The sequence below is a fragment of the Pygocentrus nattereri genome, chromosome 16, assembly GCF_015220715.1.
Source record: "Pygocentrus nattereri isolate fPygNat1 chromosome 16, fPygNat1.pri, whole genome shotgun sequence".
Taxonomy (NCBI): domain Eukaryota; kingdom Metazoa; phylum Chordata; class Actinopteri; order Characiformes; family Serrasalmidae; genus Pygocentrus; species Pygocentrus nattereri.
In genome coordinates, this window is record NC_051226.1 from 18108791 (window position 1) to 18169564 (window position 60774).

General features: G+C 38.9%; 7 protein-coding genes and 1 pseudogene across 7 annotated transcripts; 7 read left to right on the plus strand and 1 right to left on the minus strand.

Annotated features, from left to right (window-relative positions):
* Positions 1-6146: 6146 nt before the first annotated feature.
* cldnb (claudin b) lies at positions 6147-7325 on the plus strand. Its single transcript, XM_017698611.2, has one exon. It carries the CDS (start codon positions 6230-6232, stop codon positions 6866-6868), a length of 639 nt encoding a protein of 212 aa, XP_017554100.1. The 5' UTR covers positions 6147-6229; the 3' UTR covers positions 6869-7325.
* A 1512-nt stretch (positions 7326-8837) lies between these two features.
* On the plus strand, positions 8838-9844 carry LOC108427923 (claudin-4-like). The gene has a single exon (XM_017698510.2). It carries the CDS (start codon positions 9032-9034, stop codon positions 9653-9655), a length of 624 nt encoding a protein of 207 aa, XP_017553999.1. The 5' UTR covers positions 8838-9031; the 3' UTR covers positions 9656-9844.
* A 5326-nt stretch (positions 9845-15170) lies between these two features.
* On the plus strand, positions 15171-15973 carry LOC108427980 (claudin-like protein ZF-A89). The gene has a single exon (XM_017698612.2). The coding sequence runs from the start codon at positions 15224-15226 to the stop codon at positions 15857-15859; it is 636 nt and encodes a 211-aa protein (XP_017554101.1). The 5' UTR covers positions 15171-15223; the 3' UTR covers positions 15860-15973.
* Positions 15974-19234: 3261 nt separating this feature from the next.
* Positions 19235-20935, plus strand: LOC108427924 (claudin-like protein ZF-A89). Its single transcript, XM_017698511.2, has one exon. The coding sequence runs from the start codon at positions 19779-19781 to the stop codon at positions 20340-20342; it is 564 nt and encodes a 187-aa protein (XP_017554000.1). The 5' UTR covers positions 19235-19778; the 3' UTR covers positions 20343-20935.
* Positions 20936-26086: 5151 nt separating this feature from the next.
* Positions 26087-27419, plus strand: LOC108427925 (claudin-like protein ZF-A89). Its single transcript, XM_017698513.2, has one exon. The coding sequence runs from the start codon at positions 26194-26196 to the stop codon at positions 26833-26835; it is 642 nt and encodes a 213-aa protein (XP_017554002.1). The 5' UTR covers positions 26087-26193; the 3' UTR covers positions 26836-27419.
* Positions 27420-31107: 3688 nt separating this feature from the next.
* On the plus strand, positions 31108-32370 carry LOC108427983 (annotated as a pseudogene).
* Positions 32371-32381: 11 nt separating this feature from the next.
* mettl27 (methyltransferase like 27) lies at positions 32382-37204 on the minus strand. The gene is given in 8 exon segments (XM_037546004.1): positions 32382-34782; positions 34973-35003; positions 35006-35050; positions 35053-35067; positions 35630-35765; positions 35902-36030; positions 36114-36232; positions 37101-37204. Coding segments are annotated over 7 exon segments (678 nt in total). The 5' UTR covers positions 36231-36232; positions 37101-37204; the 3' UTR covers positions 32382-34577.
* A 50-nt stretch (positions 37205-37254) lies between these two features.
* nf2b (neurofibromin 2b (merlin)) lies at positions 37255-45596 on the plus strand. Its single transcript, XM_017698613.2, has 17 exons — positions 37255-37549; positions 38385-38496; positions 38642-38767; positions 39209-39331; positions 39491-39574; positions 39719-39787; positions 39927-40009; positions 40136-40211; positions 40334-40471; positions 40898-40972; positions 41074-41187; positions 41345-41467; positions 41648-41865; positions 41966-42068; positions 42291-42430; positions 42594-42744; positions 43259-45596. The coding sequence occupies exons 2-17, from the start codon at positions 38407-38409 to the stop codon at positions 43304-43306; spliced, it is 1761 nt and encodes a 586-aa protein (XP_017554102.1). The 5' UTR covers positions 37255-37549; positions 38385-38406; the 3' UTR covers positions 43307-45596.
* The last annotated feature ends 15178 nt before the right edge of the window (positions 45597-60774 follow it).

Sequence of the window (60774 nt, forward strand, 5' to 3'; positions counted from 1 at the left end):
GTTCTGACACTTGATGAGCCAGCATGTAACTGCTGCACCAATTAAGGTGGTACAGGAAATTTAGCTACATAGCTGGCAAGACATCAGTGTACTACTAGCAATTTTTTATGCTTGTTATGAAAAATTAAACATCGGGACACCCTACCCCTGGGTGTGAATGCACGAAATGGAGGGGTAAGGGCTAAGTGGTAGGGGCAAGGTGTGAAATGGGATTGGGCCTTTGAATACATTTACAACACTGCTGAAAACAGACCATTAAAACCTGATGTTTTGCTTTTTGTTTCATTGGAACTGGCTTAATGGTAACCATTAGAAACCACTGGTTTCCTGTAGGACACCTTTAGATTCCATTAGGAAACCATCAAATGACTCTGGAGTCAGTTTCAGAACAACTGTTAAACCATTAGAATCCTTTACACTGTGATATCAACCCATGAGGACACACAAAATATTGTTAAGGACTACTGGACACCACCAGGAACCAACAGTAACAGAAACCAACAGAAACGTAGGGGTGTCTCCTAATCTCCACAGTCTTGAGCATGTTTGGCTCTAAGGTGTTCTTACTGCACCAGAACACCAGTTGAACCTCCTGTCGATATGCAAACTCATTGCTGTCCTGGATGAGTCTGAGAACCACTCTGTTGTCTGCAAACAGACAGGTCCTCAGAGGTGGAATTGTTGGGTCAGAGAGATGAGAGCAGTATGAAGAGCATATATCCTTGAGGAACACCAGTGTTGACTGTCCGTTTACTCGAAATTACTTCATCCAGCTGCACCTGCTGCATCTTGTTACCCTGCTGAGAAAACAGGTCATACTAGCATACATTCTAAACTGGTCCAAGCTGGCCTATGCTGGTTTATGATAGTCTAGTGCTGGTCTGGTATTGGTTTAGCTTGTCACCCAACATAGTCATCCTGCTTGACCAGTATACCAACTCCTAAAATACAACACATGCTGGTTTTGCTGATGATCAACATATTAACTCCCATTAATGGTGTCCATCAGCATCCAAAACACAACATATGCTGGTCTTGCTGGTGACCTGCTATGAAGATAAGCGGTTTAGAAAATCTGAGTCAATTAGAGTCAGAATTCACAGTGGTGGTAACAAGAACCAGACACATGAAGAGTTTACTTGCTCGAAAAACTACTTCAGAGTTTTATTACTTGATATGATTCTGAATGCATGGCCTGGTGCCCAAGCCTTATATAAGCCTTATTAGTTTTGGAACAAGTGTTTGGTCTATATCATTTAATTTTTTTATATATTGCTTATTGAAGAAATGTTTTGGCATGTTAGTTGCAGGTTATGTGATCTCCAGTATTTATAGCACTTGGTTCCTTTTGCTGACTCTGACTGGGGAGGGGGTAGGAACCATCACAGGGTTGTGTGTTAGAGAGAGAGAGAGAGAGAGAGAGAGAGAGAGAGAGAGGTGAACTGGGTTAGAGAACAAGCTGCTAAAAAAGAGAAAAACTTTACTTGTGTATAGTGTGGCTTTGGCTGGCAACAGCTGGGAAATAAGGCACCATGACTTATGCAAAAGCAGTGTTTCTTTTAATAGCAGTGAGGGCTACAAGATATTCATGGCAGAGAGATACATGTAGGGTGTTGTATGGCAAAATGCACCAAAGAAAACTCACCACTATTTTAACATTATCTTATAAAACCCAGAAGACACCTGGTCACTGGTAGTTCTGGATAGTAAATTAAATGGCTATATTTGTGTCTGGGGTGGACATTGCGATCTCCAGTTCCTATCCCCACCACTGTAAAGAAATCTCTTTTTCTACTATATTTCACACCAAAAGCCTCTCAGTGAGTTAGCTTTCATCTCTGTGATTAAATGTTGGAGAAATTTTGAAAAATTGGTGGAAATCCCCTTTATTTGTTTTTTTTTTGTTATTCCTGAAATACTTGAATTGTATAAATCACAACCCCTGGTTTCTATCACCTCCACTTTAAAGAAATCAGAGTCAGTAAGTTAATCCACAGTGCATCATTTCACATCAAACCATTCTGAATGACATGTAAACATTTATAAGTGTTTACATATAAATAATTCAATTATGTAGAAACTTTGAAAACACTGATGCATCAGACAAATTGTCTCGCATGGGGCAAAGAACAGGACAACAAAGTTGCTTTTAAAACTCTCATAGATGCTTTTACTGCAATTGAGAGTGTAGCTGTGATAAATATAAAATTTTGTATATAAAATACTCATTTTGACACAATTGACATAGTATTCTGAGGACGTCCCCTTTACACTTGCAGTTACAAAACTATTTCGATATTTTCAAACTGTGTGTCTGTGGAAGTATATGGGACTATAGAAGGTTTTACTTCTTACTTTAAATATTACTAGAAACACATGTACCCTAAAAGAAGCAGTAACAATATTTTTAAAGCAGCCCTGTTGCTGTTAAATAGGGTAAGTTTATCTGAAACCTATTACAAAGCACAATAAATGTTGACCAATGATAAAAAGGGATGAGGTAGTGATTTATCACAGCATAACACTGTCATTGTGGTAATAATAGTGCGCACCAAGAAAATGAGGCCCAATTGAAGATAAAAATGTCAGGCAAATCCTTGTTCTGACATGTAACAAAAACTGTTCCTGCCGGTTTACACAGGAATTATGACAAAATGATACTATTATATTGCGTGCAAAGGAATACGCCTAGGTGTATGAGTTTGTTTTGGCTTGGCGCTGTAAGTTTGATACATACTCCTGCTCCTCAAAACTGTTGAAGCTAGTGGCATGATTTCCACAACATTTAGCACAGTTCTGTAGAAGTATGTAAAAAGAATTGAAGTTCCTCTATGGATTAGTTGCATAACCATAACATCTATTCAAAAACAAATAGCGTCTCTGATTAGCCTTTCAAAAAGGAGGAACTGAGGAGACAGTAAATGTAAGTAGGTTATAGTATGGTGAGTGGTGGATGTATTGTTGAGGCATGCACTCCCAAAACAGATGTGTTGACAATAACATGTTGATGAGTAAACACATCTGGGTGAACATTTAAAGAAATGTTTACAGAAAATGTACAGTTTTCCTCTTACCCCAAATGTAAATAACAAACTATGACATGTTTAGTTTCTGAAGTTTGCTTTCTTAGTTTAGCACTGGAGCTATGAGGCTAATGTAGAAGTCTGTCACCACTATAGATTCTGGGTGACACAGATTTAGATTGCATGTTAGCTCAGCCTCATACATACAGTACAAAACTAGAGAAGCAAACATGTGTTGGCATAAGCATATTTCGGGTAAGAAAATCATTGGATAAATTAGATTTTTGCAGAACCATTTGATTTTCATAATAAACAGATAATACAAAATATGTTTGCCTTTAAAAGCTCCCTTTCAGAGGGCTATTATATGTAATGGCTGTGAATTTGCAGCCTGAGACCAATATTTCTTCTTAAATTTGTTCTTGAGAGAGGTCCAAAGATAAAGTGTCAGATTATTGAATGTGTGTGTAGATTCGAAGTGAAACATTTGTGAAAACTACATAAGTGGGCTGTAAGAAGAAAATTCTTCTTAAGAACAGTTGATGAATGAGGCTTGTTGTTTTATGACAGTTCTGTGATAAGGCTTTGGTCTAAACCTTTTTACAAAGCCATTCATAAAAGTGTGCTACATGCAGGGAGACCTAAGGCAAAATAGTTCCAAAGAAACTTTTTTTTTTTAATATTTTAACATTTACCACCATTTTACCATTTTCAACATTACAGGTCAAAAATAGATCTAACATCCCAGCCATTACATCACTGAAGGCTGTCCCATTTTGTAGAATCTTTTGAATGAAGCCAGAAAATTCAGTTTTCTTTTCTGAGAATCTGAAGGATGCAACTGGTGTATCGTTCAGGCACAGCCCAAAATAGTTTGGCAGTTAGGCAAAAATGGCAGAAAAAGCCACAAATGCCAAGATGTTGCAGTGCCAGACTTTTTTATGAAATGTAAAATTTTATGTTTATGTGCATGCAGTTACACAAGAGAGGTCTCCATATCCCCAAATAGTCAAGGTTTAACAATTGAATTATTGTTTATTTATATTTTTTCATTTTATTTACACTGTTCTCTTTGCTTTTTTGTATTTTTTATTCAGTTAATTTACTTTTATTTTCTTGTTTATTACTACTGTTGAATTTTATCACTTGTTTGTGAAGCAGTCAGAGCTGACACTGGTATGATGTGCTATAAGAAAAAAATTATTACCTGCCACTGGTTTGTGCTGCTGTAGATTGTCAGGAGATGTGGCCATGCAGAGGGCCATGCATAGAGGCTCATGGGAGTCACTCGCTCCCTGTAAAAAGGGACATTTATATTGTTTATGTCGCTGTTCATTAGTTTAAAAGTATGTGCACATATTTCTTGTGTTTTTCTGTGTTGCAGGGTGTGGAGGTTTGTGTTGGGGATTGGACATTGGAAGTTTAAAGTTTGGGTCGACCTCTCTCGTGAGTTCAGGGCTTTGTATGTACATTTTTTATGGTGTTTCAAAAACGGAGCTCTACTTACAGCAGAAACATGACCACCCATGTGTTTTGTTCTACACCAATGCCACAATATTAGTAATCCAAGCAGTGTTCAGATTTATTTAAGACATGTTCTATTAATGACTGTGTCATAATGTACAACAAGAAGGTGAATGTTGAACTGATTTGATCTGTATTTTCATTTAAACGCTGACAAATATTCACACGCTTTGGTGTCAACAATTGTAGGACAACAACAATAATACTACAAGACCACACCCACTATGATAAATCATTCGCTCTTTGGTATAAAGAAATAAATCCCCAGAAATAGTCTAAGACCTTGTATGACTGGATCTTGAAACTCTGTTTAGTGAGTAACACACTGTGAGTCAACATTCACCTGTCGCACATTCAAAAACTGGTTCAACCACTTCAGGCGTGTACCGTTTTTTTCCCACCTGTTCCTCCCCCACAAAATCCACCACACAAGCTTCAACTGAAACAAAGAAAATGAGTTCCATGCAAAAGTGGGCATTAGCTTTGAAGTAATTTCCTGAGTGTGTAAAAATCGCTGCCTTGTTAATCATTACATTACAACATCATTGAGCTGCATGAAAGCAAAAACTGTGAGATCGCCTAGTTTCTGACTATCCTGGAGCAGCTTATCCTTTGTCATCCAACCCCAGCCTTCTCTTTACAGCCACGTTGTACACTATTAACTTTATTAACCCTGTTACCCGAGCCATGTATGAAATGACTGTAACAGCACTGACTTTTATGAGGAATTTGTAATGGACATTAATGGGGGAAACTAAAAATCTTTTTCACACTGATAGCACAAGAAAAAAAGTATGTCTCCTGACTTTATGAAAATGAAGAGAGCAGTTGCCGCAGGGCAAAGAGGTAGTTAGAGTACCTAAAGAAAATAGCAGTTCAACATATTTGTTCAGTTTGTGCAACTTTTGTGAAATGTCTCCAGTATTTGACCTGTTAAAATAAGACACTGTATTCTGAACACAGTAACAAAGTGACAACAAAGGCACTGCTTCGTTCTACCTGCTGTTTTCTTTAGCACACCACATAAAGTCAGTTCTTCAGCTAAGGGCTCCACCTGTTCACACTGGCACCCTTTCAAGCAGACCTGGGAAGAAAGACTTAACGTTCTGAAAAGAGCTCTCAATTTGAGAATAACAGGTCAATCTTAAAAATGATTTGAAATGTTTCTTTCACAATCATCTGCACACAGGACAGTGACAAAGAAAAGTCGCTCAGACATAGTTTTGTGTAAATCACTAATACATCAAAAAATGATTGCAAAATAGGAAGAGAACAAAGAGTACTGTAATAATAAAAGTAAATGAATTTCCTTCATTTAAGTGATCAAAAACATTTGCTAAAATCAAAGCATGACATATGTACATCTAGAAATTTGATTTTTGAATCAAGACCATCACCCATTCAGGAGGATGTGACTATATAAGGCCAAATTCTGTTTTTTGTTTGTGAGGCGTAGACATGGTGAGTCACAATCTCACAGGGGACAGTCCTCTCAGAGGAAAAAGATGAAACAACCAAACCAGCAGGGCAGGTTATGAGGTAGTGCCTGTGTCACAAGCCCCACCCCCCAGCAGGCTTTCTTATAGAGTCTGTTTTCACACCGTGTACCATATTTGTGCAAGAAGACCACAAGGAGCCACTTCAACAGCAAGAGAAGCAACAAAAGGCATCAGAGAAACAAGATGGTGTCTGCTGGGCTACAGATGCTGGGCGCTGCCCTTGGCATCATTGGCTGGATTGGTGTTATCATCACCTGCGCTCTTCCTATGTGGAGGGTCACAGCCTTCATTGGCAGCAACATCGTCACTTCGCAGATATCATGGGAAGGCATCTGGATGAGCTGTGTGGTGCAGAGCACTGGGCAGATGCAGTGTAAGGTGTATGACTCCATGCTGGCCCTTTCCTCAGACCTCCAGGCCGCACGGGCCCTAACCGTCATCTCCATCGTGGTGGGCCTCATGGGTATCTTCCTGGCTATGGCTGGAGGGAAATGCACCAACTGCGTGGAAGATGAGAAGTCCAAGGCAAAGGTTGCTGTGACAGCGGGTGTGGTTTTCATCATTTCCGGGGTGCTGTGCTTGATCCCTGTGTGCTGGACTGCCCAAACCATCATCCAGGACTTCTACAACCCTATGCTGAACCAGGCACAGAAGAGGGAGCTGGGGGCAGCGCTGTTCATCGGCTGGGGAGCTGCTGCTCTGTTGATCATCGGAGGAGGTCTGCTGTGCTCCAGCTGCCCACCGAAAGACAACAGCCCATACACAGCCAAGTACAATGCTGCTCGCTCTGCCTCTGCCCCATCCACCAAGGACTACGTCTGAAGAGTTCTGGAGCCTCAAGAACTGATTGTGCCCCCATGTTTACTGTCTTATGTCCAGCAAGTACTGTCTCACTAATACTCTGAGAAGACTTCTGATGGACAATTGCAACAGCCAAAGTTACTGGTTTCTGACACACACATATTTACATTTTACCCAGAATATGACAAGGAACCACAATGAAAAGCTTTCTTCTTTGCTATAACTGGTAGTTTGTGGTGTAAAAGTATGGCTTTATTTTATAGTCTTAGCACAACTGCTGAGTCAAGTTTAGAAATGTCATTTTTCACTTTTGTTAAGCTTTAAGTATCTAATTGTTTTGTAAATAAATATTTTTGTACAGTATACCTCATTTTTATTTTTCTTGTGTCAAAACATGGAAAAAAATTCACAGCTGTTTCATCTGACATGTTTTGTGTTCACTGGTTTTGGAAATTAAACAAGCGTTATGACTTTTGAACAGTAGTGTTGGAATGCTCAGTTTTTGTATAGAATTCAACTCTGTGGCTGTGAGGAAAATGTTTTCAAAGGGAGTCATGCTATCATGACAATCCAGTTCAGGCGTGGCTCAATCAAGAAAACCTGCCACAGATCACGTAACATGTAATTGCATATGTATGAGAAAGGTTTCAAGCTCATAGCTTTTATTAAAACTATTAAGCATTTTTTCTATAGCACTAAAAGGAACACTGCCAAGAAAGGAACTAGTATAATTTTTCAGTTTGGGAAGTAAACTAGTCAACATTTCCAGTACCTGGGTGGCACCTTTTGAACTTAGTTCATTTGTCATTGTACTCACTCTTGGGTCATTTCCATCATGGACCCTTTGTATTGTTTACATCCCCAAATGACACCAAAATGATATTTTTCAACTATAAAGTGAAGTCAGTTATTTTTTGGCAAGAAAAAATCAATCACAGGGTTGATATCAAACAAGCCTTCTCACTTATCATCTGTAGGAATTGTTCCAATGTGAATGTTCCAATAAATTAATGATTCGTTGATTGGTTGATTGATTGATTGATTGATTGACTGACAGGCCCTTTTTGAGGCCCTAAAAAGTTAAAGTCAACAGTGGAATCAACTGCCAATTCTTTACATAACAAAAAAAAGAATGAACATTTAAAAACTATTTTAAAGTTTAAATAACCTTTGCATAAAGTGAGTGTTCTATAATAATTAAAGTTTTATCAAAGACCTGTATATCCAAAGCTTTCTTGACCTTTCAATTTTTCATCAAAGCAATAATTATGGCTTTATGAACTACACTCTTAATAGTAAAAGTGCCCAAAGGAACCAAAAGCATGTTTTGGGGTGACTCTATAGAAAACTTAAGAACCTTTCAAGGGATAATTCTTCATACATGTATTTCTGTAAATAAAAAATAGTAGACAGTATACACCTTTTATTAGGTACACCTTGCTAGTAAAAGGATGGACCCCCTTTTGCCTTCAGAACTGCCTTAATTCTTCATGGCATACTTTCAACAAGGTGGTGGAAGCATTCCTCAGAGATTTTGTTTATTAATTTGAGTTAAGGTTGCCTTTCTGTCATCTGGAATCAGTCTGCCCATTCTCCTCTGACCTCTCACATCAACAAGGCATTTTTGTCCACACAACTGCCGCTCACTGGATATTTTCTTTTTTAGGACCATTCTCTGCAAGCCCTAGAGATGGTTGTGCGTGAAAATCCCAGTAGATCGGTGTTTTCTGAAATACTCAGACCAGCCTGTCGGCACCAACAACGATGCCGCGTTCAAAGTCACTTAAATCACCTTTCTTCCCCCATTCTGATGCTCGGTCTGCATTTAAGCAAGTTGTCTTGACCACCTATACATGCCTAAATGCATCCAGTTGCAGCCATGTGATTGGCTGATTAGCTAGTTGTGTTAACAAGCAACTGAACAGTTGCTGTACCTAATAAAGTGGCTGGTGAGTGTATATGTCTTGGATTCTGCTAGAGGTCGCTCAGGTTGTATTACTGAATAGGACTCACAGAACAATGGTTGGAACAGAGTTATTCCAATATCAGATGACCAACTTTTCTTTTTCTTTGAATGTGCAGAACAACCCCACCCTTCCAGCAGGAACTATAAAACCTCTGCTCATACGACTCAAACACATTTCCTTAACTTTCCCATGAAAGTGTGCAGGACCACCAGTAACGATGGCATCGCAAGGCTTACAGATCCTAGGTGTTATGCTGGCTATAGTGGGCTGGCTGGGGACGATCACCACCTGTGCACTGCCTATGTGGAGGGTCACTGCTTTTATTGGTGCTAACATTGTTACAGCCCAGATAATCTGGGAAGGTCTGTGGATGAACTGTGTGGTTCAGAGCACCGGACAGATGCAGTGTAAGGTCTACGACTCCATGCTGGCTCTTCCTCAGGACCTGCAGGCAGCTCGAGCCATGGTCATCATCTCTGTCATAGTGGGAATATTTGGTGTGCTGATGGCTGTGGTTGGAGGAAAGTGCACCAACTGCATGGAGGATGAGGCAGCAAAAGCCAAAGCCTGCATTGTTGCTGGTGTGATCTTCATCATCGCGGCCATCCTCATCCTCATCCCTGTCAGCTGGTCTGCCAATACTGTAATCAGGGACTTCTACAACCCTCTGGTGAGTGAAGCCCAACGCCGAGAGCTAGGAGCCTCGCTCTATATTGGTTGGGGATCTGCAGCTCTCCTGTTGTTGGGTGGTGGGCTGCTATGCTGGAACTGCCCACCCAAGGAGCCTCGGCCCTACATGGCAGCCAAGTTTGCCCCTGCCAGATCGATGAATTATGTGTAAGCAACAAAATGAATGTCCATAAAGACTGAAGCCGGAACTGACAAATTATGAACTCTAAACAAAAGCAGATTGATCGGAGTATGTCTTTCTATATTTCTTTTGTTATACATATTTCTATTTGATTGATTACTGAATATTGAACTTTTGATCTGTTCAATATCTGTGAATGAATAAACTCTGTACATTGCACATTGATTAAATGCATTGTTCATTTCAAACATCTAATGAAACAAAGTATTTGAGTGATTCAGTGTGATTCATTCCTATATGATTAAATACATATATATTACCTGAAATGTTTTCTGGGTAATCCTGAGTACTTCTGTGATGCTTATGGCAAAGACAAAACACAAAATGTTCTACACATTCAACAAAAGAAACGCAAGAAAACAATTGGTACTGGTCACTAGAGATGCAGATTTCTTTACAGGCAAATTGGCCAATGGCAGATTTTTTATAGCCCTTTTTAATCAAAAGCTCACACTGTTTGGGATAAATGAACACAAAAAAACACATTAGTATTTGGTCAGTTCTTTTTATTAGCCCAAGTATGCAATATAAACAGCATTATTTGCTCTTTAAGGGCCAAACTGGCATTTAAAACTTTTCAGTTTGAAAGAAATTGCTTAGTTAAGTAACATGGGTCAAATAAAGGGCAAACTAGCTAAGCAGCACTTTGAGTCAGGCATAATTATGCTACAGCATTTTGATACATGTGTAGCAGCAGCATTCAAATCCAGAATGAGTGCACTTATGAGCCCTGCATTATTTACATCAAAAACTGTAACACAGATCTACTAAAATAAACACAATAAACTGGCTAAATACTAATTTCATGTTTTGAGTAAATATCTGCCAATTCCAATTGTGCATCTCTAATGGTCACCTAACTAATGCAAAAGACAGTGTTGGGAAAAACCCCGCTACAGTGCATAGTTATATCAATGGCACTTCAGTTTTTGAAACTGTAGGACACATAATCCTATGTTACACTATTATGTTACATTCTGTTTGGGGATTTTAGGGTCATTATATATAATACAGCCTGATACTACTACTACTAGCCTGCCACATTCCTGCCTTTAAGTGACAAACTGCACTTACATTGATGCTCAATGTCTATGCTTGTGTGACACTAATAGAAATAAAAGATGCTATGTCTTACTACTGCTGTTGTTGCGGGGTCATTTAACTATACTGTGAACTATACTCATCAATGTGCACAATGAAAAAAGTCTTGCAAATATATGCAAATAAAAAATGTCCTCAAACGGCCAGTGCAGGTGGACATCCTTGAGAGGGGCACTGTGAGCTCAGCAGAGGCTAATAGTTAACTTTAAGGAATAGCTGAAAGGAATTTTCCCATGCAGAGACATAACTGAACACAACTGCTTGCAGGTCCAAGAGGAATGAGGCCAAACTAGCATTATTTTTCTAGTCGTGTTAGCACCAAAAAAAGGAACAATAGCAGAGCACTGAGCTCATCCCAGGTTTTACATGAATCAGAGGCTGTGCACAAATGTCCCCTGAATCTCATCAGTGTACTATCACTAAGAAACACTGATCAAAAATAAAGCTATCACTTGCTTAAATTAGGCAGAACATTAAATCAGATGCTCTTAATGGGCATTTTGATGGCCAGGTTTCTATTATTTGTATTTTTTCTTTAGTGAAAACAGGATTTTCTAATGTACACACACCTACTGACTGACACTCACATAAATCATTTTTCAAAGGTCTAAAAACATATGAACAGTTTCATTCCAGTGAATGAAGGATGAAATATTTTGAAAAAATAGCTGACATAAAATAGTAAACGTGTTTTTTTTATAATAAATATCACCAATTAACAACAACATACAAGAAAGAGAATGTTTTTCAAGGAGTCTATAATGTGTTTTGGAACGAAAACCTTCATTTCTAATTACACCGTTTCCCCCTCACTGCAAAACTAGTTGATCAGGAACAACAAGTTTGGTGTCCAAAGTTGGCATACAAGGTACTTCTTTAGTTTTGTTGCAAAGCTAATTCAGCTAGCAAGTCATGAAAGCTTAGACCCACCACATAGCTTTGCTACAAGCAGCACATGATTGTGCCAAACTGCATTGAGTTGCTAAGTAATCTCAAATAAACTTGAGAAATCAAGTTTAGTTGAGATTATGTAATAACTTGATGTAGTTTGAGACAAGTGTGTAATGATTTGGATGTGCGGTTATCATGATGCTAATTTGCTGGCTATAGGATTTATTTGTTGGCCTTGTAGTGCCAGTATAAAACTAAAGAAGCAAATTTCAGACACCAAACAAGTCTTGTTTGATACTTTTGTGTAAGGGGAAACTGTTTAAACTTGATTTTATTGCTGAGGTATTCCTTTATCTTGACTGTAATGTAAGGACATTTTACAGCATGCAGGAAAGATTGTTGTCAAATGATTAATCTTAGAAACTGTCCGGTGCCTTAATCAGCATACACAAGATGAAATAACCCTAAGAACAAAGAAATATGATGAAGCAATTTATCTGTGCACCTACGCTAAGTATACTCATAACATGACAAGACTCTGCATGCTTTAAACATTGAGGGTGTGGTTCCATTCAAATTCATACCATACTACAAATGAAAGGCAAAAAATGATTCATAAACAAATCATTATGACCAAACTGGCTGCACGTGAAGTTCAGAGAAGTGAAGCAAGTGCAGTCTCTGCCTGATCTGTTAACCATGTGAAGCCACATGCTGGTCAGCTCTGCTAATATATTTAGTGAGGCCATGGTTTACAGATCAGACAAACTGAAGGCAAACAAATAGAAAAGAAAGTTTAGTTCAACTAAACGCAGCCTCTGTAAACATCCTTCTCAAGGATCATGGTTTTCCTAAACATTCAATTTACCTCAAGATTTAATGAGCTGATGAGTGGAATCAAGTCCTTAAATAAGGTAGAACTGGTCAATTCTGCAGGTCTCTGTCTCTCAGCCTTGCTTTAACAACAACCATTTAGAATTGTTTTTTTTTTCTAGCTTTATTTTACTGTCCCCATGTATTAATGAAACCCAACTGAAAGTGTTTCCAAATGTGTTGTCAGGAGACTTAAAATAGTGAATGGCTCCTTTTAATGATTAAACCCTCATCTAAGAACTACACCATTCCAGCCAATAGAGGGCTATAGCTATACAAACTGAAAACTGAATGAAAACAGGTTATAGCCTACTACAGTCTTTCAAACACTGCAGACTCAAATGAAGGTGTTTTTAATAGACTGTAGGTAAACATGTGGACCACTGGCAATCCCACTGAAAGAAAAGGGTTGTCTGACGAACTGAAAAAAAATTGTAATTAAACAGGATGAACTGTGATCTATGTAAAACCGACAAAATTTAACCATTTATTATTTTTTTTAATTCCATACAGTGAAAGGCAAGTAATTTAACAATACATCACAGTGCATGACTGTGTCTGAACTGCTGAAACTTCCTCTCCCGTCTACTGTCCTTGATTTTGTGTAATCTGTATCAGTATAACAGCAGTTGTACATGTATATGAATCCACATAGCTGATCAGGCAATATAAAGGCCAGCATGTAGGAAAAGAACTTTCACTCGATGAACGAACAGATGGATGTCAGTCAAGCATGCTTATTAGAATGACAGACCACGCCCAGGCAATTTCAGATCTGATCAGTTAATTTAGCTGGATTTTCAGCACTGTTTAGTCATAATTCTATCTTGTTTAAGCATTCAGACTTGTCTAATTTAACTTTCAAGTTTAGTATCACACAAACATTGAAAATAGTTCACATATGTTCCCTGGGACTTCAACACTGGTTGAATCTCAAATGGCTCCCTATTCCCTATAAAATGCACCGCATAAGTCATGAAACTATTGCCATGTTCGAAACACTATACACATTTGAATATCTGGATCACTGTATAGAACACCATTATAGGGAACAGAAGTCATGATGGTAGTTTTCGGCCACATACAGTCATACATATTTGATCATTACTGTGCGACAGCAGGTTCTGTCACAAACACTATATTCCACCAGTCCAGTTTGATTGAATACAAGAGAAAAGCTTACTTATCACTGTAACAAGTCTGAAGAGAGGTCTGTAGAGACACTGCCATTGTAGCTCAACTTGATAATAATACTTAGAAGAGTTGCCTTTGAATCTTCAAAACAAATAACACAGTGCATTAAGGGTATCCCAACCTGCTGGGGCAGGGGTTTTCAACCTTTTCCAACCCAACCCTCACCTGTATATAACTGGAGAATTAAGGCCTGAAAGAGATCAGATTGTCCAACCAGGTAGTCAGTAGATTTGCAAAATTTGCAGATAAAAAGACACAGCATGTTTAAAAAAAAACATACAGCTGTAGTGATATTAAATAAAGGGGAAGGGGGTGAGACATGTACGACGTAGAGATGAACTATGATGTGAAGCTTCAGTCGATCTGAAAAATCCTCCACTGACTTTCCCCAAAGGAGGAATTGTCTGGTCTCTTTAGTTTTGAGTTTTCGTGCATCTGAAATAGTCAAGCCACACTAACCAAGCTCCATTCAACTGGACTTCTGGATTAGTGCCATCAACAATAATAATCTTGCTCGATATCTGCCTCGATGTCATTAGTTTATCTGTTTGAGTTTAACCACTGAGGTCACTGATGCTGATATTTAATTATTAAGTTAATCTTTTTATCCATGTATGTTTTTATGACTTAAAGTGACATTTCTGGTGTCAGCACTACAAACTGCTGCATGGCCCACTGGTGGTCTGCATCCAACATGTTGAGAAACCCTACACTAGGGTACACTGGTTGTTTGCTACTTACTGCAGTGAATTGTGGGATTGTTTGAGTGCGTTAGATTTTCCGTACAGTTTTCAGACACCACTACAAAATGGCAGAACCCCAAAATAGTGTAATATATAATGGATAGAGAACAGTTTCAGACACAGCCTGTGGCAGGGGTGCTCAATCCTGGTACTATAGATCTACCACCCTGTAGAGTTTAGCCCCAACCCTAATCCAGTACACTTTATCCAGCTAACAAAGGCCTTTAGGAACATCTGACAGAGTGTTGGATCTGAATGCTCAAGGGTGGTAGATCTCCAGGACCAGGATTGAGCACCCGTGGTCTATGGCTTCTACACCCACCTAATGCACTAAATGAGTCGTGCTGCTAACAGCTGAACATAAATGGTTTTCTATTCAACACATGAAGCACTATTTAAGTGTGGAAGACGTTATGTCATAATTACCTAATGTCCTTATGTCATAAAAACCTAATTAGTGCACTACATACGGAGTAAGGTGCTAGTTGAGATTCAGCCTTTGTTTTGGGCTGGAAGACTTAGAATTGAAGAATGGGAATGGAAGTGAAGGGGTGTGGCCTTTAATTGTTTCTAACTAAAGACGACACGTGACGCAATTAGCCTTAATCATCAGCCACTAGGCCTCATTAGGAGGTGAGGCCAATATAAGGAGCCAAAGCAGCACAGCTCGTCACATGTCTAGCTTTTTCTTCCACACCAGTGCCAACATCCACTACCAGAGAAAAAAAAAATCGTAATGGCGGGTTCAGGATTGCAAGTTCTCGGTCTAGCGCTCGCGCTGATTGGCTGGATCGGCGTCATCACGGCGTGCGCGCTGCCCATGTGGAAGGTGACCGCGTTCATCGGGCAGAACATCGTGACCGCGCAGACCTTCTGGGAAGGCCTGTGGATGAACTGCGTGATGCAGAGCACGGGGCAGGCGCAGTGCAAGGTCTACGACTCCATGCTGGCGCTCCCGCGGGACCTCCAGGCCGCTCGCGCGCTCGTCGTTATCTCCATCCTGGTCGCGCTTGTCGGGCTCGCGCTCGCGGTGGTCGGCGGCGACTGCACAAACTGCGTGGAAGACGACTCGGCCAAAGCGAAGGTGTCGGTGACGGCCGGTGTGTGCCTCGTGGTGGCGGGCGTGTTGTGCCTCATCCCGGTGTCCTGGTCGGCCAACTCTGTCATCTCAGACTTCTACAACCCGCAGCTGGTGGACGCGCAGAGGCGCGAGCTGGGAGCGTCTCTCTTCATCGGCTGGGGTGCCGCCGCCCTGCTGCTCCTCGGGGGCGCGCTGCTCTGCTGCCGTTGCCCCAAGGATCAGTACCGCGGGTACTCTGCCAAATACACTGCGCCCAGGTCAGCCGCCAACGGCAATGGAGCTTATGTGTAGGCCTGAACTCCTCAGCCTGGACTGAAACACTGACTCTTTCAGTGTGCTGTAGGAAGACTTGATTGTTTTAATGTATTTTTAATTATTTTACCTAATAAATTATGCAGACTTTAATTTGTTTTGCAGTAATTTATCTAGTTTCTCAGTTGTCAGGGTTACTTGATCTCTAGGACAGGTTGGAGGAAATGACAGCTTTGGCTGCATTTCTGATACAACAGCACTTTTATTAGGAAGGCTCATACCCAGCCATCGCCTTGTTCTCTTAAGATGTCTAGACACATCTTAAGACGTCTTTGGAAATCTTGAGGCATGTTTTAAGAAATGAAGACACGGATCTTAAGATGTCTTGACCAACATACCAAGATGTCTCAAGACCTAGGATGCACAATTGATTTATTTTCCCTGGAAATTTGAGTCTTTAAGTATGGCTACTTACAGGCTAAACTTAAAGGTGACCTATTATGCTAATTTGCAATGTTCATAATTTTATTTTTGGGCTCTCTCATACTGCAAATCTCTACTCACCCTCTGTCTGAAATGCTCTGTTGGAGCTCCTTTGTCTAAGCCCCTCCATCCTGATGAGCCCAGTATGTTCTGATTAGTCAGTTCACTCACTTGGTTCTGACTGGTCAAGTGCCGGAGTGGTTCCGCCAAGGATGCTGAGCTCGCTGGTAGGTGGGTAGTAAGGGTTGTTATGGGATTACATCATCTCCTAACAAAGGAAAAGGGCTGGGGAACTCCAGCCCTCAGGCAGCTGAGAAAAGTGGTTTCTGTGGAAGAGTTTCTCCCTCTGGTGTATACTTTCAGCTTTTGTATCTTACATGCACAAAAAGCTACATAACACACTAAAGGAAAGGATTATATATTCCCTTTATAAGTAGAATATAATGTACAGTATTCATACTAATCTAAAAACTGACTTGGGCATTTAGTCCGCAAAGAAATGTGACAAGGCTTTAAATAATACCTATGCATGAACTCCAGCGTGGCACCCAGCTCATATGCATAGGTGATGTTCAGACAATGACGTTCAGTGCAGTGAAAGAAGCATCAGGATAAGGCCACTTGGGTAAGAGCCCAGTTGAATGTTGACAAAGATCCACACTGCCACCATACTGGATGAGGCCTAAAGAGAGCATGTTCCTTTGGAAGGGCTGAAAAAGTTGATTAGATAATTCACAAATCTGTTATTTTATTCTCTAGCATGCCTCAGTCAACACGTGACGGAAATGATCACTTACTGTTGAGGCAGGTGTGGGCTTTGTACTGATACCTGTATCTGTTAAAAGCTGTGTTGAGAATTCCACGTATTTTCCTGTACAATTTCATCATTAAGATACAAAACAGTTGCTTGATAAATGTTCCACTGTGGAAAAACTTCACAATCAGTCAGAGTTGTTCACAGTGGCAGTGACAAGAACCAGATATTGAATAGTTCAATGCCTCTAATCTCTCTCAGAGAATTCTTACATGAAATGATTAAGAGCTAAACTATATTACAGTATGTTTACCATATGCTGCTTGTAGTGTAAATTCATAAATATTGCTATAGTCTGTGAGCCCATAGGAGTTACATGAGTTCCCCCCTTCCATCGACCCACCACCAATGGGAGGGGCGGTAGTAGGGGTTCGGTGCTTTGTGGATCAGGCAGTGGCCAAAGGCGTGGGCCTTGGTGTTCTGATCCTCGGAAACTGGCTTTTGGAACTTGGAATATTACCTCACTGGCGGGGAAGGAGCCTGAGTTGAGTGAGGTTGAGAGATACCGGCTAAATATAGTCGGGCTCACCTCAACACACAGCTTGGGATCTGGGTCCAATCTCCTTGAGAGGGGCTGGACTTCATTCTTTTCTGGAATTGGCCATGGTGAGAGGCGGTGGGCAGGTGTGGGCTTTCTCATAACCCCTTTACTCGGCGCCTGCATATTGGGGTTTTCTCTGGTGGACGCGAGGGTAGCTTCCCTATGCCTTCAGGTTGGGGAAAAGGTCCTGACTATTGTCTGTGCTTATGCACCGAACAGCAGTTCAGAGTACCCAGCCTTCTTAGAGTCCTTGGGAGGGGTGCTTGAAAGTGCTCCTCCTGGAGACTCAATTGTCCTACTGGGGGACGTCAATGCTCACGTGGGCAACGGCAGTGAGACCTGGAAGGGTGTGATTGGGAGGAATGGTGGGAGGAATGGGAGGAATCTCTGATCTTAACCTGAGTGGTGTTCAGTTTTTGGACTTCTGTGCAAACCACAGTTTGTCCATCACGAACACCATGTTCGAACACAAGGATGTCCATAAGTGCACATGGCACCAGGACACCCTAGGCCGCAGTTCAATGATTGACTTTGTAGTCATGTCATTGGACTTGCGGCCATGTTTTTTGGACACTCGGGTAAAGAGAAGAGCTGAGCTGTCAACTGATCACCACCTGGTGGTGAGTTGGATCAGGTGGTGGGGAAGATGCCAGTCAGACCAGGCAAGCCCAAACGTAAAGTGCGGGTTTGCTGGGAAGGTCTGTCAGAAGAACCTGTCAGACTGATCTTTAACTCACACCTCCGTTAGAACTTTGACCAGATATCGGGGGAGGTGGGGGACATTGACTCAGAATGGGCCATGTTCTGCTCCTCCATTGTTGAAGCGGCTGACTGTAGCTGTGATCACAATGTAGTTGGTGCCTGTCAGGGCGGTAATCCTCGAACTCGGTGGTGGACACCCCAGGTGAGAGACGCCGTCAAGCTGAAGAAGGAGTCCTACCGGACATGCTTGGTCTGTGGGACACCAGAAGCAGCTGACAGGTATCGGCAGGCCAAGTGATCTGTGGCTTCAGTAGTCACCAAGGCAAAAACCTGGGTGTGGGAGGAGTTTGGTGAGACCTTGGAAAGTGACTTTAAGTTGGCTCCGAAAAGATTCTGGCAAACCGTCAGGCAACTCAGAAGGGGAAAGCAGTGCGCCATCAGCACTGTATATAGTGGAGATGGTGTGCTGTTGACTTCGACTGGAGACTTCATTGGGCAGTGGAAGGAATACTTTGAGGACCTTCTCAATCCCACCGACACGTTCTCCAGTGAGGAGGCAGAGTCTGGGGACATGGGAATAGTGTCTGGATTGGCAGACTGGAAGTCCCTTGATGTCACATTTCATTCCATATTCTCAAGGTTCATGCCATAATATTTATGTATAGTTATGTATATATACTGAAAAATGTACATCTTAAGGTCAAACAGCATGAGCTATATACTGCAGACTAGATAGGTACATATTCTCATAAATTTTGATGAGCTCTTGGCTGAAAATATGGTCAGTGCATATTAAAAAAAGATGTATTTTCAGAAAATTCATATTAAAACTAGTTGCAAAAAAGTTATATAAGTAATAAAGTTAAATAAGTAATAAACATGCATGCATGCAGTCACCAGGAAACAGCTCACTGTCTGTGGAAATGAAAATTAAAGGGAGAATTCGAATTTGTTTTGCTATAGCACAGACAGGGTAAACTGCTCTTTGAATAGGCTACTGCTAACCCATCTTTGTGTAACACTGAGAGCAGAATTTTGATACCTGCCCTGTAGTTGAACAATGAAGTCTTTTCTTTCTGCTCTGTTCCCACCCTCTCAGTGCCGCTCTTGCGTTCCCTCTTTCTAGTGCACACATACTTGCTTGCCCAAAACCTTTCCCTCTCTCTCTTGTTTACTCATTCTCTCTCTCTCTCTCATTCTGAGAACAAAGAATCAAGCCAAGCAGGAAATTTGACCTGAGTCCTAAAAAAAAAAAAAGGTAATCTCCACCCCTTCCTGCTCCATCGCTCTTTAAAACATCTGTGAGCTGCACCATGGAAATTATTTTCTTGCGATTCATTTGCGCTGCTGTTTGAATTGATCTCATGCGTCAATGACATGGTGAAAGCTGAAGAATTTGGCTAACGTGTTTGTGGAAGATGGGAAGACAACTCTTAGCAGTCAGCCTGGCTATCATAGGCTTCCTGGGCACCATCCTAATATGTGCTCTGCCCATGTGGAAAGTGTCAGCCTTCGTGGGAGCCAACATCGTGACAGCGCAGGTGTTCTGGGAAGGCTTGTGGATGAACTGTGTGATGCAGAGCACTGGACAGATGCAATGCAAGGCATTCGACTCTGTTTTGGCTCTCTCTCAAGATCTCCAGGCCACTCGAGCCTTGATCTCGGTCTCCATCGCTGTTAGTGTGGTCAGCATTGGTTTAACTGTCATCGGGGCCAGATGTACTAACTTCTACCGTGAAGACCGTCACGCCAAAGCCAAGATTGGGATACTAGCTGGAGTGGGCTACATTATTGCAGGGCTACTGTGTTTGATAGCTGTTAGCTGGTCAGCATACACAATCATTGTGGGCTTCTACAATCCTCTAGCTACAACAGTGAGTAGAGGAGAACTGGGGGCCTCTATCTATGTAGGATGGGCAGCTGGTTTCCTCCTTGTTCTGGGAGGCAGCATTTTCATCAGCTCATACTCCAACAGCTGCTGATCACTAGAACAGAAGGATTTTCTTCAAGCTATGAAAGAAGTGGATGGAGATGCCCCCTCAACTTTTTGTAGGCCTAGCTGCTTTATGGACATAGTACTAGAAAATGTAAAGCAGATCATTTTACTGTTTCACTGAAAGGAACTGGAACAATAAAAATAGTCACGTTCATATTGCAACATGCTGAAATGAACTGAAGGTTTACAGAAAAGGACTTTCAGCTGTTTCTGTTTCAAGGAAAACAGCCTTATTAGCTTGTTGGTCTATCAACAGGATTATAATCATTTATGTTGGAACATTATATTTGTTTATATGGACTACAGTGTCTTTGGTATTTTGTAGTTATAAATGAATGCCAGATTTGAAATGAATGAAATTAAAATTAAGTACGGTGCAAGATTAAGAAAGATGCATTGCTAGTGCCATTAAGAGATTCCAACTAGCAATTCATAACTTACAAATGTCTCACCAATTGCCAAATGCACTTTTGCAGTAAAGTGCAAAGCAAACTTAATATTTTGTGAGATCAGCAGTTTTATCTGACTCTATATACATTTATCTCTGAAACAGTATGTGAATGTGGAGATTGTACAATAAAAATAATTACAGTAAGCAGACATTCATGTCATTATTTGGTACTTTAAAGTTTCACAATTATCCAATTGTCATTAGGATACACTAAAGTGTAACCAGCAGTATAGCTGACAAATTAGTCTGTATTATACTGACAACATAAAACACCTTACTCAGCTTTCCACACACAAGCCTAAAAGACTGAAAAGCCTAAAGTGAAAAGTTATGCAATATATTAAAAAGGGTCCATATCACATGAAAAAACAAAGTTCCTTTATATTTTTCAAATAAAATAATGTGAAATAGTACACACACACTGTTAATTCCATACAGCCCATATATATATGTATACTAAGCAACAAAAACAAGTCATTCTGAATGAACTGTTTCTGTCATGTACATTTACATAATGTGTTTACATGTATTTGCAAATTTGCATACATTCATGTGAGCAGAAATGTGTCTGCCAAGCCCTGACTGACATGTCCGATTTTAAACAAGGAGACTGAAGAATATGCAAGGCTGGAGATATCCCCAAACTAAGAGCCTTCTTGCACTAGATATGATCAGGACATGAAGCACATGTTAATGTAGGGTTAAACAGGCTCTTTAAGACTAAACTTGTTTTCCAATCTCTATCCACAATATAACATAAATTACTTATAAACTAAACATGTTTTTCACTCTCTATTCAGTGCATAATCAGTCCACAGTTAAAATGCATGTTCAGAAACTGAACACCAGGACCAACTCTAAACGTGGGCTCTAGCTAAATTCTATTGTTAGATAGGTGTTAAATAGGTTAAAATTGGACCTAAAGCTGCCTGTCCATTATATAAGGGGAAGAATGTTTCTAAGCATATAATCCAGCAAGTACCTCATAGCTAGTACATGGAGCAACTTCATGCCTTTATAGAGCTTTTGAAAAATGTAGAACACTGACCATTTCAGAGCTGCAGCACCATCTGCTGAACAAAGCCTCTCCTAGTCTGATTTCATTTGTACACCCGGTTTCTACATTTCCTCGAGAACTATAAGCAAACCTATGTCTCCTTTTCTCTTAGCAGAGAACTTTGTGTGTTTATCATAAACGTCCAAACAAAGTTGACATTACAGAAAAAAGTGCATGTGTATATGCCTGTGTGTGTATCTTCCATTGTCCAGAGTCTCCCCTGTCCATCTTTACAACTATTACTATTACAATTAACATCTACATTCTATGTTCAAAGCATTTCCTAAAGTCAACATATTAATTGTATTCATTGCTTTTTGTTGTTATGAACATCATACCTGAATATCATACCTGTTCCTAACTAGAATACAGTGAATGCTAAAGTGCCACTGAGTAGTTATACTGGTCACATCCATTATACAACAATTAAACCAGATATTTAGAATACTGCATTGAAAGTACTTGATTCAAAGATGTATACAGTGAGGTGAAGTAAGTATTCACACATTTTTTCACTGCATGTATCCACAATCAACAAAAAATGATGTATTCATAAACTTAAACTAATACTGATGAAAAACATTTTCAGACACTTCAAATAAATAACATTAGCAATTAAAGCTACACATCCACTGTAAGAAGTAATTAGCTTTGTGCAGCATTATGGTTAAGTTTTGGCCTTTTCCTACTTGGCAAAGCTTCCCAAATATTCTCAAGTTACAAGGGCCCCTCTGATCCCTCTGATGGACTCGCAATTTCAAAATCTTCCATGGATATTTTAGTCAGAAGATTGTTCAGGGCATGCAAACACCATAATCTTTTTAAAAATGCTATCTTGAGTTATTTTGTCTGTATATTTGTGTATGTTTCTTGCTGAAACATTCATCTTCTTGGCTGAATTCTCCTCTAATGTGTCCCCAGTACATCGCTCCATTCATGTGTCCCTTGATGATGTGCAATGCCCTAGTACTGTATATCATGATGCTCCCACCTCCATACTTCACTGTGAATATATTGTTCTTGAGATTGTATGTGCAGCCCTACTTTGTCCAAACATGTCAAACTGAATTATTGCCAAAGAGTTCAATTTTTGTTTTGTCAGACTACAGTACATTGAGCCTCATTCACCAACCGTTCTTAAGAAGAAATTTATTCTTAAAAGCCACTTCTGCAGTTTTCACTAAGATTACGACATTCACCAAGATTTTCATGTGGGGGATTTGTTCTCAGGTGAGAACACAATCTACACACCCTCAAGAGGACAAAAGTGTGAACAATTCTGAAGTAGACCTTTCCTGTGACTTTTCTCAAGAACAAATTTAGGAAGATATGTAGTGATATATGGTGAAAGAGGCCTATTGTTTCAAAATAGTTCTAATTTGTGAAAATGCTTGTGTGCAGATTTTACATGTGCATCTTTGTGCTTCTTTTTCAGGAGAAGAGTTTAATATAGTAGAGGAATGGAGATGATTGTGGTGCAGTTCATTGCTTATTGTTCTCTGTGTAACTGTTGTTCCTGCTGCTTTCAGGTCATCTTGATGCTCTTTTCGAGTGACTGCTGGCTTCTCTCGTACCTTCCTTATTATTCTGTGAGTGTATTGTGAAATCTTGCCATGGATAGGGCTGCCCACTGCTCTAGGCAAGTGTGCTTACTGCCCCCTAGTGTGTGTGTGTGTGTGTGTGTGTGTGTGTGTGTGTGTTCACTAGTGTACATGTATGTGGGTGTTTCACTGCACGAATGGGTTAAATGCAGAGGTCTAATTTTGCAGTGTGCAAACACAGTGACAAAAGGTTGTTAATTCAATTGTTGCTTAATTTCTTCCCAACCAGTGGCAACATTTCACAACATCTCAGCATATCTAGAACTTGATTTATTTTAATGTAATCTTTACATATATTTTTAATATACACTGCTCAGAAAATAAAGGGAACACAAATAACACATCCTAGATCTGAATGAATTAAATATTCTCATTGAATACTTTGTTCTGTACAAAGTTGAATGTGCTGACAACAAAATCACACAAAAATCAATGGAAATCAAATTTATTAACCAATGGAGGCCTGGATTTGGAGTCACAGACAAAATTAAAGTGGAAAAACACACTACAGGCTGATCCAACTTTGATGTAATGCCCTTAAAACAAGTCAAAATGAGGCTCAGTATTGTGTGTGGCCTCCACGTGCCTGTATGACCTCCTTACAACGCCTGGGCATGCTCCTGATGAGGTGGCGGATGGTCTCCTGAGGGATCTCCTCCCAGACCTGGACTAAAGCATCCGCCAACTCCTGGACAGTCTGTGGTGCAACGTGGCGTTGGTAGATGGAGCGAGACATGATGTCCCAGATGTGCTCAATCGGATACAGGTCTGGGGAACGGGCGGGCCAGTCCATAGCTTCAATGCCTTCATCTTGCAGGAACTGCTGGCACACTCCAGCCACATGAGGTCTAGCATTGTCCTGCATTAGGAGGAACCCAGGGCCAACCGCACCAGCATATGGTCTCACAAGGGGTCTGAGGATCTCATCTCGGTACCTAATGGCAGTCAGGCTACCTCTGGAGAGCACATGGAGGGCTGTGCGGCCCTCCAAAGAAATGCCACCCCACACCATTACTGACCCACTACCAAACCGGTCATGCTGAAAGGTGTTGCAGGCAGCAGATCGCTCTCCATGGCGTCTCCAGACTCGGTCACGTCGGTCACATGTGCTCAGTGTGAACCTGCTTTCATCTGTGAAGAGCGCAGGGCGCCAGTGGCGAATTTACCAATCCTGGTGTTCTCTGGCAAATGCCAGCCTGCACGGTGTTGGGCTGTGAGCACAACCCCCATCTGTGGACGTCGGGCCATCATACCATCCTCATGGAGTCAGTTTCTAACCGTTTGTGCAGACACATGCACATTTGTGGCCTGCTGTAGGTCATTTTGCAGGGCTCTGGCAGTGCTCCTCCTGCTCCTCCTTGCACAAAGGCGGAGGTAGCGGTCCTGCTGCTGGGTTGTTGCCCTCCTACGGCCTCCTCCATGTCTCCTGATAGTGCCTCCAGCCTCTGGACACTACACTAACAGACACAGCAAACCTTCTTGCCACAGCTCGCATTGATGTGCCATCCTGGATGAGCTGCACTACCTGAGGCACTTGTGTGGGTTGTAGAGTCCGTCTCATGCTACCACGAGTGTGAAAGCACCACCAACATTCAAAAGTGACCAAAACATCAGCCAGAAAGCAGAAAGGTACTGAGAAGTGGTCTGTGGGCTCCACCTGCAGAACCACTCCTTTATTGAGTGTGTCTTGCTAATTGCCAATAATTTCCACCTGTTGTCTATTCCATTTGCACAACAACTGTGAAATTGATTGTCAATCAATGTTGCTTCCTAAGTGGACAGTTTAATTTCACAAAAGTTTGATTTACTTGGAGTTATACTGTGTTGTTTAAGTGTTCCCTTTATTTTTTTGAGCAGTATAGTATATAAATACTTTTATACAACACTTTGGAAAAAATATATGTAAAAGTTATATAAAAATAACTCAAGTTCTATATATTAATGCTGGAATGTTGTGAAAATTCCCTATCAAATTATTTTATGTCTTTGTTTATGCTTCTGAATAGACACATTTTATTCATATTTATAATGTTTATAGACAAATGTCTGAAAGTCAAGCAAAAATGTCTGAATACTGTTGGCATTATTCATGTCATATATTTTAATAATGTGAAAATGATGTACACATTTTCAATCACGTTTGATGTGTCACTTTTTAATGTAATGAACAACTGCACTGTATATGTGCTGCTTAAACAAGACAACTGTACAGGAAAGTTTAAAGCTGTATGCAAATGTTTAAACACCTGTGGTCAAATGACATATTTTCTTGAAATGAAATTAAGCACACATCCCCTACAGGGAACATTTTTCCCAATATGCTCAATTCAGTAAATAAATAGTAATTATGTTTTAAAATGTGCAGACATATGTTCTAAGGATGTGTTATTAATTTTTTACTTTTTGCTCAGTGCTGAAACATTTGCGTATGACTATGAGTATGGGGTAAAGGCATGTTTGGAGTTTCCGGTGAGCCTTCTCAAACCTGGTTTTATTTACATTTCTCAGAACGTCTGTTGGTCAGCATCAAAAATCAAGTCCAACTGGATGAGCATAAAACTGGTTAAGTGACAAAGAAAAGTGCATGTCCTACATAGACTCCTCCCACTGCTTTTTAAACTAAAGCATTAAAGGCAAGTAACCAAAAGTCACATTGCATGCACTGAGAGAAGAACGGAGAAGCAACTTGGTTACTGCCTGAATTTCTCTTCTCAAAGCAAACGTGAAAATGGTGTCAAACAAGCGACAAATGTTGGGCCTCATTCTGGCGCTGATTGGATTTGTGGGAATCATTGTTATTTGTGGTTTGCCAGCCTGGAAGGTGTCAGCTTTCATCGGGGCCAACATTGTGACTTTCCAGATCTTTTGGGAAGGCTTATGGATGAGCTGTGTGGTTGATACAACAGGCCAGTTGCAGTGTAAGGTTTATGACTCCCTCCTTGCTCTTCCTCAGGACCTACAAGCCGCTCGCGCCTTAGTGGTCATCTCACTAGTTGTTGGAATCTTTGGAATTGTCCTTGCAACCATTGGCGGGAAGTGCACCAACTTTATAGAAGATGAGAGCTCTAAAGCTAAGGTTGCCATCGCTAGCGGCATCTTTTTCATCATCACAGGGCTTCTCGTCTTCATTCCAGTGTGCTTGACCACAGATGTCATCGTCAGGGATTTTTACAACCCGACCATTCCTGATGCCCAAAAGAAGGAACTGGGAGCTTGTATCTATATTGGTTGGGGGTGTGCTGCCATGCTCTTCCTGGGTGGAGGTCTTCTCTGCAGTTCATGCCCTCCAAAAGACGACACTCATGGAAGTATTTACAATGTAAAATATTCTCAGCCCAGATCTGTGACCAGCGGCAAAGCTTATGTTTAAGAAGGATAATCAGTAAATGTTTGGTCACTTTGGTGGACTGCTAAATTGCTTAGGCAATGGACAGTTTAATCAAAGATGTTTAATGACTGCTCTATGTCTGTTAACCTTAAGTCTGGTGAGTAAGCTGAAGAAAGTATGCTTTGAGTCAAAAAGACTAAGAGGTTATAGAAGGTTGTACATTTATGTGGGCTTTTTTTGGGTTGGCCAAGAATGAATATACTCACAATATGGCAAATTCATTAAAATCAAAACTATTTAATATAGATCTTGTGATATATATTTACTTGGTAAATTACTAGGTTGCATACTATATTATGTATTTACTAAAGATTCTTCACTGAATTACTAATGTCTTTAAAGATGCTTTGTGACTTTTTATAAATGCACTGCTGTCAGAAGAATTTTTGTAAAATGTTTTTATTAAAACTGTTCATTCTCAAGGAAATGTTTCACTATATGTTAAAATGAAGTATAAAAAGAGCTTTACAAAGAAGTATTTTTGTCTTCTGATATTAATAAATACTAAGACATTAACTGAATTGCACCTTTATGCTATAATCAGTAAATCATCATTTTCCAACTCATTGTTGTACCTTCTTTATTTAAACTTCTGTTTTAGAACTCAGTAGTGTGATTTTTAATTGGTTGTGTGATATAGCACAGTTCATGTGGCTACAGTAATGGTATACCTGATTAACCATCTTCAATCACCAGAAATGCTGTTTTATGTTTATGTTTATATATTTAGTAGAACTATTACAGAAATGTAGCATGTTGTCATGCATCAGAAGATACGGATAGGGTTATCCTTTTCTCCATTAGTCACTGGGTGGGGCAATATCTTTAGCATCTCTGATCTGATAGCGTTTCAGCACGAAACATTTCTTGTTTTTACCCTGCAGAGGTAAGAGTTTCTCATATATATATATATATATATATATATATATATATATATGTATGTATGTATAGATATAGATAGATCTTTTAATTGTTTAATTTTGTAGAAAAAAAGTTCATCACAGAGACATGCCACAAAACTTTTATTTTTTAAAAATTCCAACCTTCTGTCATTAAGAAAACAATAAAAAAAAAGAAATATAATTGCTGTAGTCAGTCACAATTCTGTTTGTAGATCAAGTAAAGGAAAAAAATATGGACTCACTAAATTCTGAGGAAAATATTATGGAATCGCTCTGTAATTTGCCGTTCTAAAAGAAACACCTGCATCAGATTAAATCTGCTATTTAGTCTTCAGTTAAAAAAGAGTGCTCACACCTTGGAGAGCTGTTGCACAAAGTGGATTGACATGAATCATGGCTGCAACATGAGAGATGTCAGTAGAAACGCATCCATCCATCCATCCATCCATTATCTTCCGCTTGTCCGGGGTTCGGGTCACGGGGGCAGCATCCTAAGCAATGAAGCCCAGACCTCCCTTTCCCCAGCCACTTCCACCAGCTCTCCAAGGGGGATTCTGAGGCGCTCCCAGGCCAGCTGGACGATATAGTCGCGCCAGCGTGTCCTGGGTCTTCCCCGGGGTCTCCTCCCAGGTGGACTCGCCTGTGACACCTCCCGAGGGAGGCGTCCAGGAGGCATCCTAACCAGATGCCCGAACCACCTCAGCTGGCTCCTCTCGACGTGAAGAAACAGCGGCTCTACTCCGAGTCCCTCCCGGATGACTGAACTTCTCACCCTATCTCTAAGGGAGAGTCCAGACACCCTGCGGAGGAAACTCATTTCGGCCGCTTGTATTCGCGATCTTATTCTTTCGGTCATTAGTCAGTAGAAACAAAGGAGAGAATTATAAAACTTCTTCAAGTAGGTAAATCATCATGGAATGTTGCAAAAGATGTTGGTTGTTCCCAGTCAGCTGTGTCTGTAATGGGATTTACATACAGAAAAGCCAAACAAAGCCATCATTAACACATAAACAGAAAAGAACAGTGGGCTAAAGTAAAGCAATCATATAACATCAATGGCATGGCCTGCAAATAGTCCAGATCTCAATCCAGCTGAAAATCTCTGGTGGGAATTGAAGAAAATGGTCAATGATAAGGCTCCAACCTGCAAAGCTGATCTGGCAACAGCATTAACAGACAGTTAGAGACGGACTGATGAAGAACACTTTTTCTCATTAGTTAAGTCCATGCCTCTGAAAATTCAAGCTTTTATAAAAGCCAGAGGTGGTGCAACAAAGTACTAATGGTGCAGTGTTTTTCTCATGATTCCATAATATTTTCCTCAGAATTTGTTTTGTTAATGGTAGAAGGTCAGAATTTTGAAGAAATATAATATATATATATATTATATTATATATATATATATATATATATATATATATATATATATATATATGGGTCATTCCATGGAAATGGCACATTTTGAGTCCTCATCTCCTCTTTAGGTGTATTTATCTACTGGGTCACAAAATCTATATTTTAACAGCTTTACACATACATTGAAATATCTCCTTTAATACAGTGTATTTTTTTTATTTGATCTTTTTATGAGAACTCTTTATTTATTTATTTTTGCTGACACCACCTATTTTGTCATGTCCCTCATGGCCTTCAACGAAAGTATACTTAGAATATACCAAATACAACTATAAAAAAGTCCATATATTTTGATGTCAACCTAAACAACTGTCTGTGTTTAATTGTTTGTGATATTATTTTTCAAAATTAATTGATAATTATTTATTAAAATCACATTATTTAGTTCTGTACCTAAGCAACCCCTCAACCCTGTAACACAAATGAATCTCCCCCACAAAAACAATGGTATGATCCATATGATCCATATACATCAAGAAGTGACATCACTCAAGTCTTTTGGACAACAGGACAGCAAAGACAGGCAAGTGGCTTCCTTCTTTTATTTAATTTTGGTCATTTATCTTGTGATATTGTGGTCGCCAAACTCAGTGACTCAACACCGTCACATGAAAAAAAGATAGAAAAATATTACTTATAAAAAAAGTTTTTTTTATTTCAAAACTATATGCTAATTCTGAATCTCATGCATGCCATGTGCTCTCTCTCTGGTATACAGTATGTAGAGCAGCGGCCATTTTGTGCAAAAATCACAACCCCGTCACACTCAACCCTGTTACATGTTTGACTGTGAGGTATACATATCAATGATACATTTAAGCAAAAAATTTGAAAATGTCAAAGTCCAATTTGAACCATTCTAGTGGAATGACCCATATATATATATATATATATATATATATATATATATATATATATATATATATATATATATATATTTATATATATATTATATATATCACAGAGTTGTGATCAGTCACAAAGCAGTACATACAGTACAAGGTGACACAAAAACAAAAAATGAGATTCACTTTTTGGTGATAGTTAATTATTAACATTATGGTAAGGGTTAGATTTAGGAGTAGGTGCAATTTTAGGATTAAACTTAAGATTAACCTTAGATTTAGGGTTAGGTTTCAGGTTTTATAGTATATATAACATTCAACTTAAAGTTCAGGAGCATTTAATTTATAGGAGTATCTAGATGGAGTATCTAGAAAGCATCTACAGAGATCTATCAACATAAAGTGTTACCAAAGTGTAATTCTCTGTAGAATTAATTGTTAACTGTTTATTGAGTAGACTGAATCGGCTGGGTCAGTTTTACCTACATAATAAAACACAATTAGAGCAACTCGAGGACAAATTTAAACAAACAAGCTCCATTTCTGTAAGGCTTACAGAGCTAGTTGGTGGTAACTGACAATATCTAAATTGGGAGAAAAACTGGGTCAAAAATTTGACAGCCCTTCCCCCCCTCACTAATAGCCACCCCAGGCCCACCTAAACAGCTCATGGTCCACCTTTATTGTCCACAAGTGAAACAAGAATCTGGTTTGGCTGGTAATGTGTAAGTTTAGACTGATGGAGGCATGGTTTGTGTAGAAGCATGCACCTCCTCTCTTACTCTTTTTCTCTTTAGCTTGGTATAAGTGCTTGATCAGCTAGTACCCACATGGATACACTGCCTGTGACAGGAAAGGTGTGCTTGTGTGAGAGAATATACAAACTTAATAAGACGCACAGTTTCAGTGACAGCTTGTGTCTGTTATAAGGAAAGAGAGAGAAAGATCGGTTCATCAGAAAGGCATCACTATACAAGGAAGGTATAAAAAGGCTTTAGCACACTGTAGCTCAGTACAGCAGATAGGCAAAGCACCGTGCAAATAACTCTGAGGACACCTGCAGCTGTTTGCATACAGTGATCCAGAGAGAAATGGCTTCAATGCGCATGCAGATGTTAGGTAGTATCCTTGCCCTGTTGGGCTGGGTGGGGGTTCTTCTGACCTGCATCATGCCAATGTGGCGAGTGACTGCCTTCGTAGGAATGACCATTGTCACCTCAGAGATCATGTGGGAGGGCATCTGGATGACCTGTATTGTACAGAGTACAGGTTATATTCAGTGCAAACCTTACGAATCCATGCTGGCACTCAGCACTGACCTGAAGGCTGCTCAGGTCCTGACAGTGGGATCCATCCTGATTGGCGGATTGGGCCTCATCCTGGCCTTCATTGGAGGAAAGTGCACTCGCTTCCTAGACTACAGTGGCATGGCAAGAAAACACAGGAGTTGCCACTGCTGCTAGGTGTCACACTGATCGTTGCTGGTCTGCATGTGGCCTGGTTCCTGTCTCCTGGTCTGCTATTGCTGTGGTCCAGGCATTCTACAACCCTCAGATGACTGATACCCAACGCAGGGAAATAGGAGCGTCTATCTACATCGGCTGTGGTGCATCCATCCTGCAATTCCTAGGCGGGGGCTTGCTCTGTAGCTCTTCCTGTGATGTAAAAGCAGAGGATGAAAGCCCCTCAGTCAAGTATGTGATTGTACGTTCATCCCGTGCTGGATCTAGCAATGGAAGTTCACAGCAAGTCAAGATCACCAAGCTGGCACAGAGTAGAATACCATCTGAGAGGTCTCAACGGAGTAATGGAGAATCAGCCAATCAAAAGCAAGATAAACCAGCTTCTGCAGGATCCAAGAAGAGTGGGGCGTGGACCACAAAATCACAGCTTCCACAGCAGAGTCCTGAGAAGAGTGAGGGGCCATTAACAAAGTCCCAGATGGTTCACACAGACTCTGATCAAAGTGAGGCAACTTCTCAATTAAATGAGTCAGCTTCAGCAAATCGTGAAAAGACTTACATCTGAGCTGAAAAACCTTTAAAGTGCCGTAGGAAGGATCTTGGAAATATCTGGTTCCAGATGAGGCAATAATCATTCAGGTGGACATTAATTCTAACAAAGCACTGTCAATTAATTCATGAAATAGAAGGAATTCCACAATTGGATTCATGAAACAGCAGTACTCAGTGTAGTATCTCTATGATTTACAAGGCAGTGAGCACTTCGGAAGAATCTGTCAAGTGACTAAGAAAGACAATTTAACAGTCTCAGTGGAATAGTCCAATGGAACAGGCACTTTATAAAAATAAAACAAGCTTATGTATCCAGCTGAAATAAATACCTGATAATAGCAAGCCAAACATTAAGCACAGAGATGTACATGTTTTATTAAATAGATTTAAATCAAGTAACAATTTGCAAAATAATGTCACTTAGGTTATTTGGACAACATTTCAGGGTGATACGTCTCTTGATGCATAACAGGCAAATATATTGAGTGTGGTCTGTGTCATAAAATGTTGTATATAATTGTAGAAATGTATCTGTAGTGACTCTTTTTATATTTTTATATATATGCTTTTGTCAGAACAAACCTCATATCTCCAAATTATAAGTTTACAGAAGAAGGAAAAATACACTTTACTTTTATTGTAAGTCGATGGAACCATTTTTTACAAGCAATTTAGGCCATTTCTTTTTTATTCCACTTATCGTGATCTATATTTTAAGACATCTGCTATTCCTTAACTTTAAAAGAAAAACAGTTTGTGTTTTGAATTAAGCTCACTTATAGACACAATTTAGACTACTTTGAAATGAAACACCAATTTTCTGCCTTTACAGACCAAAATGCTGACTCTGAAATGGAAAAAGAGCTCTCGCAATGGCTACATTCAAGCTAGATTAAGAGACGTTTTGGACTGTAAAGCCCCTTTGTTTTCTTCCTCCTCTATTACCCATTGATGATAAAATGGTTGGCAGTGTGAGTGTCCCAGGCCAAACCGGTTCAACAGAGAGTGAACTTGCGGAAGTGGTTTGTGTTTCGTGAGGACTTTGAGTATTCAAAGATTCAAAAAGAGTTTCACTGCATCAGATGTTTATTTTGTGAACATGGGCGCATGATGTTTTCATAGTACTGTGTATTTCAATATTCACAGCTCAATACAATCATCTATGAAGATGTCTGATCTTTACTGTCTGAATACCTTGCAAATAAAATACTTTTTTAAAAATAAAGGTGTACTTTTCAGCTCTTTGTTTGATCTTGTGCCATCATCCAAAACGCTACTTTTGTTAAGTGAGTTCTGAAACAGGGATCGAGTACTTTATTGTTTTTTTATTTTATGATTTTTTTTTAACTTTATGAATTTTAATTTCAAGTAGGAGAAGAAGATACTGTTTTGAAAAATGCACCCACGCGTATGACAGGATAAAACATGACGTATGCAGCTAAAATATTTCCTGTGCAGAAAGCCCTACTACCATAGTAGGTGCTTTCTAAAACCAGTTTTTGTTACAAAAAGAGTTTTTTGGGGAAAGCTTTCTGTGGCTTTCTCCAGATTAGAAGCTCATTCAGATGTAGAAAACAGTAGCTTGGCAGATATAAGTATTTCTGCTTTGTACTTCCTCAAACATCACATTCCTTATTTGACTAATATCATTTGTCATGTTTGTCATTTGTCATGTCATGTTTGGCTGATTCAGAATCAGTCAAATCAACACAACTGACAAACAAAACCTTCAACAAAAACTATTTTTTGTAGTTGCTCCCATCTAGTGGTGGAAAAAATCCTACCAAACTAGTTTTGTTGACTCTTCCAAAGATCCTCTTGACCTCTTTCTTTGTGAACGCTGGTTTAAAATCTTGCACGCCTAATTTTTTTGCAGGCAGAAACAGTACATCATTTTCTAGATATATGAAAAAGCATTAATTGATTGATAGTAGAAATACAGCTGCCAGACCAAATAATGGAAACATCAATCAACATATGGAGAAATAATTACTGATAAGTCTTTGATTTTACATCATGTTTCATATTTCTGCATTGCTGTGCTTTTTTAAACAGTCCATATCTCATTATAAATGTAATTTAAAATGAATTCTGTGCTCATTTTCAAAAATCATTAAATTTGTTTTTACTTGTGCCGGTTATTACCTCACCTTGACTTCTAGCCTGTTCCTACTTTCTTTGTAAGAAGCAGTTAGAATGTTGCGAACTGTCTCTACCAACATTTTCAACACTCAAAATATTTTATCAAAGCATGAAAACATAATGGAATGAACCCCCTCAACGACCCTGAGGGAGAAGCGGCTTGGAAAATTAATGAATGAATGAATGAAAACATTATGATTTTACCATTCAATTATTACCAGATGCGTTTAACAGAATTTTAATACATTCAAAACATCCTTGGCATTGCAAGAATGAAAAAAAAGTCTACAATTAAATATGTGAAGTTTTGTATCACTGCTGTTATTTGGACGTCCCAGTTTTTGCCTCATTTTTCTACCTTTAAACCAATTTTGCTGCAGAGCTCTTCTGAAACTGGGGACTTGTTAAGAAGTTCTCTGATAAAGATAGACAGTTCCTGATATATACCCACTCTCATGTTCAGACACAGCCCTTTCCCACTCCTCCACTTCATTGACAGTTACACAACTCCACCTCTTTTCTTCCTCCATCATTCTCACCATGCGTTCCATCTCTGTCTTGTAATCTTGATTATCTGCGTTCCCTCTTGTAGTCATGCATACATACCGCCTGTCACAAGGAGCAAAACATTCTAAGAAATTCAGAGTATGACATCATTCACGCACTTACAGATACTTAAATGCACAGTAGACGCTCATGTCTGACGATACTTTATTAACAATTTAAGTGGAACATTACCTATGAGGATAGGCTTAGAGTGGACTTACAAGCATTATCTTAATGTTTGTGTTGAGAAGACTTACCTGGCTGTGTGGCCTGCCAGAGCTCTGGATGACTCTGACTGGCACGTGACCAACACTCAGACATCCGACGATTACACAATGTCATATGACTCTGAAATAAATGACAAACTGTGCTTTACTTTTAATAAACTGCCACTTATCTACAACAATGTGCACATGTTTAGATGGGTAATTTCTTCAGGGTGCTTTTAGGTGAAACTTATTCATTGCCTCATTTTAAAACATGGTTACTGTTTATTTGCTGAATTTAACATTCTACTTTGGCCTGTAGAAAGGTTAGGGCACATTTTATGTGTTTTAATTTTTACCAATATGTTATACTCAGCAAATAAATTAAAAGTATGCTTTAAAATCAGAAAATGGACACATTTAAGTCTGTTTACTGTACCAGATTTGTTAACTCATTTTCACATAGAAAATCAATTAGAAAATCATCTGTACTTTGGCCAAGGGTGCCAAACTTTTGCATATCACTATATATGATTGCATATCACTATATATATATATATATATATATATATATATATATATATATATATATATATATATATATATATATATATATGTACAATGATATATGTACAGCGCAGGATAAATCAATTGGATATTGTTAATTCCAAATAAAGACTAAGTAAAGAAAAACATGTTATCACCATTTTGCACTGGCAAGGTGTCCTGTCCCAGTATGCACTGCTTAAGCTCCTGATAGAGTCCCGTTTTCCTGGCCAGATCCAGCATTCCGTCACTTCCATCCACTCCAACAAACTGACAGAACCCCATTCTCCTCAGCTTCAGCAAAGACGGCATCAGTAGGAACACTTTCTGTTAGCTTGGATACTGTGTATGTGAAAATCAAAATAATAGCCCTAACTTATAATTACCTAAACGCTTTTATCTAAATAATTATCTAAAACGTTGTGCTTACATGTGCAGAGACCAAGCCTGTCCCACAAGCCACATCCAAAACAAGGGCTCTTTCTTTATCACCCTTGAAGAATGAAGCAACACATTCTGCAGCCAAAAGAGGAGCACGGTATTCCAACACTGCCACATCCTTTAAAAGCAATTTCAAGTAGAGTAGCTGTAATGATGAACATTCCAAATCATGTACTATTGATGCACCTTTATCTGACTTACCTGTTCATAGTTCTCAGCCCAGGTGTTGTAGAACTGAAGCTTATTCTCCAGCGCAACATTTTCATGAGCTGAAAGAATTTTCTTCTTTACTTCTGTAAAGCTCTTGGTGTCTGCCATTACTGTGAGAAAAACAAGAATATACATCAATCAGCCATAACATTTAAAATCACTTCTTTGTTTCTACACTCATTGTCCATTTCATCAGTAGGTGCACTTTGTAATTCTACAATTATAGACTGTAGTCCATCTGTTTTTCTGCACGCTTTGTTACCGTGTTCTTTAATGGTCAGGACCACCACAGAGCAGTTCTTATTTGGTGGTGTATCATTCTCAGCACTGCAGTGACACAGACATGGTGCTGGTGTCTTAGTGTGTGTTGCACTGGTGTAAGTGGATCAGACACAGCAGTGGGGCTAGAGTTTTTAAACACTGTGTCCACTCACTGTCCAGACTCCTACCTTGTTGGTCCATCCTGCAGATGTCAGAGACAGTCCTTCATCAGGATGCTGGGTGTTGTTGGTTGGTGGACTATCCTCAGTCCAGCAATGACACTGAGGTTTATAAAAACTCCAGCAGCACTACCGTGTCTGATCCACTCAGACCGGCGCAACTCACTAACATACCACCACCACGTCAGTGTCATTGCCGTGCTGAGAATGATCCACCACCCAAATAATATCTGCTCTGTCGTGTCGTGTCCTGACCATTGAAGCACAGGGTGAATAGAGGGCTATCAAAGCGTACAAATAAACAGTGGACTACAGTCTGTAATTGTAGAACTATAAAGTGCACCTGAATGCTAAGTGGAGCTTATAAAATGGGCAAATAGTGTAGATGCAAGAAGGTGCTTTTAATGTTATGACTGATCGAATGAAAATAAAAGATGTTCTCCTTTAAATAAACAGGAGAAGAATGAACACTGTCAGAGACTAAGAACGCAATCTCAGACTTTTATCACTTAAAATCAAAGTTCCATTATATTTTTACCTTTCTAAGACATTTAGTAAGAAATAACCCCCGAGACAAAACAGGTCGCTCATGGGTCTGAAAGTCCCCTCAGCTACTCGAATCCCTGTTATTCCCTCTTTGACCTGTAGAGCGCTGGTGAACAACTTCTAACATTAAGTTAGCTGTCTTGCTAACTGTTTAGCCAAACAAGTTAAATCACCGCGACACGTAAAATAGCCACCCAAATGCCTTTGTTCTTACCGATATGATACCAGCAAGCGTAATTTCTGACACATATGTTTACCTGCCATTTATTTATGGTCATTTAATGTAGCGGGAAAGGCAAAAGGCAAACCTCTGGTTGAATTACAACAGATACTTTCTGAGCAGACTCCAACTTCCATTGTTGTCTTTTGAGCTTTTTGAGGAGAGGCTGGAAACTTTACTCTGGTGATTCGGTCTGTTTAAACATCAACTGGAGGACTGAGGTAACTTAGTTAGCTATCTTCCATAACTTGTCAAGGAACTGCTTCATTGTGTTTAACAAAACTTAGAAAAAGATCACGGACGAGTCGATTGGCTAGCATCGCTAGCTAGTTGGCTGGCTTACGTTGAGTTGATATCAGCTACCTAACCTAGCCAGGCTAGCTTGGTTAACATTAGTTTACCGGCGCTTTTGGCTGATGTAGAGAGAATAATTAATAACCTTAATATGTGGCCTGTCTTTTAGTTTATAGCTATGTGCCACTTGACATTTACAGTGTACTGCTAGCTATTTGCTAATAGGCTGAACAGTAAATAGTGTCTGCTGAGGCAGCAAGCTGGCTAAGGCTGATTTTAGCTGGGTATCGTAGCGTTAACTCGTCTTCCTAGCTAGCTAGTAGTTTCATTAAATTGTCAGCTAGCGTTAGCTAGCTACTAAAGGTGGAAATTTAATTATTTAGCTGCTAGATCTAAAAGATCTAGTTAATTAAAGATCTAAAGAGACTAACTTAGTTACAGGACCAACGCTGTAAGGTAATAAAGTGTATTGTAACTAGGTTATACAGAAGTTACGCAAGGAATTGAACATACCCGTGGTTCCTGTGGTTGTCCTGTCCGCCTGAGTTCTTTAGTCAGTTAGCTAGTTATTTATCTGAAGTTATGAAACGGTCAGATTGTCTAGCCGTACGTTAAATGCAACGAGTATTTACGTTGCACATGGGGAGGGTGCTTTTGCACAAGCTTGAAAAAAAATGCTTATTTTTCCTGATATTTTACTTGATTGTATGTAATAGTATGTTATTCAGTTTACGGAAAGCTAATTGTTTTATATCTGTTTAGGTTAATTTACCTAGAGCTCAAAATGTCGATTTTGGGGCTTAAAAAGAAACAGCCCAAGACTTTCAAAGTCAAAGTCATCACTATGGATGCTGAAATGGAGTTCAGTTGTGAGGTAAGTATTAATAATCTACTATTATTACTATTCTTTTTGAAGTCTTGCCATCTCCAGCCTTCATCTTACCAAGGCTTTCACAAATAAAATAAAAGTTCACATTGTCAACTGATTGTCATACCTGACCGTCCATTGTTATTAACAGGTGAAATGGAAAGGAAAGGACTTATTTGATTTAGTGTGCCGGACAATTGGTCTAAGGGAAACTTGGTTTTTCGGCCTCAGATACACCGTGAAAGACACTCATGCTTGGCTTAAGCCTGATAAACGGGTAAGTGTAGTATTGATGGCTCTATTTAAGTTATATGAACTTAATTTGGTCTACTTTTACAAGACACCTAGTCAGAACATCTTAAATTATATTGTAATAAAGTAGTTTTAGCAAATAATTGCATCAAATCACGTTTACATAGTTGTAAAGATGAGTGGGAATCTTGGGTGCGTAGTACCTAATTCTAAAAATAAATAAAAAGTATATATTAAAAAAACACATTGGACTATACACATTAATATACACCAGTATTGGACCATTTCTAATGTACTGTTTTTGTAACATTAATATGCTCAGTTGTACACATTTCCACATAGGCAGTTAGTGAGTCTGAGGTAGATAAATTAAATTCAGGGTACATCGAAGTAGAATGGCAACATTTTAAATTCATTTACCTAAAGAAGCCATTAATTTGACTTCTTGTTTTTTCCTTTTGCCTAGGTTTTGGATCAAGAAGTTCCAAAGGACTCTCCTATAACGTTTCATTTTCTTGCCAAATTCTTCCCTGAAAAAGTGGAGGAAGAGCTTGTTCAGGAAATCACTCAGCACCTGTTCTTCTTACAAGTGAGGGGTAGTTGGATAAATGAATATTATTTTGCTGTTTTTTGTGTTTACTGTTGGTATTAATCTTTCTCTGTCTCTGCACACATAAATGCTGTTTTCTCTTAATACTGTCGTCATTGTTTTGAAATAATGTTTCACAGTGTTCTTTGTCTCGTCAAGGTAAAGAAACAGATACTAGATGAAGAGATATTTTGCTCTCCAGAGGCCTCCGTCCTTCTGGCATCATATGCTGTTCAAGCCAAGGTCAGTTTTCACAATGCAGTGATAAAAAAAATAGCTCTACTCTGACTTACTGTCACTTAATGTCACACTATGAATCAATCCCACTGTCCAACAGTTCTAACAGCTTCAGTTTATGACCATCTTCTACATATTTGTTTTATGCAGTATGGGGATTATGACCCAAACTTCCACAAGCCAGGCTTCTTGGCCCAAGATGAACTCTTGCCTAAAAGAGTAAGTAACTGTGGGTTTATTAATGACTGGCTTGCAAAGAAACTGAACAGCAGCATTTAGTTGTTCTGGTACCTCTGCATTGTTGGTGTTTGTGTATCGACCATAGACCTGTTCATTCTTCCTGTGTCTCTCCCTCTAGGTGCTGATGCAGTATCAGATGACACCAGAGATGTGGGAGGAGAAGATCACAGCTTGGTATGCTGAACACAGAAACATAGCAAGGTAAAGCAGTCTCTCTGGATTATTCTGTTGTATCTTTTTTTGTCTGTACATTCACACCCACAGCTCTGGACCACATGATGAAGTTTTTAGTGTGGTACCCTCATGCTTTTGCAATATTGTCTTCAGGGATGAAGCTGAGATGGAGTATCTGAAAATAGCACAGGATCTTGACATGTATGGGGTTAGCTATTTCCCCATCACAGTAAGTCAGTAAGCTTTCTCAGTGCTGTCTGTGGTTTTACTATTGTTTTGAGTATATTCATAATAAAAACCTATAAGTTGATTATAATTTAAGGGTGTTTAATTTGCTCTGATGTTGTCTAGCAAAATAAGAGAGATAAGGAGCTCCTTCTGGGTGTTGATGCACAGGGACTTCACATCTACAGCCCAAACAGCAAACTGAATCCAAACAAGTCCTTCCCCTGGAGTGGCATCCGCAACATCTCCTACAGTGAGAAAGAGGTGTCAGAACATTTTTTTTAAATGTGAATTTCAAACCTTTTCTCAGAACCTGCAAGGCAGCACTCCAATGCAGCTAATTTAATTTGATAAGTGACCAGTTAACTGTTTGTCTGATGGTTGAGCAGTATATTTCAGCAAGGAAATATTCAGCTATATTGATCTTGGATATTTGATAATGTGTGATAAAAACAGCATATCCTAATCTTGCATAACATACAAGGTCTGAAATTTGTTTGGTTGATAGGATGAACTGTGACCAAACATTTACATAATCGTTTTTTTAAAGCTGACAAGTAAATGGAAATGCACATGTAGTTTCAAAATTTTTTTGCTGTTTGCACATTCCTTGAAAAGCCTAGTGTAGATATCTGTGACGTGTTCTGTATCTCTCACACAAAAAATCTAATTCATGTGTTGTGTTAATAGTTTACTATTAAGCCATTGGACAAAAAGAAGGACGTATTTAAATTCTACTCCTCACAACTCAGAGTCAATAAGCTGGTAAGTTAGTATTTCTATAATACGTGATGTGTTCCAGTATTTCACAGTGGTTTTACTGTGTGTATAGTATGGTCTTGAGTTGGGTGGTCTGTTTGCATTAGATTTTACAGCTTTGCATTGGAAACCATGATCTTTTCATGAGAAGAAGGAAAGTGGACTCCATTGAGGTGCAGCAGATGAAGGCTCAGGCCAAAGAGGAGAAAGCCAGGAAAAAGGTCTGCTATAAAAAATCTCAAAACTTACATATTGAGCGTTGTTTTTTACCCTGTTTATTTGATGATTATCTGTCTATTAGTATCTACTAATGTTTATATTAGTATCTGATAAGGTACTTCTCCTTTGTATTTTCCTTTTGACTGTGTATTTTTTCAGATGGAACGTCAGATTCTGGCACGGGAAAAGCAGATGAGAGAGGATGCCGAGCGGGCTAAAGAGGAGATGGAACGGCGTCTATTTCAGCTGCAGGATGAGGCTCGTATGGCTAATGAAGCACTGGTGAGACACTTTGCAGCAAGGGAAAAGAATCATATTTAATTGCACTTTTGAACTATGACTCATGTTTCCATATATACCTCCGGATTTCACTTCTTGAAAATCACTGCTGCTTTATCTCTGTAAAAATCAATATATGCATGTGTGAGTACATCAATGGTAACTCACTGTCTACATCTCTAGCTGCGCTCTGAGGAGACAGCCGACCTGCTGGCAGAAAAGGCTCAGATTGCAGAGGAAGAGGCCAAGCTGCTGGCTCACAAAGCAGCAGAAGCTGAGCAGGAGAGACAGCGGCTAGAGGTTACAGCCCTCAAGACCAAAGAGGAGCACAGACTGATGGAGCAGAAAATGAGGGAGGCAGAGCAGCTGGCTGTGAAACTGGTGGAGCAGTCAGAGAGGAGGTTTGAATTCAGAATGTCTTCAATAATTGGTGTCTTTCTGACACAGGGGGTATGTGGCTATGAATGACAGTTTGTTTTTGTGATGTTTTGTTTCTTTCAGGTCTAAGGAGGCAGACCACCTAAAGCAGGACCTGAACGAGGCCAAAGATGCAGAACGCAGAGCCAAGCAAAAGCTTCTTGAGATCACCAAAACAACATACCCAGTAAAGCTAAAATTCACATAATCAGTGGATTAGATTTTTTTTTAGATTTCTTTAGGAACTATTTATATGATAGTGGAATATAAGAAGAATACACCAATAGAATTTTATTTTGATAAAAATGTGACCTTATTGAATATTTTGACTGAGCTGATGTAGTTGAATTGCCACTTTTACAATATTTTGAAAATGCTGTAAATTGAAATGACACTGTGTTGTGTTCAGTTGATAGCTGCATACTCCAGCCCCCCTCCACCATCTGGTCCTGAAAATATGGAAATGCAGCTTGAGATGGCGACCTCACATCGGCTGGACTTCAAAGACCCTGACATGAAGAGATTGTCCATGGAGATAGAACGTGAACGGTATATTTTTGCTGTTATGTGATATGTAATATGTTTTGTAATATGTTTTGCTGCTCACTGGAAATTCACAACCCTTACAGACTCTGCCATTGATGGATTGTTGCGTACATGCTGTATATATGAAAAAAAGTGAGTGGGGTCTGCATGCCTTTTTGTGCCTCAGGCTGGAGTACATGGAAAAGAGCAAGCACCTGCAGGATCAGCTGAAGGAGCTGAAGTCTGAAATTGAGTCTCTGAAGCTAGAGGAGCAGCAGCAGGCGGGCATCTACAACCTGAGGGGCTATGCTGAGCCTCCCTACGTTCCCCACAGCAATGTAAGAGACTCATAAACCCCGTGCACAGTAAAAAGTTTCATTACGAATGATGTCTCAGTGTCCAGTCAAATTAAAAGTGATTTTGTGCAAAAGGCATGGTCTGTATTTACCCATCAGAAATCATCCTTAAATCAATTGAATTTTTCTTGTAAATCTGGCTCGATTTCTGTTTTAAGAAAAATTATCACAGTATTCTGAAGTGGCTGATCACAGTGTGAATTTCTCTAAATAGTGAAGAGTTTTTACTATTGTTTTGCTCCATTCTTATACCCTACTGCATAATTACATTTGATTACATGGTAATTACATTCTACTTACCAAAATTTTTCCATTTGTTTCATTGTCAAGCGATGCAGTACTGAGAGAGGCATGCCTTGGCTGATTTGATTTTTTGCTGAACTGTTCCTTAAAGAATTGGGTAAACAAATGGGGTTAAAGGAAACATCTGTTTTCAGTTTCTGTCATTATGGAATATCACAGGAGACTATAACAATGTACATTTGGTCTTTTGCAGCGGAACTCTGCCTACATGGCTCAGATGGCCTTCTTTGAGGAGGTGTGAATGGACAGAAATACTACTGTATAAGGAGCATGAGGGAGCAAGAGAAATCATCACTACAGTGTGACGCCTTCACCAGAGCATGTAACCCAACAATGTCCAGCACATACCCTTGCACAAAACGCTTTGGAATTAAGTGCTAAGTGCTATTAATATATTATGGATAAGTATAACAGTAGAAATGAGTCTTATGCACAGATCAAAACAAGTTTTAATGTAGCCACCACCAGCTTGTGCCTTTAAGCATTTCTCACAGTTTTGCATTGCCAAAAATATTATCTGTGTAAGGCTGGTAGTGTTGCTTAGATTTGTTGAAAAAAGGGGATGGGTTTGAAATATCTAGAAATCGTGTTTCAAACAGAATTGAAAAAGCTTAGCCTTTGTTACATTATTTTTAGCCTGAATTGAACTCCTGTGAAGTCCATCTTTAGCCTCTGTCTCATTCATATTTAAATTGGCACAGGGTGCATATCTAAATTACTGCCAGCTTTTTACCTTAATTTGTTGCATTTCAAATAATTTTCAGCATCTGTAATTTTTATTATAGAATATGTGTTAGTGCCTGATTTTTATTATTTTTTTTCTCCAACCAAACATTTTTTTGTTGTCCTACACTAGTGTCCTTTATCGTGTCCATGGCTAAGAATGGGATGCATGCATGGCGTAGAAGCCTATGTACTGTTTGTGATTAATGTCCAGGCATTTTACTGTGATGGCGTAAAATGCACAGTGTATTCCTTGGATAACACTGCTCAATGAACAGTCCTGATGCACTACCATTTTGGCAGCTCAAATCCTGCTTTACTGTTCAGATTCCTCACTCAGTGGGCATGTAAACTGGCGCACTATGCCTATTTACAGGAAAGGAAAAACGTATGCCAATATCCAAGCTGTCTGACCCAGTTGTAAGCGTGTTTAATAGAGACTGTCTTTGATGCTCTAGATGGCAACCATATTTATATTTTAGCATACTGTTGGTGCAGAGTTTAGTAGAATGAAAAGAACTAATGTAACAGTTCAGACAGTTAGTTTTGTTTTGTTGTTTTGCTTTAACTGGTTAGCCATGCAAAAATCCCCAAAACATGTCAAAAGAAAAATTAGAGAGAAACTCACAGGGCTTTAATATGCCAAACACTAAGTGTGATCATGTATTTTGGAATATAAGTGCACCCCCAAAAACATTTCACCTAATTATAATGCAGATGTGTATTTCAACAGCTTGAACTGTTTTGTGTCCTGAATATGTCATGAAGTGTGAAGTAAGGTAGTCTTGTATTTCCACTTGTAGAGGGATGGACAGTAGTTTTAATTCTGTTTGAATGTGTAGATCATGTAAAGCAGTGACCATGTTTACGTGTGTAATATTCTCTGAATGATTATGTTTTTTCTGGTTAAGATTGGTTTGTTTGTTTTCGTTAATGAGACATTTTGTTTGAGTCCTTAACTCAAGTATTCTGTTCTGTTAAGCGGTTAACTGAATACTATGCTTCATACCTGTCACATATCAAAAAGAACTACATTTCTCCCCGCTATGATTATGATTATTGACAGGTAAAAACCTGCTGATCTTGATTTGAATTAGTGGCACCTTGCAAGTTCACTGTTCTTACAGGTAGTAAAGTTTTTACATACTTTCAAAATGTCAAACACTAAATATCTTCAATTCTTTTGTCTTTCTGTGGTGATGACATGGGCAGCATGGAGTTGGTATTTAATGTGATGGTGTAAATGTGGTCATAGATTAGAGTGACAGATGTTTAGTATTTACCCTGCCTATTGGCTGTTTCCAAAGTAAGAAAACTGTTCAGATTTGGACAATTCTTCATTATTAACACTTTTTTTGTTGCATAATCATCACAATGTCTTAGTGCTTTAGTGAGAAACATTCCTGTGTTAATAGTAGATTACCATATGCCCGCTATGCACGCTAGCTGTCTTAAGATGTCTTAAGAACATTTTACAGCAGAAGGCAACTATTCATGTTTTAATGAAATCTGCCAATCTCCGGCCTTGTACCAAATGCTAATTATCATTACGCATACCACCAAGTTCTTTTGTTTGCTGCTCACTAAGTGCTTTATTTTTGGGGAAATATCAACATCTTTTAACCTCTTGAACACAAAGTGCTTCTGGAGATTGAATGACACTCCATGTAAGTCTTTATATCAGAAGTGAGTTACAGTATTATGGTTTTTTGTTTGCAACTTGAGCTACAGTTACACTTACTGATATGGAGACCTCTTATGCATTGTGACATATAAACTAATTTGCTAATAAAAACTGCAAAAAGCAACTTTTTGCCATTTATTTGCATGTCGGAATGGTTACCTGTTGGTCTATACCAGGGATGAGAACTAATCTTGTACACTGCATGTGCAGAAGTGTCCAGGTACTCCTTCTTTAGCATTTAAAAATCTTTTGTTAATAAGATACTCTAAAAATACAGATAAAAATTATATAGTAAGTTATATGCAGTGTATAAATGTCTCCTTTGGAGCGGACCAATCAAAAGGTTAACTTTGGCTTGTGGACCACACTGTGGGCCTTGCTGCTCTGGGCCTGTCTCCTGAAGACTGTGATTAAAATTCTCAATTAAACTCTATAGGTTGATTTCAACACCACTACTCTAAAGACAGATAGTATTGCTGAAGTTTACTGGACAAGCTGTTCTGCTTGTATAGACCACTGAAATATATTATTGGCAACATTTGGTTCCATATTTTGTTATGTGCACATGTCACTAAGACGTTTGGAGATGTCAGTGGAAAATGTGAAAATTTCCACTCTCCACCTGAAGATGGCAGAATTTGGCAATTCTTGTTTGCATGGGCTGTGTAGATTTCATGATGCCTTCTTTTTCCTTGGAATCACAGCACAGCTCATTTAAACAATAATCATCATGTGTCACAAAATTCCAATAACTGTTGTGTGATAAAATATTAAATCTTTAATGTGCGTGTTTTGAAATATAAATTGGTTTCCTTCGCAGCAATAACACACAGATGAATGACTTAGTATAAACATTTTTACACCATTTGTCTATTCTGTTTTCGCAGTATATCAGTTCAAAAGGTAGCAGGAGCCAAATCCCTATGTTTGGTAATATAATTTCTAATTTCAGTTCCATTCAAGTTACAGTATAAATTGTTTTAGATTTAAATTGTTTTAAAACAAAAACCAGAGAAACTCATATCTTTGTTTATGGAGGTTTGCCCTGCAAGATTCAGCACTTTAATTAAGCAGCAGGCCATATTATGCACTCAGCTTATTTGTCATGTTCATTGGTTTTAAATAACTGAAGTATTATGACAGTGTATCTGTGTATATATGCAAACATTCAGTAGGTTCATGTTCAGAAATATTCACACGTTCGTTCATTCATTTCATTCTTATTTGTTTGGTTAATTCTCAATTGCTTTTCTCATGTTTGTGAATCAGTTTTTCCCAGTAATGGCGTTTAAGGATATTGTAAATTTTTAATATGCATCTGAGACTTTTATAACTTTTTAATGAATATGCAAATGAGACAATAATCTATCAATTAAGGCCTTTACAACTGCTTGTTAACCGAAATGGATGGGTTGAGAGCTGTTTCATTTTTACATGCATTACCCTCATTCAGGGTCATCTGGTGAACTTTAAGGAAGTAAACTTTGTTAAGCCTTGTTTTGTGTATTGATTTTTATTTGAGGTTGAGTAACTTTAAAAGAAAGAAACATTCACAGCAAGTAAAGCTTGTTAGATTCATTGCCATTTAGTAGAACTTTACTGTTAATTAATTTCTATTAGTATCAAGAAGTTCCATCGCAGGACATAACTGACCTCTCCATGCTCAACAAATGAATTCAACACCAGCAAACTGTAACTTTTCACATTCACACAAAATACTTATCATTTGGACTGAAACACATATTTTAAATGTAGCTATTTTGCTAAAATGTTGTGCTACGATGTTTTTTGTAATGCTGACCAAGCGATAGTAGCTACAGTTGTGGGTGTAGCCTAGTTTTCTTATTTGAGTGTGTGAGGAGAGTGCAGTTAAGCTTTGAATTTTTCATTCAGTTACTTTTGTTCCAGGGAAAAATATGGAAGTTGTCAGTGATTGGCTGCTCTTTTAAATCAGTGAAGGCAGAAGCTAGTTGTTATTTTGACAAAACCCTCTTTCGCTCCTAGTATCTCTGGATATCTCTAATAAAAGTGTAGCTGGTGAGTCACTTGAGTGATTTTACTCCCCTTTACTCAGATAGAAGGTCAGTGTGCCTCTTCCAGCTTCCATGTGGTTCGTCAGTTGTATGCAGATCATCCTGAATACCCCAGGTCCCACATTGCCTCTGCCAGCTTGTTAAACACTGGCAGCATTGCTGTCACTCCTGCAGCGTTACAATGCCTTTTTAAATAGTCCTGCCCCTCCAGGGACTGTGGGATGTTCATTTGTTTTCTTGGGTAGCAGTTGGAGGTGAAGGTACTGAAGAACCAGGAAGGGAATGTGAGTAGATCAGTAAACCTGAGGGCGATGCACCTTTTGAACATTACTTTCTGTGAATGCGTGTACTGTAGATAGTAACTCTTTATGTCCAGTGACAGTGTTATGTTATCACTGGCATTAATTTCCATTACATATGTCATAATTGATATTATGGTGGCTAACTAGAGTACACTTAGCAGAAATTAACATGTGACATACAACACTGTGAAAAAGTCAGAGACCACCCCTCATTTTTTACATTTCCAGTCAAGACTACCATTAAGAACATGTTATTGATTTTTCAGCATCTGGACGAAAATAAAGAAACTAAGCAGAAGTCTCCAAAACTATATGTAATATTACATTTTTCAGTTTTTACTGTGTCCACTCTTAACCTTTATTACAACCTTTCTTTTCTCCCTTGTTCATTTCTTCCTAGAAATCTGCACAGATGTTTTTGCACACCTTAGAATCTGGTTTGCATTTTCACTTTCCAAGTAATCCCAAACATATCCAGTGATGTTGAGGTTTCTCGACTGGAATTTGGGCGCTCAGTTCATTGTTCTGAGAGCACCAGCAGCTTCTTTGTTTGATTTGCAATTTTTTGATGTTTTACTCTGTTTGCTTTTCTAAGTAATGGCTTCTTGTCAGCTAGACATCCTTTCAGACTCATAGTGTTGAGTTGTCTTTTCACAGTGGAAGGATGGACAGAAACACCTGTGGATTTTTGAAAGCAGAAGTGGAGTTTTATTTTCTCCTCCTTCTCAAACATGAAAGCTTAAAGTACTGTTCAGTAGAAGGTGACATTTTGATAGTTTGCCAGGTCCTGCATGGTTGTTAGGAGTCACATTTTCTCTATATAATGTTTTGTGGATTATTGTATATGTAATCGCCTCAAATTTAAAGGTAGCCTCTTTTTGACCTATTTGCACAGTACTGTAAGCTGTCATCACATCAATCATTATGCCATTTGCCATGACAATTAACAGTAATGGTAACGTGACAATTATATTACTGGACAAAATATGTCATGACAGCATGTGATGTCTGCTCTGACATGTTTATGACAAGGTTATGTGAAGTGAATAGCTTGACATACCGAAAAATAAATTGTTACTCACTAGATTGTTGTTTCTGAAAATGTACCATTGTTGTGTTATTGACTAGAGACAGTGATGAGTGCTGGTTCTCAGCCCTGAGTTATGTATTTGCTCTTAGGAGAATATCTGCAGGTGTTTGCAGAGAATTTAATGAGTTGTTAATTATCGCCGTAATTATCATCATCACCCGATTTAGCAAGAGAACTGATGTTCTGCGTTACAGCAACTAATACGCCAAATCAAGCATACACTCAGTGGACATGCATCTTAAATGACTAATCATAGAGAGATTTGGGGTCATGCACTTTGGGAGTTGAACCAGCAAACCTTCATTCATTTTCCATTTCTCCAGTCATGAAACCATCTGCATTTCAGTTATGAATTGAGGAAATTATAGGCATCATTTTGGACTGGAGGCTACACCACTCCCTCTGCACTTTTTCAGGAAGTATCACAACTCATGAAGTGTTAAAAAATTATATGGAAATTTTCATTCATGTCTTTACTACTTGGATAAAATTTGATGAGGAAGAGAACAGTTTTAGCACATGGTCCACATGGTGCACTTCTCACTGGACAGGTGCAACATTGAGTAGAAGCTAACAGAGAAGACTGTCGTTCCATGTGTTGTGATAAAGCATTTGCCCACACCTGATTTCTGCTGTTTTTGCTCATTTGTCACATTTAAATGTTTCAGATCCATCCAGTTTTAATACAGCACAAAGACAACACAAGTAAACACAAAATGCACCATTTATATGATCATTACATCAATTGAAGATTTATTCAAAGCCACCCATAAATGGTTATCTTTTGGCAATAACAGGTGCAGTCAAATATTTGTGATAACCTCTGATGAGTCTTTTACAACCCTGTAGAATCTTGGCTCACTGTTCTTCACAGAATTGTTTTAATTTGGCTACTTTTGAGGGTTTTCAAGCATTAACTGACCATTTAACATCTTGCCACAGCAGCTCAATGAGATTCTAGTCAGAACTTAGACTCGCCCAATCCAAAACCTTTAATTTTATTTCTTATGAGCCATTCAGAGGTGGACTTGTTTGTGTGCCTCAGATCACTGTTCTGCTGCATAACCCAACTGTGCTTGACCTTTAGGTCACAAACTGACAGGCAGACATTCTTCTTCAGGATTTTCTGATAGAGAGCAAAATTTATGGTTCAGTCAGTTATGACAGGTCGTCCTGGTCATGCAGAAGCAACGCAACCTCAGCCCATCACACTACTACCAACATGCTGGTTTAGTGTTCTTATGGTGGAATGTGGTGTTAGCTTTATGCCAGATGTTACAAGACCCATGTCTTCCAAAAGGTTACACCTTTGACTCACAAGTCCACAGAATATTATCCCAAAAATCTTGAGAGTCATTTATATGTTTTTTGCCCAGTGTCAGCTGAGCCTTTGTGTTCTTTTTGGTCAGCAGTGGTTTGCACCCTGCAGCTGTCCCATGGCATTTTCGCTCAGTGTTTTTCTTATTGTGGAAACGTGTACGCTAAACTTAACTGAGGCAAGTGAGGCCTGCAGTTCTTTAGATGTTCATCTGAGTTCTTTTGTGACCTCCTTGATCACTTGTCTCTGCACTCTTGGTGAATTTTTGGTAGGCTGGCCACTCTTGCGAAGGTTTACCACTGTTCCAAGTTTTCTTCATATGTGGTTAAGGGCTCTCGCTGTGGTTCGCAGTCCCAGAGCCTTGAAAATGGCTTCGTAACCCTTTCCAGACTAGTAGATTTCAGTGACTTTGTTTTGCATCTATGCATCTTTTTAGGGCGTGGTCAGTGCCAGCTTCATCAAATCAGTTATCAAATCAGTTAGGCCTACAAATATTCACCAGAGATTGATAGATAATGACCCTTAACCTCCACCCAAAACCATGAATCATGTTATGCAATGAATGACAAGCAAAGATACACTGTGTATTGTTCCCTCAGTTTTAAATGTGTAGTGTAATCATACACAACCACATGCAGAGGCCAGAGCAGGCCAGAGCAGTGTCATGAGACCTTCTGACCTGCTTCACATTGCCAGACATGTTCTATTGAAGTGCTGTTTAGACTCAACAAGTCTGGCGGTAATTATGCCTGGGTGTGGATACTGAAATTCAACCCAATAGTCAATTGGATTTGGTTCACTGATTGATTAAGTAGCTAAGGGGGCTCTTATTTTTCCACACAGATCGAGGTAGGGCTGAACAGCATTTTTCCTACAATACATGAAATCATCAAGCTGCATTTTGTGTTTACTTGGGTTATGTTTATTTTCTAATATTAAAAGTAGTTTGAGTATCTGAAACATTTGATTGTGACAGATGTGCAAAATTAAAAGAAACTGGGAAATACTTTTTCACAGCACTGTATATGTCCTTCTGAGTCTGGAGACATAAAAGCTTTCCCTGCCTTTTTTGATGTACTGGTTATGGGCTGGAAGAAGAAAATATCACCTTAGAATCTTAGACTCGTCTCTTTTTCCCCCTCCACAGCTTTGGAGCTGCTCTCAGCATTCACATATTGCATGTTCAAAGAGAGGAGATATGGCTCAGGTGGAAGTAGATGGATTCTGTCAAATGTTTCTCATGCAATCGCATTGCTTGACTTCAAAATCAGTATCAAAAACCTACTTATAAAATTTTTTTTTAAAAAGAGTTATCCTTATTGTTAACTCTCCTTCCTTCTATGGTAAAACATTTCTGTTTTTAGTGTAATCACTGCACAAGATGAAGAAATGTTGTGTCAGTAGAGTTCCGTATCTGCTGCTGGTGCTTCCTGAGCTTCCTTGGTTCCTTGGAGGGTGTCTGAAAAGAAGCCAACATTTTGCATCATTTCCATGCTACTGTCAAAAAATAAATGAAGTGTACATATGCAGTGACTTAATCTTAAAATCTAGAGACAGTGATGGTGAATTCTTAGTATGAAGTTGGCAGTTGTTTTCCTTGTTTCTGTGGATCTCAGTGGTAAACAGCGCGCTGCCATTATATATTTGATACCATTAGGATATTACATTTGCAAGGATACAGAATTAGAATAATGGCTTTTCTTAAAGTGTATACGCAGCAGTGTGAAATGTAATTGGAACTTGTAATCGATTTAACTATGCCTTAGTTATCCATAGTGATTAGCATAACATCTGCCAGAGCTGAGCGTCTCAGTTAATTACCAGTCATTTCTCATGCTGCACTTGTAAATGTCTTGAGGCACAGAAGAGCTAAGTACTGAAGGGGTGAAGAGTTAGGGCTGTGTCCAGTGACGACTTTGTCTTCCCTGTACGTCTGGATGGACTGTAAAGGATGCCATTGTTTAGTTTTCTGTATGATTTGTGATTTGACATTTGTGAGCTGTTGTGTTACACTTCTGTGAACAATGTTAGGGGTCTCAAGAGAGCTTTGAGGTACCTTGTGTGCAGTTTGTGCAGTTGTGCTAAAATTGTTTCAAAATCTTAATTTACCATAACCAAACTCAGTATTTTCAATAACACTGCATCATATGGCATTCTAATCAACAGTAATAAGATGCAACCAAGTAATGAGATGCAGCCTGGCCAGGAAGAAAGCAGTTAGTCATTCATCATGCTCACAAATGCAGTTTATGCACTTGCCTGAAACCAGATTGAAAATTTGTAAATATTTCTATGAAAGAATATCTTGTCAAGGTCATTAGAGGTTAAATGGACATCAAATGGATGGTTGATTTTACTTTGTTACAAAGGTGTTACTGAAATTGCCTGTTGTTGAATATTGGACTTATGCAATACAAATTTGAGGTTTCTCTCAGTGAGAACACTGGAATACAGGAACACTTCACTTGTGCTTGGCTCGCTTTTTCAAAACTATGCTGAGAAGTGAATGAGATTTTGTGGCTAGCAGTGTTATAGATTGTTTGGATTAGGAGTGAGGAGTGTCAAGAAAAATAGGCATCGAAAAACACGTATGATAAGAAAGGTGAAGCTAGACAGATCTAGCTTGCTTGGAAGAGTGCAATCTTGGTTTGTGGAGGCTGTGTGACTGAGCCGTGATTGTAGGCCTGATTGCTGATTCATTCCAGCACACAGTCATATGACAGCACCAGCACCACTGTCTCTGACTCATTTGCTATGCACTGAATCTCTGTGAAGCCTTTCTCATTACATGGAAAGACTTCTAATGCTTTAACCCAGTTAGTGTTTCAGTAGCAGGACTTTGAAAGGGATCACATTGAAACATTGGGTTTATGATCAGAAAATAAGCATCAGCTTTATGTATCTGGTGGAAAGTATAGTCAGCACTGAAGTTTTCTGCCTATGCACTCTGAAATATCAAGGTGCTAAATGGTGATGCCATAGAAAAAACATTTTTAGCTCTAAAAAATCGATGAGTAGACATGTTTTTGTAAATGAGATGTAAAGGAAACTATAGATGGAACAATGGGTCACAGTTTAAGGAACCTTCATATGATTTAAAGGTTAAAAAGTTTTCTGTCCAGAAAACTGAAGCTTTACTCTTAAATGTATATCAACTTTAAGGGGAAGTTCATTTATACAAGTAATCTATTTGTTCATGTCCAGAAGTTTGTAGATGCCTGCTCCTCTAAAATTGATGTATTAATAGGGGGTTTGTAGCCTCTTTGCTGCAGTAACATTCTCTTTTCTGAGAAGACTTTACACTAAATGTTGAAAATTGCCATGAAGATTTTAATGTATTCAGCCACAAGAGCATTAGTGATGTCAGGTGCTAATGCTGGATGATTACTTCTTGATCACAAAGAACACCCCGGCTCATTGCAAAGATATTGGATGGTGCTGCACTAGTACAGAAAACACAGTTCCACTGCTTCACAGCCACTGCTGGGGAGGCTTTATACCCATGTATTCTACACTGGGCATTGGCCATGGTGACCTGGCAGTGCTAATTTAGAAAGATTATACAAACTATGTGTGTGCAGTTGAACCCTGTGTTAGCAATAAATGTGCCTTAAAGGAATTCACTATTTAGAAGGTGTGTCTTGATACTTCTGGACATATGGGGTCAGTTTCCCATACTGGGATTAAGCCTAGTCCCAGCATTTTGAAAGGAGACTCTCATTTGCAAAGTAAATGCAGTTCAGGACTAGGCCTAACCTTAAACCCTGTCTGGGAAACAAACCCATAGTGTTTACAAGGTTGATTAGGCCTGGATTGCAGCACCTCTGAACCATTCAGTGCTGAAATAATGTAATTTTACCGAAGGGGTGAAAAGAGACACTAGGCAAAACGTGGCGTGGAGTGCTTTATTCCCTCATTGTCCTACTGCTGCGAGCTGATAAGTACTGCTGAACTTAGCAAAGCCTCTCAGGCCCTTAGCTTGAACCCTATCAGTATGCTGCAGTTAGGCTATAGCATACTGTTGTTTCCGATTGCACTACACATTTTAAACTATGGGAACAATACACTGCGTATGTTTGCTTGTCATCTATTCCATAACACGGTTCGTGGTTTTGGGTGGAGGTTAAGGGTCATTATCTGTCCGTCTTTAGTGTATATTTGTTGTCTGACTGATTTGATGACTAAGCTGGCACTTTTTATGCACCTGGAGGGCACTGTAAACAGCTGGCACTTTGGCATAGAGGGTGTATTCATTGTGATGCAGATCAGGAGTATTTCAAAACAGATGACTCTAAAAAAATCAAACAAAAAAACAAACAAAACAGAAAGCCACAAATCTTGCAGTCATATTAGTAGCTGTTGTCAGAGTGCTAAAGTGCAAGACTGTTACACCAGCAACAATTTCATTCAGTCACACATGAGGAAATTTACAATATGTTGCGTATTATTATAGCAATGTCTGTTTAGGTTCTCTGCTGTTATGTTGTTGAAATATGTGGGACATTGAACGTTATATGGGCCTGCTCATGATTCACAAGAGTGGAGATATTGCAGAAATGTTAGGATATTTCTATAAACAATGACTGCATTTGCACTTTTTAAAAAGGTGTAAAAAAGGGGTTCTTTTAGCAGTGCCATAGAAGAACTACTTTTGGTTCCCTCCAGGGAATGGAGGGAACCAAATGAATGATCATTCAAGGAAATAATCTATAAATATATATATATTCTGTAAATAATTATTTTTACAAAAGAGAAATGTGAGAATTAAGAACCTTTTTAAAGTTTAAAGAACTTCAACTTAATATACACTGATCAGGCATAACATTAAGACCACCTCCTTGTTTCTACGCTCATTGTTCATTTTATTAGCTCCACTTACTATATAGGTGCACTTGCCAGTTCTACAATTACAGACAGTAGTCCATCCTGTTCTTCATTGGTCAGCACCCCCATGGGCCCTCACAGAGCAGGTACTATTTAGGTGGTCGATCAGCAGTGGATTTTTTCAAATCTGAATGAGGCTCGATTTCTTTATTTTTCTCAAACATGAAAGTTTTTGTCTAATATTAATTTTTTCTGGTGGTCTACCAGGTTTTGCATGGTTCAGAGTCCCATTTTCTCAGTATATTTCAGTATATAGGTGTGATGGTGCAGTGTATGCCCATCACTGAAATTAATAGGAATATTGTATGTACCTACCTTGATGTCCTGTGTAGAAGGGGATGAGGGCAAATGGGAGGTAAAGTGGACCGAGGCTTCTTGTCCCTGTTGGGCGGATCCACCTTCAGGGAAGGAAAGGGGCCTCAGTGTCCTAAAGTGAAAAACCTGCAAAGGAATGAATTAGTTAACTAAGGAATACTTACCGGTAATTTGTATATATTAGTCACGACTAGTCAGTAGATGTGTATATATGGGTGTGTATATATGTTTGTGTGTGAATGTAGATTAGAGCCCTGGGACATCGTCCCTTAAAGCAAATTATTAGTTTAGTCGGGGCGGGGCTTCGACAATAAGAACGCTCGATGTTCTTTCAACTGGGGTTTTTTTCTCAGCTACCTGTGGGAGGAGAGGTTTAATCCCGGTACGAGGCTGTTAGCTGCTTGTAACAGTTTGGGAATAACCTGTGGTGAGGATTAGCCTTGCGGCGAAATCTCAAGTTTATCTTTTGTTTTATTTCTGTTTAATTCAGTTTTTCTTTTGTTTTGAGTCTAATAAAATAAGTACGAGTGCACTTGGACTTGGAGTCTCGCCTCCTCGTATCCACACCCACGCCCATAGCGCCAATTTGGCCGTGCGTAAATCCCGGTGCCTCTTCTTTTGGAGGTTGCACCGTTACAATAGGATTTTTAACTAATTTTTAATTTGAATCTTCTGTTTTACTTTGACTTTCCCCTACCTTATGCAAGTTAGGTATCTTATATCTAGTCTCCTCTGAAAAATCCTATCTGAAAACTGAATATCTTTTACTTAAAGGCTTTGTTGACTGGAAATTAAATAGCTTGCCACTGACTTTTGCATAATATGTCCAAGCAAAGAACCATTCAGAAACCTCTAAGATTTACATTTACATTTACAGCATTTAGCATACGCTCTTATCCAGAGCGACTAACAAGAAGTGCAGGCTATTTACAAGATATACAGGCTATTTATGACATACAACATTTATCATTTGTTGACATTCAAGGCCTTTGTCATGCTCTGCTATATAGGCTTGCATCGTCATACAAAACGATGGATACAGCAATAAGATTTTGTCTGGCTCACTCTGGTCCAGGCAGGTTCATTTGGGGTCTCCTTAATTTTCTCTGCTTCTCCCTCAGTGTAGAAATTTGGATCTGAATAATTCATGCTTTTGTGTATTTGCCTGACAGCAACATGGCAAGTGACTCACGGATCTCTAATACATTGGAGTTTGTAAGCGCGAAGATTTGTCCTGCTTTTAAGTTTTGGAAATGCCTCTGCGTCTTTAGACCGGATTTGAATAAGGTTTTAGGGGATTATTATTTGATTTGAATTAAAAAGATGTCAATTTAACTACATATCAATTGGTCATCACTCGTTTAGTAGTAGTATTTTATTTCTAAATAAAATACAAAATGTTAAAATCCGTATTTGCAATGAGTCATGGCAATTTAAATGTCGGTCACATGAAAGCATCTGTGAGTTGACAGTCAGTGTTAAGTTGCTCTATGTTTCATGTGTCAGTTTAAATCAGATGGGGTGAGTCTGGGTCAGTTCAGTCCAGACAGGTTCAGTTTGGGTCTCCTTAATCTTCCCTCTGTCTCCCTTTTGGGATTTCAGAATTATTCACGCTTTTTTATTTTCTTTTTTTTCTTGTCAGACAGCAGCATGACTGAACAATAGCCTAAATGACTCATTAATCTCTGCGTTAGATGTCTGTGACTCACAGAGCATAAACTCTCTTTAAACTTTCCACTTTGCTTTAATCAGTCAGACTACAGTGCAAAGTTGTTCTGTCCTTCATGCAGAGATGTCTGCAATGGACAGATCAGGATATCATTCTTCAATTGCATTAAGGAGCTCTTCCTTTTATTCATCACTTTGCAAAATTCATTTATAGACAGTTCTCCAGACAATAAACACAGCAAAGGGCTTTAACCAGTTAAAGTCACCTGGCCTTTGGGCCCACACTTCAGTTTCTTCCCATAACTACATAACTGACATGCTAGCTTCATAGCAGTTACTGAATAATTCAGTAACTGCTATGTTAGTTGCTAGTTGCTAAATAATAAATCTTAAGCATGACTCTAACTCGCTACAAGCAAAAAATTCTAAAGTTTGAGATGTTTAGCAAAAAAGCTTAGCAAAACTATTCAGCAGTGATGCAACTGGTTCACAAATGAGTTCGGAACAGCTGTGGATTGCACAGTGATTTAAAGGTGAATTTCACTTTACAGGTGCACTAATGGGAACCGGGGTCATAATGTCTCCCAACACAAAAATAACCCATCCATCCATCCATTTTCTAAGCCGCTTCTCTGTCAGGGTCGCGGGGGGTGCTGGAGCCTATCCCAGCAGTCTTCAGGCGGAAGGCACAAAATATTTCTCACAAAAATAACCATTTTATTTAACATTCAAAACAATCAGTGAACCTACACATGTCTTTTAAGTGTTTGTATGTAATGTTGATGGTGGGAAACCTGAAAAATGTTTTCGTTGTTTACTGCTGTACAGTGTCTTGCATGTACCGCTCCTCTTTAACAGCTTTCTAAGACAGGCTTTAGAGGCATAAATGCTTCAGATGTCTGGTTCCTATCTCCACCAATATGAATTACTCTGAATTGGTAAATTTTTCTAGGATTGTTCATTTCACACCAAACCCCTCTGAATTACTTTATTCACAATTTTATGATTTATTTGTACATTTACATTTAAAAAGATCAGTAGAATTCCCCTTAAAGTGCCCTTGTTTAGATCTGTAAGGCACTCTGTGCTAGTAGGCAGTAGTTTAAGTGGGTACCCAATAACTGAGAAAAGAAGAAAAAGCTCACACACACACACACACACACACACACACACACAGAAATGTGTAAACCGTGTTAAATTAATTTAAATGAAAATAATGTCACTAAAATCAAAACCAGTGTGACGGTGTTTAGTGTGTGTAGACACAAACCCATACACTTCAAGCAGTGGTTCTTTATGTTAAATCAAGTGTGCTGGTGATGTAGTTTAACAAATTCGTATAGTTGCTCACATTAAGGTCACATCTGGAATCAAACTTTCTTCAAACTAACTCACAAGATAAATTCTTTTTATTTGTCTTTTTTATATTGAGTATACTACACAGTTTAGTATAATATAGTGTGATGTATAATCTGTATCCTTCAACATGTATTTTTAACATGTATTTATTTAAGGGTTAAGTATTTATATAAAATTTTAGATTTAGGCTGGATCTAAACTATGCAGGAAAATAGATGTCCAAGTGGCGTGTTGGTGATAACTAGTATATAGTACACAGCCTTTAGTGTGTATTTTCAGAGTTCATCTTGACTTTCAACTTATTTCAACTCATCTATTTGTGTAGCAAAACCAAAAACTAAAAGCTGCCTATGAAGACTGAATCCACCAGCGTAGATGCGGTGCAGTGTAAGTATATTTATTCTGCATCTGAAAAGCTGTCAAGGGTAAGATCTCCTTTAGTCATTCATGGCAAAGCTTTAAAATGCCAGCCTTTATAAATAAGTTAGGAGTCAGTCTTTTATTTATCTCCTAATGTAAGCACTGTGTTGTACCTGAAAGTCTGTATACCACTGTCTTTGTTTCAGGTGATAGCAAGAATAGACTTCATATGATCAGTTACTTTGTGCTTTGTGGTTTTAACCAGAGTGGTGAACTTGAGCATGTAAAAACTGTATGCTCTCAAACTGAGAATGAGCAGATGGAGCACTGATCAACAAAATCATGGTTCGGCTCGTCAGTGACTTCCAGTCACAAAAAAAGTTTGTGGATGCTTAAAAAAAAAAAACTTGTTTTTCCTGAAATTCACTGTTATTTTAGGCACTTATATTTCTAGATTTTCAAGGATGACACTCAGTATGTACTTAGTTCTTTGCGATGCCTGCTAAACACTGCTTTAGTACATGAATGGAAACAGAGGCCATAAGGTCTTCTCTTTTGCTGATAGATACCAGCCTCCATCAGCAGGAGAGCATTCATCATGCTGAAGCTTGCTGTCAGAGAAGGGATTCACCCCCGCATCCCCACAGCCAGCCCAGCAATGGACACAAGGAGACATGACCAGCCTCCTTTAAGATCTGCTTATCGGGATAGGACAATGGTCAATAGATAAATCAGTTTGCTTCTCATGGTTCCAGATTAAAAGCAAGGCATTAATGAATAGCATCTACAGGAGTGTAGTGTTTCACAACAGGTTATTGGGTCATTACAAGACCCTTCACTGTTTTTTTCTGTTTTCAGATGCTAAGACAATGAGGTTTGTCTCAGTTATGGTAGCCATAATTCAGTTTCAGTGCCTTTTTTTACTTCAGCTAAAGTAAGGTGCTGAATAAAGGGTGTGAATGCTTCTGTTTTTCCCTCCCTGGCCAGTGTTGTGACAGGTGTAATGTAGCGTTGCAAATGGTAGGTCAGTGGCAGAGTGTTTGGGTTTTGCCTCCATGACCAGCCTGCAGAGTCTTTCTCGGACGCACAGTGCTGTGCAAAAGTCAAAAACCATCCTTCTTTTATTTTGTTTACATTAAGTACAAGTTATTAAAGTTTTATTTCTGGAGATATTTCTGTTGAAATATAGACAAAAATGCCCTCACATGAGGTAGGAGAAAGTAAAAAAGAAAAAAAAATCATCAGACAAACATCTTTCACCTATCTCATCTTTGAGAGAGAGGACAATATCAAGCTCCACTCTTGCTTCAGATATGAGAAATTTCCACAGGTGTTTCTGTCCATGCTTCCACCGTGAGAAGACACTCAATGCTGTGAGTCTGAAAGGATGTCTGATGGATTGACCACTCCAGAGTCTGGACCTCAACATTACTGAAAGTGTAGGAGATTACTTGGACTGTAAGAAGCAGAAAATGCAACTAACTTCTAAGACTGAACTTGATGTGTAAACATAAAAACATCCTTGCAGATTTCTGTAAAAAAATGAAAGCAAGTCTCCAAAAAATTGTCTGTTTGTTTTCTTCCTGGTGCTGAAAAATGTATAACTTGAATGTCCTTGAATGAATAAACTTCACTGGAAATCAAATAATAAAATGAGAACCCTTTGATTTCTGCACAGCATTGCATACCTAGACACACACTGAAAACTACAACTCCATTGAAGAAACAATGTTCTCTTTAAAAACATTGAAACCACTCAGTTGAAAAGTTCTTTAGAGAACCAGAAGTTATTCTTTTGTGTCATCACTGCAAAGAACCCTTTTTGTCACCTTTTTGTCAATAGTTAGTTATCAGTGGTACAAATTAGCATTTAGGTGACATATCTCAATATTTATCAATATTGATAATATTGATAAATAATAATAATAATTAATAATATGTTTTTTTTCTTCGGGTTTTGACATAATTTGAAA

Coding starts and splice junctions, on each gene's coding strand:
- cldnb (XM_017698611.2), top strand. CDS start 6,230: ATGGTGTCTGCTGGGCTACAGATGCTGGGCGCTGCCCTTGGCATCATT.
- LOC108427923 (XM_017698510.2), top strand. CDS start 9,032: ATGGCATCGCAAGGCTTACAGATCCTAGGTGTTATGCTGGCTATAGTG.
- LOC108427980 (XM_017698612.2), top strand. CDS start 15,224: ATGGCGGGTTCAGGATTGCAAGTTCTCGGTCTAGCGCTCGCGCTGATT.
- LOC108427924 (XM_017698511.2), top strand. CDS start 19,779: ATGGGAAGACAACTCTTAGCAGTCAGCCTGGCTATCATAGGCTTCCTG.
- LOC108427925 (XM_017698513.2), top strand. CDS start 26,194: ATGGTGTCAAACAAGCGACAAATGTTGGGCCTCATTCTGGCGCTGATT.
- nf2b (XM_017698613.2), top strand. CDS start 38,407: ATGTCGATTTTGGGGCTTAAAAAGAAACAGCCCAAGACTTTCAAAGTC. Junction 39,332..39,490: donor AGCACCTGTTCTTCTTACAA/GTGAGGGGTAGT, acceptor TGTCTCGTCAAG/GTAAAGAAACAGATACTAGA. Junction 41,866..41,965: donor GTGGAGCAGTCAGAGAGGAG/GTTTGAATTCAG, acceptor TGTTTCTTTCAG/GTCTAAGGAGGCAGACCACC.